We start from the raw sequence: 72,089 nt of genomic DNA on the forward strand, positions 1-72,089 counted from the left end.
GTTAGTGCGACATGATCAGACACAGGATCATAAATTTAAAGATGGAGTGCCACAATTTTTAAATTTTTCCAGTGTTTCATGTGTCTATGAGGTGACAGTACTTACTTAGACAGACTGGAGTTGTTTTTATGTGCAATTGTGTATTGACTTTGTATTTAGGGTTTCTTCCTGGAGGCTGAACCCTTGACAGTCAAACGGGCCAATGGAGTAAACAGTAATATAGTGACACCACACTATCAGCCCCCCCCCCTGAACCCCTCCCCCTTTATCATACAACTACAGCTGTGGGTGCGGCTTCAGTTCAGGTGGATCACCACCCATCACCACCCACCAGGCAAACGAGGCATACTTAATGAACTGGTGGGCGTGTCCACATTAAAGCATGATTTTAACAAATACTGTACACTTTTTGGAAAAAGTTCTTCCCCCTTATATTGTAATAATACCCGATGATCATGTTTTAGGGTGGAAAAAAATGGTGGCTCTCCATCTTTAAGTCACCCATGAACTATAGGCCTACTAAAAAAAGAGCGTTAATAATAATGAATAAAGAACATTTCAGAGCACACACACCAATAGGCTTTTTATGTTATCAGGCGTTCTGAAAATCATGGATTTGGTTGAATTATACAAACATTATTAGTGGTGTTCAGAGTGAAAAACAGATCATTACCAATACAGTTACAGAAGTCATTTGTGTTTAGCTCAGAGGATGAGGACCAGAAGAAGACATGATTTTAAACATCCGTTCGCTCGGACAACACTAAAACAAATGTGCACTTCTGTTACAGGTATAAAGTTATGGAACGATCACAAAACCAGGAGTTGAAGAGTTGTACAACAGTGTTTCAGTTTAAGAAAGTGTTTAAAAAGGAAAAAATTATGAATTAGGTATTTTTTTCTTTCGTTCCCTCAGCCTTGCTTTGTTTTGTTTGTTCTCTTGTTGAGCTCTATGTTTGTTTTCTCTTTTTTAGTTGATGTAATCATGGTGATGTAAAACTAATGTTTGGTAGCAGCATCAATTAGATGTTTTTTTAACCCATTCTGAACAGACACCCCTTTTGGTATTAGCATCATGTTATGCTTTAGCTATTGAAAAATAGCAGATCTACAAGCTCATATCGCGCCACCGAGTGGCGCGATACGAGCTTGTAGGTCTGCTATTTTTGAATAATCGAAGAACGACTGACATTTTTAGAATCTGATCTCAGGTCAGAATGGGTTAATCAGACCAGTGTGTGTCCAGTGGAAACCTCATATGAATCTGATCTCAGGTCAGAATGGGTTAAAGGATAGATAGGGGCAGGTATCAATAAGATTGATCTTCTTCCTGCTCCTTTTCTTTTCTATTATGGAATATGTAAGAAAAAGTACAAAGTAAAATGAATATAATCATGTAAAACCATAACTGAAATGAAATGTATCTGTAGACTGTATAGTTCACTCTAGGATCAGAATATCGCTGTGCCACCAATCATTGTTCATCTCAAGGTCGGCTCCACATATTGACTCTTCTCTATTCTGTCCTCTCATCCATGTTTTCATCACCTATAGGTTTCGTGAAGCATTCATGTCGTATGTCGTATAGCTAACATTATCACTAAGAGCACAGCCGCACAAACTATGTAGCCTATTATTATTTTTTCTTCCCATAAATGAATGCCCTATTGTAGGCTATATATTGTTGTAATATAGTGCCACACAAAAGTAGCACAATAGCCTCTACAAGATCTTTGAAAATATTCTGCTGTCCGAAAATCAGTATGCCAGATTAAAAGTGTATGTGGGTTTTATATTTAACCTTTGGAAAGTATTAACAAGAAAAATAACCACAGGTAAGTTCACTTTTCCCATTTCCTGAAAAGTAAGTTAGTTCTGGTCCACCTCAAAACAATAAACGTATTCTCAAACTCAATATAGTTAAAGTGTGTGAGACTGAAATTCATATTATCTTTGATATCTTCGTCTGTGCTGCCGTTTCTCAGGTGTGCTTTTCTTGGGTTTTCTTTAGGATTTCCAGCAAAGAGATTTGGTGTTGGAAGAGTGCTGATGACCAAAACCAACGACTTTGCAAATAAACTCTTTTTATTGGAGGGAATCTTAACAAAGGCAATTAGGGGCCGGGGCCGGGAGTGTCAACAAATTCTTCCCGGTCTGGGCTTTTTCAATAAAGAGGTTCAGAGTCCATGCAAAGCCCTATAATGCCTATGGAAGAAACAAAGTTACAATTAGTTCACTCTCGTAAATCACTCTCAAGTTCAAGTGCACGGTCATGTGCCCGAGATGGAGATTGATAATCTCCGTCAAATTAGCGTCTCTACAGCCTAGAGGCGCTTGCTGACGATGGGCACATTTTATTAATGGATTAAATAGGCCTGGGCCCTCAAGGTGTTAACACAATACGAAATGTTTTTGTATTGCAAGTTTCCATGCAATCCAATATGGCCGTCACAATATTATAATTATTATTATATAATATATTATTATTAGCACCCAGAAAATAGGTTTGGCTCTAACTTCTGAACCAGATGAGCTAGAAATGCAAACTTGGGGTCTATTTCATGGTTTCTGGACATGAGAGACTCAATGGAATACCTATTGTTATTAGTGGGTGTGTCTGGACTCTGGACCCTTATTGTGCATATTTAAAAGATGGTGGCTACCCAAAATTGTGCTTTACCATGATTGTAATACCTATTTTTATTATTGGGTGTGTCTGGACCCTTATTGTGCATATTTACAAGATGGTGGCTTTACCAAAATTGTGCTTTACCATGATTTCTACCATGATTGTTGACTGTTTTGGCAAACACAAGCAATATTAATCCTTTGGTTAAGATTCATGGCCCAGAAGGGACATATATTCTTGAGCTTGCATATTGTCAATATCAATATGGCTGCAAACGTGAAAAATAAGTTGTAGGAATGATTTCACATAAAATCAACTTGCCAACAACTTCAGTTTTAGGGCAATCAAAATTCACAAAGAATCAATGCGAATAACAGGACATAAAGTGCAGTCTGTGGATGGGAGTGAAGAGGTTGCCTATACGGTCTTCATATTCACCTTTGTTGTGCTGCCCTGCCTGGTTCTAAGGCCAGGTGGAAAGAATCTATGAGAATTGAGAAGTAGAGGAGTAATGATGGATGCAAACAGGCTGCATGTAAATCATTGCTATTCACAAATTGCTACTGCGCTATCTTGCTATCTTGAAGGAGAGTGTCTACACTGCTGCTGCTCATACTCTCGGTTTCGTCAAAAGGAAGCAGAGACTGGTTTGACGAGAATGATCCCAAGATCAGATTTAGCAAAAATTGCTCATTTCTATCTGCAGTCCCCAGACATCAAACAATACAAACAGGACAAATAATAGTACATTTCAAACGTAATAAGACTAGTAAGAATAATAAATAAGAAAAGAATAAACTATTATTAGGGTAGGTTTACTCTAATAATCTCTCTAACACAGCATACAAAATAAACACACCTAAAATAATCATGAATGGTTGCAGCTTTGGTTTTCAAGCAACCATTTTTGTATTTAAAAGAGGAAAATGTAGCACATTCCCTTATATGCAGAGGAAGTCCATTCCATTTTACACAGCCCTGTACTGAGAGGACATTTTGGCCGAATGTTGTTTGCCGGTGCGGCACTTCACAGTCTCCTCGAGTCGAGTTGTTGCTCTGGTACTGATTCCCCTATCGGGTATATGACCCCAACCTGTGTGAAATTTTTAAAGTTATCAAAGCTAAAGAAATTAGGCCCATTTGGTTACTCTCTATCATTTAGCTGGGGACCACCTGGAACCCCCTCAAGAACCCCCACTGGTGGTCCCCGGACCACTGGTTGAAAACTATCGCTATATAGTGTATCCTGAAGTACTAGAAAAGGCTGAGACCAAGTCTCACACAGGAAGAGGTTGAGTTGATTGTTTTTTAATGCATCATCAAAAAAGCATTTATTATCTCTTCTTTACACAACTAACAGTAATAAAACAGGGGAGTAAACCAATTCGGTCCCAGCCTACTGACAGGAAATATGCTGAGCTGTGTATCGGACGGTTATTCTCTCGAGACCACATGGTTTCATGGAAATCATCCACCCACATTTCTTATCTCCTCACACAACTAACTAACAGTAATAAAACAGGGGAGTAAATTATGCCTCTCAGTCACACGTCATGACGATATCAGATTATCTAATTGTGAAAGTACAACAGAGGTTAACGTTATGCGACAACCAGCATTGCTGTGTCTACCTGTTATTACTTCATAAAAGATAACAAACACTTTCAGTTTCATGATGTGGTGTCCATCATGTGTGTGTGTGTGTGTGTGTGTGTGTGTGTGTGTGTGTGTGTGTGTGTGTGTGTGTGTGTGTGTGTGTCACCTGCTTTCACCCACAGCCAAAAAGGAGGAAGCTCAAGGTCTAGACATTAAAGTGCATGACAGTGAATTACACCTTTAATGAGCCTAACAATATGCTGCTGGAGGACAAGCTGTTGGAGGACAAGCATAAAACGTTTTTTTTTTTTTTTTTACAGTACTGACTACAGTATGTGGACCATGGTGACATTGATCAATTATTGATAAAATTGCTTCTAATATATTATTTATGCCCCAAAATCTATACATCTCAGTCACACTATTAAGGCAACCGGCCGGTTCCACACGCTGCACAATGTGCCCTTTTTTTCACTTGAGCACCTGCCCCTCAAAATGTCTGTGCACGCCACTGCATCCAGTCCTAGTATTTCAGAAATAACAGACCTCACATCCACTCCTAGTATTTCAGAAATAACAGACCTCACATCCAGTCCTAGTATTTCAGAAATAACAGACCTCACATCCACTCCTAGTATTTCAGAAATAACAGACCTCACATCCACTCCTAGTATTTCAGAAATAACAGACCTCACATCCACTCCTAGTATTTCAGAAAGAACAGACCTCACATCCACTCCTAGTATTTCAGAAATAACAGACCTCACATCCACTCCTATAGTATTTCAGAAATAACAGACCTCACATCCACTCCTAGTATTTCAGAAATAACAGACCTCACATCCAGTCCTAGTATTTCAGAAATAACAGACCTCACATCCACTCCTAGTATTTCAGAAATAACAGACCTCACTCCAACCAGGCTTGGTTATCTGAACCGACTTGTATATCACACATGGAGAAAATGTGTTACGTTATGATGGATAATTCAAGCAAGTTCCATATATGCTATTTGGCAGCCATTCTTAGAACACATTGCTCAAATGTCTCACTGATCCCACTTAGCATTTAGTCTGCATGCAGCATCTGTGTGTCGTCCACTTTCCATATGATATATTCTATAGTCTCTAGCAGTGTAACTCATTGATTTGAAATCATGCCCTGTTCTCTCTTTTTTTCATTGTTTTTCTCTCTCTCTTTTTCTTTTCAATTCCTTTGTCTGTTCTTTTTCTTTGTTTCAAAACCTTAATACAAATATTAAATACAGTGGCGTGCACAGACATTTAGAGGGGCAGGTGCTCAAGTGAAAAAAAAGGGCACCTTGTGCAGCGCGTGGAACCGGCTGGTTGCCTTAACCCATTTTGGGGCGGGAACCCATTTTGGTGTTAGCATTATGGCATGCTTTAGCTATTGAAAAATAGCAGATCTACAAGCTCATAGCGTGCCACTCGATGGCACGCTATGAGCTTGTAGATCTGCTATTTTTTGTATTATAGAAGAACCACTGACATAATAGAAACATAGCTTTAGATTGTGGGTGCTCTAGCACCCCCTAGTGTATATCTGTGCACGCCACTGATTAAATACATACGGTAAATAACAGACCTGCAGTAATCCACCAGGTTTAGACATGACCATACATTATGAGTCCAATCTGTTGATGCTGTACTAATAGGGCAGTGGGTTTCAACCTTTTTCATGTCAAGGCCCATTCTTTTTTCGGCAATTGAGCCACCACAATTTGATGAGATTGAGCCTCTCAGAACCAAAATGTAAGCATCAAAAAATTATCTTATGCAAAGCAGGAGGGATGTCTGCCGATGTATAGAAAATAAATGTGGCCTTTTGGCAGTTGAGTAACTGGTAGAACATGGTTAATACCCGAAGGTCATGACTGTATCTTAAATCTTATACAATTAATTGAAGCTCATTGAAGCAAATGTAGCTATGAGTTCGGTAGTGTCATATCCCTAATATGTATGGCATGGTGTAGTACGTAGTTGAGTTTGGGTTTTGCACCCCTGCCTACTGACAGGAAATATGCTGAGCTGTGTATCGGACAGTTATTCTCTTGAAACCACATATGGTTTCATGGAAATCATCCACCCACATTTCGTATCTCTTTACACAACTAACAGTAATAAAACAGGGAGTAAATTATGCTCACACATGATGTGTGACTGACACATCATGAGATTATCAGAACTAATTGTGAAAGTACAACAGAGGTTAACGTTATGCGACAACCCCCCCCCCACCGTGGGAAGAGTATGGGATTTCTATTAGGTTTGGTTGATATGCAATTACAGGAGTGTGTGTGTGTGAGTGTGAGTGTGAGTGTGAGTGTGTGTGTGTGTGTGTGTGTGTGTGTGTGTGTGCGTGCGTGAATATAATGCACAATCTCTGTAAAGATTGTCCAGGTGTTCCCCTGGGAGACCCCAGTTAAATGACATTTGACTGCAAAACAAACTGTAGAACATATGAAACCCATTTATTCATACTGTACAGTATGTATATGTGTATATACAGTGACCCACGGCTTACAGATGGTGTTGTATTAGCCTCAAGTTACCAAAGTTGGCAGCCTTGGTTGCATTATAATTTATACCGGTATCTCTAAAGCCTGATTTACAGTATATTTATTTGTATTCCGGTTGTGTGTCACGGTTGATAGCAGATCTACAAGCACAGGCCAAAGAGTACACATGATGTCCCATGATTACATGACCCCAAGGTAGACCTCCAGTTCTAAGCTACCAACAGAAGGGGGGACCTTTTATTATTATTATTATTATCACCCAACAACTGACAGTTATATTAATGACATAGTTCAATGTTGAAAATGAATGGTATTCCCCTTTAAGTTGCTGAAGAACTAGTGCACAGCTCTCTTGGCCCGATTTAGTCGTTCCTCAAAAAAGCCCTTCTGGAGTTCGTGCTTCTGCATCAGCCTCTGCCACCAGATTTCTTTCAGCCTGGAAAGAGACCAGAGGACAGAACAAGAGAGAAGCAAGGGAAGAAGTTTAAATCACATTAAAATGTGAAAATGGAAATTAAGAGTTTACATAGGCAAGTACACAATCTACACATATAGGCCCTCATTTATCAATCGAGTGTAAAATCTGCCACAGATTCGAGTGCAGGTTTCGTAGTACACCCACGTCGCCATGGCATTTATAAAGTGATCGCAAACAGCTGATCCTTCCTTAATTTTGTTCTCACGTTAATAAATGTCACGGCTGAATTTGATCTGGCACGCCCTAAGAAATCAAGCCTCGCCCTCGTTTTTGCGACCTGAACCACTGCTATACGATCTGGAAACCATGGTTACCGTGCCTTTCTCCCCGCCTCACCCCCCTCTCTCATACACACACACACAGACGCACACACGCTGCACGCACACGCAACTTGCAAGCCCAACTAACTGGTGTGTTGTTAAATAAATAAACAACGAACACCTGCATGAATTAAATAAAGTTGTAGGCCTACCCTGTCTGTTTCCCTCTCACCTCGCTTGCCTTGCTGTCATGCACGCACGCACCTACATGACACATTAAATAAAGCTGTCTGTTTCTCCTCTCGCTTCACTTCCCTTGCTGCCCGCCTCACCCCCCGCACGCACGCACATATCGCTATTTGCAAGCAACTGTCTCTCTCTATCACAGTGGTCCGTCCGTGACCAACTGACCAAGTGACCATGCACGTTCGACAGTCTATTTAGATTGCCTCGCAGTCGTTAGTCACTGCAGTGGCCGGGCTGTCAACTGTCATTATATGAATGTCCAGCCAAAACCGTATATAGCCTCATGTGTGGCTGGTGGTGGGCTGGCTGGGTAATATACCTATATCTCCGATGCAGTTCCATCTTGCGCTGGCAGCCTGGTACATTTGGCATTTGAGCGACGTGTCAGGTTTATTATATTGCACATATACCGTAACTCCAGAAAGACATCGGCCTGCTGTAGATTAGGCTACAGTAGGCTATACCACGTTGGGACTCTCCGCAGCTGCATTGCACTATGGCTACTTTCCAACGTCATGGAAATATTCCAGCACAGAGAGCCCAAATCCTCGCATGTATGCGCTCATGCAAAACACTGTTTAAATGGCTTAAATCAAGCGTGATTTTAATTGTAAAGTTGGAAAGCTCCTACAAATTTCATATGACACAAAGACACATCTTGTAGGTCTATTCCTTTTTTCTTTTCCTTTTCTTTTTTTTTTTTTTTACATGTAGCCCATATACATACAGTTTTATATTAACATTTTAGGAGTGAATACATATGTTTCGATCAATTCGATGCCTTTGGCAGCCTCTCAGCTGGTCAGACAATGCTGCTCCGCTGTTCTAGGACAGAAAAACAGGTGAGGACAAAGCGTACGACAGCTGCCGAGTAGACGTGGGTTTTGAACGTTGTCACGTTCAATTTCAAGCTTTGCCGGAAATGTTAAATGCCGAAAATGTCGGTAATTTCGGCGTGCGCCCATATTTTGGCGTACGCACGGTTGATAAATGAGGGCCATAGTGCATGGATATTTATATGGATTCTGCAGTTAAGACACTAACATGGCAAGCCACCATGTCCATACTCCCTATGGTCAGGACTCAGAACTTGAGTGAAAGCACTTTTGGAAGTATGCTCTATTAGTCATAGGCCAAAACATTAAAGCCCCTTTTTCACCAAAATAACTTTGGTTCTAGATTTGGTTCCGTTACATTCTTGGAACAATTACATTTTTTACATTCTAGGTCACAACTTGTGACCTATAATTGTACATCTGTCATGTGCAGTTGTGACTTACTGTAAAGTAACATGCATTAACCACTTCAGCCATAGATTTTGGTCATTTGAAAATAGCCGATCTTGTGTCGCGATGCAACACATTTTGAGCTTGTAGCCTACATCTGATATTTTCAAAAGATTTCTAGACATTTGAGAACTTGAAATGGGACATTCTGTATAGTACTTTTTTTTAATTGAATTTTGAATTAATTTCTATATTGCAGTATTGATACTTTTACTTAAGTAAAACATGCAAGTACATTTTCCACCTGTAGTGTCCTACTTGTTCACAGACAGTTACCTAATTATGGGGGAACTGAAAATACTAATAATATAGCTATACAATATCTTCATATTTAATTTAACAATACACTATGAAGGCCCCCCTGGAATGATTTACTTCCTTTTCTGTGTGTATCTGTTCAATGCATTTCTATGGATTTATGCAGTCAAGACACAAACAGGGGTGTCCCAGTCCATTCTTTAACACTTATACTGCCACCTGCTGGACGCACAGCCAACCTCAGTCGCCAATGGTAGCGAGCTAAAATGAAGCCATCCTTGCTCTAGAAAGCGCCAATGTTTCCATCCTAGACCACCGGATAATCAGCAAAGACCTCCGAACATCGCACGTTTTATCCAAACCATGGAGAGCTCCGTAAACTTCGAGTTATTCAGCTTTTTAGTCAGCCTGGACAGCAGCGTGGTTGCGCAACCCGGTCTAGGATCGCTAAAGAAGGAAAGGCCAAGCCAAAATAATAATAGAAATAGAAATCAGCGATCCTGTTTAATATCAATAATAAAGCTTATCAGATGGAACATTACACCAGAAGCAGTTGCTAGTTGGATTCCTTCTGACGTAACGTTCCGCCCGGAGCAGCTAATTGGTTAATCTCTGTATGGCACTAATGCCTATAGGCCCTAATTCCACAGACATCTTGGTATAACTTTATTAGCCTACAGAGCACCACCGATGTTTACTCGTGTTTACAACAGCCCAACAGTGGCTTTGTTAAGGCCTCGTCAGTCATCACATAGTAGCCTGTGAATGTTGATTTGAACCCGGCGAGTTATGTGTTTAATGCCCAGAGATCAGCTAATATCTGCGGGAAACATAATGCCGGGGGTGACGAGGGGTGGGAGGAGAGCATGGAGAGGAGTGAGCGCAGGTTAACCACGTATCCCCGCTCCACTGATGATATCTTTACCAGTGGTTCTCAACCAGTGGTCCTTGAAGGTGTTCCAAGTGGTCCCGAGCTAAATGATGGAGAGTTGGTAACCAAATGGACCCTTAGATCTCTAACTGTTGAGAGTGTAAAATGAAACCCTCCGTAGATTATGTGCTATGAGGATTTTCAATAATCTCAACTGCACTTTCTGCACTTCGAACAGCATATAGGTACAGTACATTCTTCCATATGGTTTAGGAGTGACCAAGTGTTCTCACATTTTGGAATATGGTTGCTGGTAAACTTTCGATGCATGAGGTTGAAGAAGCGATACAGGGGATGATCAGTGTCACGTGATATTGAGAGTGCTAGCCGTGTGATGGCATTATTGTTCATATCAGAAAGTGTTGGTGTGGGAAGTCTGATAATCTTGGAAGCAATACGGGTAATACTGAAAAGTTTGTTTCTGTTAGGCATGGGTAGTAACATGCGGAACAGTATAACAGAATAGGTTGGATAATGCTTTTGTACAATAATAAAAGAAGATGAGGAGCAACAGATAATGATCTTAACTTGCGGATTACATGAAGTCTTTGCTGAAAACGTGACTGGATAGATGTAATATGTTGATCAAACCTAAGTCTATTGTCCAGTGTGAGTCCAAGATATGTGAAACTGGCAACCTGTTCTATTGTCTTACCATTAATGAAAAGTGGGTTAAGTCCAGTGTGGGTTGTTACAATGACCAGTTATTTTGTTTTGTCCACATTCAACACTAAATAGTTGTCAGTGCACCACTGTGTAAAATGAGAAATGGTGTTCTGATAGACCGTGATAGAGTTATTGTCATGGAGCAGTCCGAGAATAGCAGTATCATCAGAGTATTTGAAATATGTGATGTTGCTGGGTGAGGGGCTAGTACAGTCATTTGTGTATAGTGTATAGAGGAAAGGACTGAGGACACAGCCTTGGGGGGCCCCTGTGTTGGTGATAACAGTTGATGAGAACGATGTACCTACTTTAACTGCTTGTGGTCTGTTACTCAGGAAACTGAGTCCAGTGTATGAGGAGTGGTGGGATATTGAGGAGGTGCAGTTTCTTGATCATGTGATGGCGTTGAATAGTGTTGAAAGCAGAACTGAAATCAACGAAGAGAATAGTGGCAAAATTGTCCGAAGATGAGTCCAGATGTTGGAGAAGGGAATGAAGGAGGCATGCCACAGCATCCTCTGTCCCCCTCTTTGCCCTATAGGCAAACTGGAAAGGGTCCAGCTGTGACCTGACAGCTGGCAGAATGATGTTTAGGATCAATCTTTCCAGGCATTTCATCATTATTGATGTTAATGCTACGGGTCTATAGTGGTTAGGTTCTGAGGGGCGGGGTTTCTTGGGTACCGGTATGATGGTGGATGTTTTCCAGGGGGTGGGTACGGATGCTGTCCTGTAGGATTCCCAGAAGATGGAGTGAAGGATGGGGGAGAGCTCCATGGCACAGAGCTTGAGCACCTTAGCCGAGATGCCATCCGGCCCTGGTGCCTTGCCAGGCTTACACCTGGCCAGCAGCTGTCGGACGTCCTCCTCGGTGAAAGGGGGGATGCGGCGGCTCCTGAAAGGGGAGGGCTCCCAACAGTTCCTCACAGGCAGCAGAGTAGTCGTGATTGTCAAACCGTTTGTAAAAAGTGTTCAGAGTGTTTGCAAAGGTGGTAGGATCTGGAGTTGTGCAGTTATTTTGTCTTGTCTCACCACCAGTTAGGATTTTTACTTTTTACTTTATTGAAGGCTTGTTTTGTGTTCATGTTTTTAAACTCCTGCTCTATATTATTTTTGTAATTGAGTTTGGCCTTAAGAATGTCATTCCTAATTTGCCTGTCAATTATTTTGAGGGCGGCCCAGTCCTTGCGTTGAAAAGCCTTCTGCTTTTCACTGAGACTATATTTAATATGAGGAGTAATCCATGGTTTAGAATTAGGATATTTTGTTATTGTCTGTACAGCATGGAAATGTGGATGACATCTTATCCAATGACAACAAATGATTGTTCAGTTTTGGGTCTGAGAGGCTAAATCCATGGCTCAAAATGCAGAATAAATAATGGACCTTGACATGAAAAAGGTTGAAAACCACTGTTTTATACTATAGGCCTACAGCGAAAATAGACGATATACAAGCTCACAGCATGTTGCATGTTATGAGGTTTATAGATGATGACGATGATTGTATTATAATTATTATTATATGTTTTTGTATCTGCCAGTACCGTTTTTTCCCCGATCTTAATTTATATTGATATACTGCAGAACAAATGCCATATCACAACAGTACAATATCCAAAATATTATATTTTGGATATTGTACTGTAGGCATGTCCCAAAATCACGTTTCTTTGCTCCCGATCTGTTTTCCGATCATTTGAAAATGACGAGATCGGCGCGTTGAGTGAATTGACCTTGCCAGAGCACTGTTTCTCATTCTGCCGTCCTCTCTGCCCATCTCCTCCGTGTGCTGAACGATGATCTTCTCCCAGAAAGACTTCACCTTGGATCTGTCGTGGATCCGAGCGGAGCTCATCATCTGGAAACACAATGATTATTAGGGTTAACACATGAAGACCTGAAATGTGCCTGTATCGCTTTAACGTTTAACGTGTGCGCGCGCAATTTAACTCACCGATGCTTTGGAGGTTGTCGTCTTCCCTTCAAATTCCTCCTGGCTCCACTTCCTACTGCTGTCCTCTTGTCAGAACCTTCTTCTCGTACTGATTCCTTTCTCTCTCTCTCTCTGTCTGTCTTAGTCTCTATCTCTCTATAAGAATGAGAATAATACTATAACTGAAACTGTTATAACTGAGTAACTGTGACGTGTGGACTGTTATATTCACCTTCTCTGTCTTCTCTCTTTGTCCTCTTACTCTTGTTCCATTCTTTCACTCTTCTCACTCCAGCATAAGAGTCCAACAACCGCTCTTTATTCTCCCCCCTCTCTCTCCTCTGTGAGTCACAGAGGACTCACAGAGACCATTGCTGTGTACTAGTCCCTGTCCTTCTATGAACCCAGAGATGCTTGGGTCGTTGCCTTCAGGGATTGTCGCATACACACCCTTCACTTCCAGTCTCCCCTCCCTCTCCCTCTCCCACACACACACACACACACACACACACACACACACACACAACACCAGCAAAGAACGCAGACAAACTGACTCGATCTTCCCTGACTGTCAGATTATAATGGACTATATATGCACACAGAATAACTCTTCCTACTTCCGGGCCGCATCCCTACTTCCTACTTCTGAGAGTGTACAAATGGAACCAAATGGACCCTTATGGGTCCATTTGGTTCCAGAGCTACACACAGGGCCATTTAGAACCCACTCAAGGACACTTTGAAACCCACTGGTGTAGCAGTGTGTTTTGTGAGCCAACACGCACAGCAGCAGCTCTCTGACTCTGTTTGACCAGAATGGAACAGAGCCTTCATTACATTAGTATCATCAGTAAGGTAACACCTGTGAAGGAAGTAGGTAAGCGGCCCAATTAAGTTCTTTCAAAAATGGTGTGTGTGTGTGTATAGAGCCCATTGGCTAAAGGCAAACAATAATACATGTGATCTCTTCTACATCTCTCTCTCCCCTGCACAGCCTGATGATAAAACAAAAGCTTACTCTCCAGCTGGCAGCTGTGACCGAATGACCTAAACTGCATGCCGGCCTTATCTAAAGGCGGCGTTAGGCCCATGTCCTCAGGACTCAACTCAGCTATAGCAACACAGAGTAATCAATACTAAATCATGTCAGGGCAAGGGCACCAAGTGGCCTACATACACAGGGCATGGGCAGAGGCAGGCACGCGCAGGGGCAGAGTGTGACACAATCATTAGGCAGGGATTAAACAGGAACCACTAAATAAAACTCACGACAGGCAGTCGAGGCAGATGTTGGTATACCTGTCCTGCAGGGCATTTCTGCCTGACGCACATCCGACGGTGGCTAAGCGCCAGCCTGTAGGTATATGGTCTTCAGCTGGGAGGTCATCCTGGCCTTGCCCCTTGCTCACCACCAGGTAGTGACCCTATGGACTCTGCATGGCAGGGGCGTCCTCCTCCCTGAGCCAGGCGTACACCTGACCGCATACCTGAAGGGCCAGCAGTCCACTCCACACCTCTCATTGACTCGTTTTATAGATAGCTACAGCTACTATGGTGGTACGGCCCTGACCTTACAAACCGGCATTCCGAAACATTCCGGTTATTTAAATGCATGGAGTGAGGGGTTAAAAGTACTTCTGTTGCAAAGAGAGAAAAGTGTGTTGGAAGGAAGAAGAGTGGAAGCCAGCACACGTGTCTCAGAGTAGAGAAAGATACATATTTGGGGATCCTGATCCCCAACCACTTCCTGGGTGCTGAATTAATAGCACCCACTATTGTACCATCTTGCTGACTTGTGCTCTCATTGTGTGGTTTGGTTTCAGTGCGGTTCTGTAAATGTATTGCGTTTGCATTGACAGTGATATTAAAAACTGATATTAGAACATTCACATATTTGAGTGTCCACTATTGGGTGCACGTGTGAGAAAGAATTCCTGGGAGTGTGCGTGTGTCCCGCCAGGCTCATACATCAAAGTGCGTGTGTTTACAAGCATTAATCTCATCTCATCTCATCACCTGTGATTCAGGGGCAAGCGCTCCACAGCGACAGACTGGTAAAAATAACACGCACCTACAAAATCCTCGATTACGACTTTGTGCGACTCTGTCAAGGGGTTTTAGTGTTCAGTACTGCATGTGCCCGTCTATCCTTTCTCTCCATCATCTCTCTGTGACTTAAAGTCTTTACACGCTGAGGGACATGACAAATAAACAGGCCTCGGCTCCCTTTGGGATGGGGTTAGCAGGACGGGACCACTTCGACCATTTTCAATCTATTTTCGTATATAATTAGTCCTGTCACTTACACACTATTAACATTAACACAGAGCTGTCCAGAGACACACTATAGTAGTGAACTATACGATTGTGGAATAAAATGTGGCATTCATTAAAAAAAAAGATTTGGAGATAAAAATAAATAAAAAATAACTGTCTTCCCAACAGCAATGCTTAATAATAATCGCAAACACAACAGAAGATGATGTCTTAGGAAGAAGATGTTCCTGACTTCATTGGAAAGGCCATTTCGGAGACATTATAATGAAAGGAATAGAATTCAAAACTGTGTATTTGCTCAGTTTTTAAAAATATAATAATTATTAAAAAGAAAATACTCATGTACCGAGCAAATACACAGTGTGCGGGTGTATTCTATTCCTTTCATTGATGTCCATTGGCCGACACCTGTGCATACGCCTGATTTCTAGGTGTGCAAAACTTTTTTTTCCTACAGGAGACATTTTAATAAAACATTATGGGACCTCAATATTTAGGCGGCATGCTCTCACGTGATGTGCGTGTGTCTGTGTGAGCGCGTGCAGTGGCTTTATTTTTTGTACGCATGCTCATGAAATGAGCCTTTAAGACTGCGTGTGACTATGTCTGTGCATGAAAGATTATCAAGCCAGTTGACAGCCAAATAAAATGAAAGGCATGAGTAATCTTTGCTATGATAGTAACAGTAATGTGCACAGACACACACACGCACTCGGCACACGCACACGCACACACACACACGCACACGCGTGCACACACACACACAGATAAGACCTGTGCCTGGCCTAATCCAACTTCCAAGCAGACTAGTTTTGCCTGTATGATCAGCTGCCTGTGTGGATTTGGGTAAACACCACGTGGTGTGCACATGGGAGAGCGAGAGAGAGAGAGAGAGAGAGCAAATAGAGCGTCGCAGTCCCGCCCCCTTTCATGACGACACCAGGCCCAGGAAATAATTCCCAATGCATTTCCCCCATAGTCATTTCAAAAAGTATTTATTTAAAGACCTTTTAAGCGTCGTAAGAAGCCAACTCGAGTTGTGACAAATCATGACAAAAAACACACAATATTTTGAAGTAAAACAACAACAAAAAGTGTTGTAACCTGCTGTTTTTTTCTTCTTTCTAATTATTTGTTCGGCCCAAAACATTGTGTTTATTGTCATGGTTTGTCATGACAAGAGTTGGCTTTGTCCACGGCGTAAACGTCTTTAAATAAATACTTTCTGAAAAGTCTATGAGGAAAATGAACGGGGAATTCTTTTCCGGGTCTCTCGAGGGGGCGGGACTGTGACACTCTATTGTTCATGCTTTCTACAGCAGTGGTTCCCAAACACTGGGCCGGGACCCATTCGCAGGTCAGTAAATATCCCATTTTCTTTTCCTACATAAAACAATTATATTTCAAAAGATTTTCAGCTCCACAATCTTTATTTTTTTATTTTTTTCAGATCCGCGGAACGCAGAGAATCATGAGGCTGGAACCCAGGCTACTTTTAATTGGTGCTCCTGTGCTTTTAACTGTTGCCAAGTTCTATTCTTTTATGCCTATTATTTCCACATTACATTATTGGTATGCGGTGGAGAGCATTCTAACCATAGATATTTAAAAAATAGTAGCTGCAGTTGGTTGGAGCGATGTGTGTTGAAGGAAGAATTTACACTGGGGAAGGAAGTATGCCGGAAGTGTGGAAGGCACATTACGTCACTTAAGTGATTACTGGCCAATCACAGCGCATCATTTCCGCTCAGCACATACGCTCCAGAGCCTGAAAGGGCGTCTACGTTTATATGTCTATGGCTGTGTGTGATGGAAGCTGCTCTGAGGCAGACAGCGGGTGCTGAAGCCTGCCCTAAAGATCATTGGATGCAGCCTTCCTGCCCTCGGTGACATTTACCATCGACAGGTGTAGGAATAAGGCTGCCACTACCAGCATCATGAAGGATGCACACGGTCTGTTTGTGACCCTAGTATACAGGGAGACTACAGATCCAAGTGTTATTTATCCTCATTTGTTTTGTTTTTACTTTGTTTGTTCTATACTGTATATTTTGATGGAAATGCTTCTCAAGTAAAAATGTACTTGTAACCGAGTTTTTCCAACTTACTTACGTAAAAGAATCCGAGTACTGCTTCTACGACTGTCTGCTTCTTCAAATAGAGTGCAGTACTTTCATCCCGACGGAGCATTGGTCCGAACGACAACCTACCTCCTCCCTCACCCTAACCCTAACCTCCCCCGGGGCAGACACCTAAACCTAACCGCAACCCTCTCCCGACCCGCAGCGCACCTCGGAGCATTGCCCCGTCGGAGCAATGCTCTGTCGGATGATAGTATGCCTCCCCTTCAAATACACACATGAATGACTAAGCTCTAATCAGTAATAGGAGATAACAAGGTCAGAGGCACTACTTAGAAGGTGGCGGTGTTCTCAACCTTTTCAGGCTGTCACCCCCCAAAAATAATCCTATTTGAACTGGGAAGTGGGAACCCCCCCAAGATAATCATCTTTGAACTGGGAACCCCCCAAAATAATATTTGAACTCGGAACGCCCCACCCTGACAGGCACTTGGAATTGCAGGAGTTGAGGCATTACATTTAGTTTGACTGTGGAAATAGCAGATCTAGAATTAAGCTGACAATTGCTTGCGTTGCTAAGTTGCTATGAACTTGCAGATTAGCTATTGTCACAATGTCTGTGTCACGTTCCGAGTTGGCTTTGTTCGAGCCTTACAGATCTTTAACCCATTCTGACCGGGCACCCATTTTGGTGTCAGCATCATGTTATGCTTTAGCTATTTAAAAATAGCAGATCTACAAGCTCATATCGCGCCACCGAGTGGCGCGATACGAGCTTGTAGGTCTGCTATTTTTGAAAAATCGAAGGGCGATGCACGGGCAGGCCTGTGGTACAGTAGATGGACATTGAGTATAAGGACAGGCCTGTGGTACAGTCATTCTGCCACGAGCACAAGGACAAGCTGTACCATAAACAATAGCTATCAGGCCTAAGAGAGACATCTCGTCTCTTACTGTACGTCATATAATGTATCATAGCCAGGACACGAGGATGAATAACATGAGATGAACATCATAATGTATACTGGAAATAAGGTTACACAACCATTCATAATAACGTATTGGTAAAGTCACTTTTTGATGGTCTCTGCAGGTGTGTGTGTGTTTCTTACCGCTCATGTGCAGCTCTCTGATTCCAATATTCGTATAGATTCTGTTCATTATTCTTTATTTCTATTTAAATGTAGTTAAAACAAGTTGAATGATCTTTGTGTACAGATAATATGTACATAATGGTCTGCCTTGCCTCAACCCATTGAGTCCCCAATGGAACACAAATCAGATGTACGAGGAGGATGGCTGTACCAGTTAACCCATTTAGACCTGAGGACGATTCTACAAAAAGGCTTCTAAATCCTGACAGTTTTCTGAAAAACCTCATGTTTTTTATGTCAGCGGTGCTCAAACATTTTCATGTCAAGGACCCCCAGAATGATCTGTATTTGGCCAAGGACCCAAAAAAGCATCTGCTATTTTTCCATAGCTAAAGTGTAACATAATGTTCAAAACACCAAACGCCCAGAATGGTTTAAGATACATTTTGATACAAGTCAAAATGTACATGTTACCTAAGCTTAAGCTAATATTGAGTTGACCCACATGAAGTTTAATTCTACATTCAGGTGTAAAATAAATAATCATGTGTTTCATTGGCCATCTAAAGTGCAGGGAGTACTCCCTCTGGTGGAGTGTCTATGAATAGATACATGGAGTCATTTCTGCTCGTTGTGATTGTGAATAGAATCTCTGAGCAGAAATAATATGCTCAACAGTGATCCCCTCTTATAAGAGCTGTAAAATGGATTTAACTGAATCTATCATTGCATTGTGGTATTAAATCATTGTATATTGTATTGATTGTATATTGTACAGAAGCAAATACTGGTCTAATGTTATTCAATCTCGCAACAAGGTGTTGTGAGCTTGTCAGGGTCCCCAGCTCAAAAAAGATTATTTTGGGGCCCAGTTCTAATGTGATTATTTTGGGGGGTCCACAGTTCATCTGTGGTTATTTTGGGGGGCCCCCAGTTCATCTGTGGTTATTTTGGGGGCCCCTAGTTCATCTGTGGTTATTTTATAATACATCTTAATTGAATTGAATACATATGGGATTAACTCTTACAACAGATGTTTTTTTTTATCTGTACATTTCTCAGGCTGACATAACTTCTCTATCTAGCATAAGCAGCAAACTCTGATTGATCAAAGCTATCAATGACAATTTGTTTGAATGTTTAGGCGGCCAGCTGCATGCCATCGTTTTTGTTAGTTGTATCGTTCCGCCACTTCTCGCAGTTCTGGCTTAACTGTGCAGTCGCTTTTTCCCCCTTCATTTGTTTTTTATTAAACTTGGGAGGGCGGCTGTGGCCCAGAAACTAGAGTGGGTCGTCCAATGATCCGTGGGTCGGCGGTTCGAATCCCGGCTCCTGTCCACATGTCGAAGTGTCCTTGCTGGGCAAGACACTGAACCCCACATTGCCTCCATTGGTTGCCACCATTGGTGTGTGAATGTGGGAAGTGAGGACGCTGGCGTTGACTGTTCGCCGCTTCACCTCCCAACGTATGAATGAATGGACCATTGTAAGCACTTGAGTAGGCATGTAGTGCATAGAAAAGCGCTATAAAATGCAATCCATTATTATTATTATTATTATTATTATGATAGAGGGATATACATGCCAAACTGAAAAGACATGAAAATCACAAGCATTGGCCAAAGAGTGGCGCTATATAGCAATCAATTGCAAAATGCTAACTTTGAACAGTCATAGCTCATAAACCGCTTGACCTACAGCCATGAAACTTCAATAAACGTCTCGTTGACATACTGTATGCCCTCTGACCTTTAGATCTCCCTCCATTTTGAATTATATGAAAAACAGTTCAAATTGATCTCCTCCTGGGGTATTTTGAGCAATCTGCACGAAACTTTCAAAAACATTGGACCAATATCTAAAGAAAATGTTAGGATTTTGCTTTTCAAGTGAAAAATGTAAGCCTCTCTGAGCAAATGAATATTGCAGCTTTAAGAAGATTATTCTTCTGCCCCTAACAACGTAAATGCAGAGTTACATTTTTATGAAACATTGCAGTATGGTCATTCCAAATAGCATTGAAACCAGTCTTACTTTTTGCGAGAAGTTTATATGTTTGCAAACTTTGCACAATGATTCATGAGCAGGACAAAAAGTTAAAATAGACAAATCTACAGCTTGGCGATAGTGGTCTGTATCAAAACAGGACCACAGTGAGAATATAAATATCAATAATACATATTAACACTGCCATTGTCATGGATCATTTACAACTAATAACATTAATTACATGCTCCGTAGCTATTGACAAAATGGCAGATATACAAGTACATCTGCTAAAATCTTTAACCCATTTAGACCCGAGGCAGATTCTGAAAAGCAGAAAATGTATGTCGTAATATTCTGCGCATAGCAACGACCACCCCAAAAGGGGATTCCCGGATTGAAAAGGTATATAGTTATACGCATAGGGGTTCCCGATCTAGATGGGTATAAAGTGTGAGAAATACTGATTTGAGGGTTAGGGTTAGGCCTTTGTAGAATCTTAACCCATTTTGACCTGAGATCAGATTCTAAAAATGTCGTTCTTCGATTTTTCAAAAATAGCAGAACCTACGAGCTTGTAGATCTGCTATTTTTCAATAGCTAAAGCATAGCATAATGCTAACACCAAAAGGGGTTAATGGGTGAAATGTTCATCAGGATGTTCCCTCCTCTTCATAAGCGATAGCAGCAGTGGCTCAGGGGTAGAGTGGCCGGTAGAACAGCCAGGTGGGAACCATGAGGTTCCCGGTTCGATCCCGGGCTTCTCCCAGAATTAGTGTCCTTGTCTCCTTGAGCAAGACTCTGAACCCCCTAATTGCTTCCGATGTGCAGGTTGGTGCCTTGCATGGTTTCCTCCGCCATCGGTGTGTGAACGGGTGCATGTAATGCACAATCTATGCGAAGCGCCTTGGATAATGGCGCTATATAAATGCACCATTTACCTCTCCTCCCCTCCACTGCGTTCACCACAGATCAGGATGCTCCCTCCTCTTCATAAGCGATAGCTATGCCTCTCCTCCCCTCCACCGCCTTCACCACAGGCGTCTCTCCCAGCTTCCGTTCTAAACCCTGCCAGCTACGACCGGCCAAGAAGGACGCTGCAAGACATGAAAAAGAAAAGTGTTTTTAACCATGCTTTATTCATGCCTCACATATTTAACTGTAAGGTCTTTAAGGACTTCAGTGTTTTGTACTATACAATTGTAAAAGTACAGAACAAAGAATGTTTGTTTTTGCCATCTTTGTTGAACTTTAGGCAGGCCTAAGACTGAGCTTACGGTAAATCAGACTTTGCTACTAACACTAAGACTAAGTTGCTAAAATACTTTTAGTCTTACTAGAATTACTAAAATGACTAGGTTAGGTTTCTGGTTTAGGTTTATTCTAAGTGGGGAAACAAAGAACCTTTTTTGCATGGTGGGGAACATAGAACCTGGGTAACACACATATTGGCCTGTAAGGTCTTTAAAGATCACGGGGCATGAACAAACGATACGAAAGTGCACCTCATTCCTGAATAAGAAATTGTGTAGCTTTAGTAATATTCACTTTGTGTGTCGATATATACAGTACTCCTGACGACATTTATTATATCTCCGGGTGAATTGAAGCTGTATTAACCCATTCTGAACGGGAACCCATTTTGGTGTTATCATCATGTTATGCTTTAGCTATTGAAAAATAGCAGATCTACAAGCTCATAGCGTGCCACCGAGTGGCGCGATACGAGCTTGTAGGTCTGCTATTTTTGAAAAATTCCAGAACGACTGACATTTTTAGAATCTGATCTCAGGTCAGAATGGGTTAATCAGACCAGTGTGTGTCCAGTGGAAACCTCGTCTGAATCTGATCTCAGGTCAGAATGGATTAAAGTATACTGTACTACCCTGGATTTGAACCTGGGTCTCCTACGCATGTGCAGACAATAGCTTGTTAGAGCCTACCTGCTTTCTCAGGGGAGACATTTCATTTCTGTATCAAACCAGAAACAATATTATGTGTCAAACCAGACACAGGATCTGAATGGTATATAGAAGAGCAGGGAGACCAAATACAACCACCCCAAGTTATATTGTATGAAGATACTCTACCATACAAGATTGTATAAATTATATTGTATTAACCCATTTTGGGTGGGAACCCCTTATGTTGTACTTTAGCTATTGAAAAATAGCAGATCTACAAGCTCAAAGCGCACCACGAGCTTGTAGGTCTTCTATTTTTGAAAAATCGCGAAAATGTGGCACAAATCTTTGAATATATATTCTTTCAGAAGCCTTTTTTTTTTCATTTCGACGTCAGGTCTACCATACTCTACCATACAGATTGGACAAAATAACATTTAAGGTTAGATAATAGAGCTTCAATCGCACATTTTTTAAGGCCTTTAGTCTCTGCAAAAATTCCAGAATACAACGGAACAGACTTAGGTGGTCTTTACACGAGAACGGTGTTCATAGAAAACGGCAAAATAAAGTATCGTTTGCTGGGGTCCCTTTAGACGAGAACAGTGTTTTCAGGAGGTTGAAATTGTGTGTCACTCCATGCGTTAGTAGAAAGCAGGCAGCGAGCGACGGCCACAACCCCGTTGTGGTCTGGAAGCGCCATTCAAAACCCTGATAGGGTTGTGTGAAGGGGGAGCTACCAGGTTCTTCTTAACTACAACCTATCTCAAACCCTCACCCTAAACCTAACCTCCCACGGGGCAGCACACCTAAACCTAACCTTAACCCATGTCTAACCAATGACTAGTCTAAACTAAGTATGCACCCCCAGCCCGTTACCGCCACCTTCCTACCTACCGGCGACATTATAGCGCCTTCATAAGTGTGCGTTCTCGTGTAAAGAGTCAATAAAAAATGAGAACGCAACACGGGACTTTGCCGTTTTATCTGGAGACCGTCGCCGTCTGAAAGAGGCCTAATTCTGCATGCAACATGTATATGTGTGTGTGCGTGCATGTGTGCGTGTACCTGCAGCGTTGGTGTTGGCCACAGTGAGCGAGGGGTTCCTCAGGACCACCGAGGCGTCGGACGGTCGAGGCGGGGGTCCGTCGCGGATCATGTGCCGTGTTCGCAGCGCTCCGGTGATCAGCGACACGTCCGTGTCGTCGTCGTCACTCTCCTCCTCCTCGCCGGTCAAGGGCACGTGACTCAGCCCGCCTGGAACAGAGAGGGCAATGAATATCTCTTTCATCCTTCAGTCGCTTTAGGACCTTCCCTACGTTCACATCTCGACTCACCTTTCATGCTTCTATACTGTATGTGCCAGCAATGAACATATATGACACTGACATATTTGCAATGTATTTGTGCCCTTCTTTCCTCTGTTGCTAAACCCATTAAGACCCGAGAACATATTCTACAATGTCTTCCAAATCATTTTCAGAAAAATCTGTTTTCTGAAAGCCCTGTTTTTATATCAGTGGTTCTCAAACTATTTCATGTCAAGAATTATCTGTATTTGACTGAAAATATGTTGTTCCAGGGACTCTCCAGAAGCTAAGATTTGAGTTAAAGACGTTCACTGTGAAATAATAATATTCAAAGTTTCACGCCACATTTTCAAGGTTTTTTCAAAAATAGCAGATCACACCAGATATTTTTGGTGTGAAATATGCATACATTTGGCATCTTGCACTTATGATCTGCATATTGATGATTATTAATCATGTAATCTAATGTTAAATGATGTAGTATATTTGCACCATTTACGATTCATTGTTCTCTATTTTTATTCACACAAGACCACCTGTCACTTGCTTTTGTGTGATGCTCATGATCTATTCATTAACGAAGAAGAAACAACACACACAAAAAAGTTTAAATATGGAGATTCCGGGCCGACAGCAATGATTTATAGGGTTTAAGCGGTCAGTATGTACAGTACCTGGCAGCAGGTGGCGAAAGTCCGTCACGTACTCCTCCGACCACTCCCTGTGCTTGTTGCAGGCCAGCTCCATCTCGAACGGCGTGACCACGGGCCTGTAGAACTCGCTGGAGTCCAGCAGGGAGTTCTCGGGGCAGGCGATGAGCACGTACACGTCGATCTCCAGGAAGTTGGCCAGCTTGGCCACGTTGATCTTGCCCATGGCGAACACGTAGCTCTTCTTGCCCGCCCTGCGGATGGCGCCCTTCAGCTGCTGGATGATGGCGAGGTAGTCCGCCACGCCCAGCGTGCCCACCAGGATGCCCACCACGTTGGCGTCCTTGGCTCGCTCCACGGCGTAGTAGCGCTTCATCAGGGCCCGGTTGACGCCCGCCGACTCGGCGCGGCCCGTCGCCAACGTCGGGTCGAAGGAGCAGAAAGAGCAGCCGTTCCACGTCATCATGAAGTTCCTCAAGGCCGGGGCGCCCTTGACGCCCACGAAGAACATGCCGTAGTCCTTGATGCTCGTGCCGCTTTTCAGGGCGAAGCGCCTGCCGAACTGGCAGACGACCTCGCCGTCGCTTTGGGCCTCGTCGCGTTGACCGTGACACTGTTCCCCGTCCACGAGGAGCGCTGAGGCGACCACGTTCTGATACTCTGGCGTCAGGAGGGCGAGGAGATCGTCTGAGTGAGGGAAGATATTGAGTTCACAACTTAGAACTAACAACCCTAAACCGAGGTGAAACAAACTCCCTTTGTTTAAACATTGACATACTAGAGTACGCGTGACTGTCTTATTAGCTAGTAAAGATAAGCCATGCTTATACAATCTGATATTGTATGGTCTTGGAAAAAAGAACATACAATAAGCAACCTTTTAATTGTATTTTAACCACATGCCAGTGATTCTATGTCTTCCACTACTTATCATCTAATTAATATCACATTCTAGGGAGGTCTCATCCAAAGTGAAACACTATTCCACTGTTTCAACCTCTTGGACAGTGGTGTACAGTAAGTACATTTACTTAACCCATTCTGTCCTGAGATCAGATTCATACGAGGTTTCCGCCGGACACACACTGGTCTGATGAACCCATTCTGACCTGAGATCAGATTTTAAAAATGGCAGTCGTTGTTCGATTTTTTTCAAAAATAGCAGACCTACAAGCTTGTATCGCGCCACTCGGTGGCGCGATATGAGCTTGTAGATCTGCTATTTTTCAATAGCTAAAGCATAACATGATGCCGACACCAAAATGGGTGCCCGGTCAGAATGGGTTAAGTATAGTACTATAGTACTTTTGAGGTATTTGAACTTGACTTGAGCTTTTCCAATTTCCAATACTTAATTTAGGGCATTTGAAAATAGCCGTTCACAATGTGTCACATCAAAAGATGTTTACATACATTTGAAAACTTGATGAAATGGGGACATTCTGCTGTTTGATGCCAAAACCTTTAGAATTCCGGACTTCTACTTACAGTATTGATACTTTTACTAAAGAAAAACACGCAAGTGCTTCCCCCCCCCCCCCCCCCCCCCCCGCTGCTGTCGGAGCACCTTACCGATAACGTGGGCGTAGTTGACGTCGTACAGGACTACGACGTGACTCTGCGCGTCGGGATAGAGTTCTTTGAAGCACGCCACGCACTTCTCCAGGTCCACGGGCCGCCTCTCGAAGACGTACATGAGCGGCAGCCTCCGGGAGGGGCTGAGGCACGCCCTGCCGTAGTGCACCATGCAGTCCGCTAACGTGTGCTCCGCTGCCACTTCGTCCACGCAGCAACTGGCAACCGCAACGGGAAGAGGAGGAGAGGTGAGTGAATGGCCGCGTCACAGAAATTGACAGCAATAAAATGGCAGTTTTTGTCATCTAGGAAGAGAAAGAACATCCGCACACTAGTTTCTAGAGCTCCATGAGACTTACTTTATCCCATTTTGAATGAGAAATGTCTTCTACATCATGACAGTTTTCTGAAAAAGCTATGTTTTATGTCAGTCGTTTTCTAAAATAGCAGACCTACAAGCTCGTAGCGTGCCACTCGGTGGCGCGCTATGAGCTTGTAGATCCGCTATTTTTCAATAGCTAAAGCATAACATAATGCTAACACCAAAAGGGGTTCCCGCCCGAAATGGGTTATTTGGAGGCAACAGATTGCAACGTTTTGTCCTACTAGGTCTATACTACATAATACAAATATTGATAAAATTGAGACAAATATTGGCCTGATGAAGACCTAGTAGGTCGAAACGTTGCCTCTAAATAAAGTAAGTCTCATGGAGCTCTAGAAACTAGTGTGCGGATGTTCTTTCTCTTCCTTGATGTTTGCCTCGATGCCTGACATCCAGCACTTGGCCTAAATATAGGCATTGAGATGTGCACACAATCTTGAGTTTTTGTCATCTGAAATGTTTTAGTCGTAGTCTAGTTTTAGTCGACTAAATATAGTAAGATTTCAGTCGACAGAATACAGTTACAAAAATGTATTTTGGCAGGCTTTACACTTGGTTGCATGCTGGAAATAGCCAATCTACAAGCTCATGTAGATCTGCTATTTTCAGAGCACAACACCAGTTGTGCAACCAAGTCTTTCTGTTTTTAGTTAAACTGGATCTCTTCTCCATTAGTCCCTCCCTCACATTTTAGTGTAGTTTTGATTTGTTGATGAAATTGTCAGTATATTTAGCCTTTAGTCATCATAGCTTGGTTTTTCATTTCGTTTGTGTCAGGTAGTCGACAAACATTCTTTGCCAGTTCTAGTCAACAAAGTCAACACATGCTGCTTCATCTGTGTCTGCAAATGCAGATGGAAGTCTCCTGCAGTCGTGTTCCATGTACCCGCCGTTACCTGCCATAGGACGTGTCTCCGAGTATGTACGCTTTGGCTTGGGTTCCCTTCTCTATCTCGTCCGCTATGGCCACTGCATCGACCAGTAGCTCATCAGGAAACTGCAGGGCAACCTATACGGAGGATTTATGTGAAATCAAGTAAAAAATAAATAAAGTACCATACTGAAAGAAAGAAGTATACTGTATTTGAGGCAGAATTTAAGCATTTTAGTCTATAATAACCCATAGAACATTAGGATAATAAAACAGTGACCTTAATCCATTTTGGGTGTTTTAAACATTATGTTATAATTTAGCTATTGAAAAATAGCAGATCTACAAGCTCATAGCGCGCCACTCAATGGCACGCTACGCATAGGCGGCGGGTGCGTTTTACCTTTGGGTAGGCTATAGAATTGCGTTGGGGGGGGATTCTCGCGGCCGAGCGGAGCGAGGCCGCCGCCGCGGATTTATTTATTTATTTATTTCCCAGATGGTCTAAAAATGAGTTATTTAGCATACTTTTACCAATGAATTAGCCTATACACAGACAACGACTTTTGGACGTCTTTTTCTCAAGTCTCGAGTCAGTCAGTCAGTGACAGTGTAGATTACCCGGCGGTGTTGGCGTGTTGCTGCCCCTCCGGGAGTCGCGGCTCATGGCTCTCCACAGACGGCACAGAGACAGCAGTCACTCCACTGAACGTGCCAGTGTTGCTGCAGTGGTGTGAACTGTGAACCGTGCGGGCACTGGCGCTGCTGAGTTCTGACACCTTCTATAATGCTGCGCACATATATTATATATATAAAAAAAATACCCAGCATAATTTTTGGGAAGGCTAAGCCTTCCCTAGCCTTATGCACCCGCCGCCTATGACGCTACGAGCTTGTAGGTCTGCTATTTTTGAAAAATCGTAAAAATGTGGCACAAATCTTTGAATATATATTCTTTCAAAGTGAATGTTTTTAACTCGGGTCTAAATGGGTTAATGTCAAGCCTGAGAATAACAGAGTAACGCTATAACGCTCTTAACGTTACAGCGTCAAATCCTGCCTTTGCCTATTGAACACAGACAGTGAGTGCATTTCCCGGTATAACATGTGCCGCCAGCGCCTACCTTTTTGTACTGATTGTGACTGATGAAGTCACAGGTCTTCTTGATCTGATAAACCTCTTCCAGGCTCTCCAAAGGAACGCTGCTCTCCGCTGGTGCATCCAGTACGCGCTGAAGGACTGCCTCCGAGCTGCTGCTGAACGCATCCGTCATGACTCACACGAGAGGCTGTGAAATCAGTCAGTGGTACTTTGTTTAGTCGACAGAATGCTACAGAAATACACCGGGAATGACACGATCAAATGACAAACGTCATGAAGTAAATCCATGGTCAGTTTAGAATAAGAAAAGAAAATACGTTGAAATGCTAGCTGCAAGCTAGTAAGCTACTACTCGGAGGACTGAGGACGATTAAAAAAAATCAGTAAAACAGTTTTCTGGAGAAACCTGTGTTTGTCCTATGCCCAGCGTTGTGTGTTTTTTGTGAATTTGAGCGATGATCTGAAGATTGGCTGATCATCCCATAGCGTGGATTAATTGGCTGAACAAAGTACATATTGAGGATAAAATGTGAGGGCCGAAAATGTAAGACGGAAAAGTGAAGACGCAAATTGTGATTGGCCGGAATGAGATGACGTATGATTATAAGAGCGCCCCTCACTTGAGTCACTTCACACGGATATGAGTTTCGCTGTATCGGTGGTTCTCGTTTTCTCAAACCATTTCGTGTCATGGACCCCCAAAAAATGATATGTGTTATGGAGATTCTCTACTGCCTTTGAGAGAATCGTGTTTTAAGTAAAGGACTGTAAAAGTAAAAGTGTAAACCCCTTACGTAGAGGACAGTATATAAAGGTAGCAGGTTTAGAAGGGACAATTAAAGCATTCGCTTAAATCCATGGGATTTCTCGGATAGTCCCTCGCAAGCTAGCTTGCAGATGTTATGTTATTCTGTGTGAGTAGGTCTTGGCGGAGAAGAACCGGTATTATAACGTTAACCTAACTCAGATATATTAGATTCTTACTTCATAATGCACTAGTACGTCCTCCTTCCTTGTCTGCTTCCATTCACTCTGTTTCATTTCATTATACACATGCCGGTTTATATAAGGCGATGTGACGCCATGCTGTGACGTCACGCTTTCATGCTGGGCCTCGTTTCCCCGGCAACAATATGTATTTGGTCGTGGACCCCCGTCAGCCTCGTTTCCCCGGCAACAATATGTATTTGGTCGTGGACCCCCGTCAGCCTCGTTTCCCCGGCAACAATATGTATTTGGTCGTGGACCCCCGTCAGCCTCGTTTCCCCGGCAACAATATGTATTTGGTCGTGGACCCCCGTCAGCCTCGTTTCCCCGGCAACAATATGTATTTGGTCGTGGACCCCCGTCAGCCTCGTTTCCCCGGCAACAATATGTATTTGGTCGTGGACCCCTGTCACAAAATATTTTGTTCCAGGGCAGGGAAAGTTAAAAATGTTTGAATTAAAAACAAATTTTGTGCACCTCTATGGACAACTTGGATCGTCCTCTCTGTAAAACCTTTGGTTTCTTTCACAAAATGTCCAACTTTTGCCGGTGCAAAAAAACACAGCAAAAGAAGAACACTTGTCTTCCAACGCTTCACATAGTTTATTGACAGAAAGTTGCCAATGCTCAATAGTGGACTTTTGTGAAACCACATGTTTAAACATAAATACACAATAGAGTCACAATTCCGACATATCTTATCAGGGAAAAGGGAGTCTACTGCCTCGCCTCAGCCAAACAAGGCAAGCCCGCTATAGTCAACAAGGCCTGCAGTAGGCTATGCACTGGACAAAATAATGTGCATGACATTATTTAAATTACCTAGAAATACGAGGCAATGACAGAGAGAAAAATCTACTTTTAACGACCGTCCGACAGGAGTTTTCATGTTGCATCAGCTGTAACATTGCAAATTTGCCATCAGGGAAAATGGGCCCATTACAGAGATTTGGGGGGAGAACTGTCACTGTGTACTGAGCAGGGACTCATCCAATCCGACCTTATTCCACAGGCAGATTATTATCACTACTATTACTAGTACTATTGCATTTGTACACTCTCAGGGGTTAGATTAAAACGATCAGTGTATTGATTTGAACTATACTTTCCTGTGCTTTGTTCTGCAAACTAGAAAAAAGGTTCCCTTAATGAAAAAGTTTGAGAACCACTGTACAAATACCCGTAGTTATGGGGGTCCATGAAATAAATAAAGTTTAAACGTTTGATAGCCGCAATTATTATACAGCAGCGCTTCTCAAACAGTGGTCCGGGGACCACCAGTGGTCCTTGGAAGGGGAACCAATTAAATGACCCAGCATAACGCATCCATTTGATGTTATATGCTCTTAAGAATATTATTGTTAAATATCTGCATTACTGACACTATTTGAGCATACGAAGAATTGTTATTTTTGATCAATGCATCTTATTTGTCAGTTATCTCTCTAGCCCTACAAGTCAGAACCCAATGCTACTGAAGTTTCTGACATTTTTGAGACCCAGGCGGTTCCGAGAGGGGCTATTCTCTCTCCTAAATGCATGCGCGGTACCACATCATGGAATGTGGACAAAATCTTATCCAACAATGACACACAAAATATACGCTTGAGGCTCAAATGCCGAATAAATAAATGGACCTTGATATGAATTGTGAAAATGCCGGATGAAAACCACTGAAATTAACGTTTGATACCCGCTATGAATGATGATGTTTGTGCCGATCACTCACTGAATGTGTGTTGAAGTAGAGTAGAATCGGCCAGGCTCCGCAACTCCTCCTCATCATCATGACATCATCCCTCCGAGCCCTCACAGGAACATTAGTTGTGCTGTCGGCAACATGTCGTGTTCATTAATGCAGCGATCAGAGGGTTATTTAACATATATCTCCGTTGTTATTATCGTTTATATAGTTTAGTAAGTCCACACGTGCTGATCAGTCATCATGTCAAAATCATTGCCGTGACGTCACGCACACCAACAACAACCTGGATGTAAATATCCGGTTTGAAGTTTGTAGTTCTAATGACTCACTACGGCCATCTAGCGGACAGGAGAGCTATAGCGCTTTGGGGGAAAGGGACATTTTATATTGTTTGTTTGTTTGTTTGTTTGTTTGTTTGTTTGATTGATTGATTGATTGATTGATTGATTGATTGATTGATTGATTGATTGATTGATTGATTGATTGATTGATTGATTGATTGATTGATTGATTGATTGATAGATAGATAGATAGATAGATTGATTGATTGATTGATTGAAATCTTTATTTATTTCACAGAATGTAGAATGGGTACATTTCAAACGAAAGCACAAGTCGATACAAAAACTGCTACTTTGTGGGCGAAACCATGATAAGCAAATACACATTTCTATGAAAGAACAGGAAATCTATAAACAAATATGTGTTTATTTCTATTATAAATCACCATTCCTTCCTTCCTTCCTTCCTTCCTTTCTTTCTTCCTTTCTTCTATTAAAAAGCTCCTTAAACTGCATGTCATCTTGGGACCCCCATTGTACTAAAACACTAGTTTGCATTACGTGGAATGGAATGGAACTTTGCCAACTGACTGCAGGTAACAGTATCAGGAATAGAATGTTGTTTAGATTGAAAGACTACAAGAAATTGCCCCTGTTTTCCCCGTTAGAGCTGGGGTGGTGCTGGATGTACACATAACTTCTATACTTAAATAAAGTACAGTGCAATGCTACCACCTTGTGGGAAAAAGGCTGAATTACAGGAATAGTGTGTTTAACATTGCATCTGGTTTGCAGTAGGCTATAGTCTAGAATAGATAACTATCACTAACTCAGTGCCTTCAAAGAGGGAAACACTAATAGCCAGAATATCAAACAAACATCAAGACCACATGCACGTGATTGTGACAATGTAGCCCAGTTGACATTAGCCTCGGTCCCAGGCTTACTTATCTGCGAAAATAAAGAGTTGAGATAGTGTTGTTGATACAATACAGCAGTGGTTTTCAACCCTGCTAATGTCAAGGTCCATTATTTAATCGGCATTTGAGCCACGGACCAACATTTGATGAGATTTAGACTCGCAGACCCAAAACTTTATATTTTGTTGTTTCGTTGGATAAGATTGTGTTTGTGTCCACAATTATGCTGAATCGATGTGGTATCAGGCAAAGTTGATCAAAATAACAATTATTCTACATCCTCTAATTGTGTAGACTTTGCGAAAATGAAGTGATACAGGTGTTAAACAATAATATAACTCTTAAGCGTAAAATTAAATCAAATGGACCTGTACATTCTCTGTCTGTGGCTGTGCCACAAAAATTTGGAACACCCTTCCCAAAAGCATCCGACAAGAAGATACTATTGCAACCTTTAAATCTATTGTACAAAACATATCTGTTCAGAAAAGCATTCCTCCTCCTGCCTCCTGAATTTTTGCATTAATTTCGCCTGTTGAACTTTGTATGAATTTTGTCTTCTGTAGATCTTGTTGTTTTTATAATGCATTCTTTTAACTACAATTCTTTTTAGCATTGGACAATTGTTGATTTTCTATGTTGCATATTATTTTATTGTGTTGTCTCCCCTGCTTTTAGTGTAGATTTGTTGGACAGCACTTTAATTGTGACCTTGTCTACAAAGGTGCTATATAAATAAAGTTATTATTATTATTATTATTGTTATTGTTATTGTTATTGTTATTGTTATTGTTATTGTTATTGTTATTGTTGTTGTTGTTGTTGTTGTTGTTGTTGTTGTTATTATTATTAATAAATAAAGATCTATAAGGGTCCAGTCCATTTGGTTAACAACTCTCCTACATTAAGCTGGGGACCACCTGGAACCCCCTCAAGGACAACTGGTGGTCCGAGGATCAATGGTTGAAAACATTATTTTGATATGAAAGCATTGCTAATGTATACAGTATGTTAAGCCCTAACCCTGAGTCTGTCTCTGCCCAGATGGGTGATGTGTAGATTATGTAGTGGCATAGGCCTACGTTAGCACGGGGTGTGTCTCTGTGGCAAAGGCACTAGTGTAACATTTAACAACTGAATAAACGATTTATAAAAGGGAGGTTAGACAGAGGAAGACTGTCATAATACCAGTGTTTCTCGAACATTATTATGTGGAGGAATTGAGGAATCCTCAAAACAACAAAAATTAAAGATTTAAAAAACCCTTATGTGTGAGTCCAACTTTAATGAAGCAACTAAGTACATACATCATACCTACAAGTGTGATAGTATTTGGATTCCCACTACGACAATAAACATTGTTTACTGTATTGTTACATTAAAAAGTTTAAAAAGTGCTTTACAAAACCAGATAAAATTACAGCAAAACAAGTCAAGGAATATAGCAGAGAGAAAAAAGAATACAAATAGACAATAACACAATTAATAACATATAAGGATTACATATAAAAATCGAACACCTACTAGCCATGACCTCTCACTGTAATTAATATAACTACAGATATAATTTCTGAGCATTCACTATATGATAAGTATACTATCTACGTTTAACAATTAACACAGGGCAGTTTGCCAGTCTTTTGGCAGAGGTACAGCAGTGGATGAACAAACCCAGCGGCCACACTAATGAACATAGATATATTGTAAAACATTGCGACATCTAACAAGAATCCTTGCATGGTACGAATGATAAAAATGCACCAAAGTAAGCCACTTCCCACAAATGACACCATGATCATGCAGATGATAATGAAGGCTCTCCTCTTCATGCTGTTGTCCCTCTCCCTCTCCCTCCCCGTCTCCCCTGGCATGGGCCGTTTCAGAGCCCTGAGAACGGCCAGGCTGCACAACAGCATCACTGACATGAAAAATACACATTGCCCCAAATACACAACATAAAATATCTTGAGAATACCCAACAATGACAACATCATGTATAACAGTGTGATCCCAATAATGACCAGCGAGGCCACCGCAGAGCAAGCCACCCTGTACCTGAGGGGTTTGTACTTGAGGAAGAGCACTGGGAGAACCACTGCCATGAACCTCTCTATGCAGATACAGCACTGGAAGACGGAACGTCCATTGAACATGAAACAATGAGCAAAAACTTGTAGGGGGGAAATACACTTGACAACAGCTGGAAGATATAACACGCTGGCGATGATCTCACATACGCTCAGGTTGAGTGTGAAGAACTCTGAGGCCATTGTTCCAGCTGGTCCGGTTAATACCAGCCACAGAACCCAGCTGTTGACGGGGACTCCCAGGACCAGGTTGATTGTTGTGCTGGTGATGAGTACAATGTCCTTGTTGCTGCAGATGGAGGACTCATTTGATGTGTTCATCTTCCTGGCAGCTTGGAATGGAGAGCACCTTTGTTCGTTTGACCTAAAATCTTTTGGACAAACGAACAAAGGACAGGAAAAGACAGAGAGAAAGAGACAAAAAAAGGACATAAGACACACTTTGATTAGCAAATCACCTCTGTAACATAATACATATCAAAACACCTAACATAATACTAATCAAAACGCCATCAAAATAACAAATAAAAAAGAATACTGATAAAAATGGTAGGTATAATACTTGCATACCTTGACCTGTTGTGTCCTTTTCTCTGTGAGCTCTGCTGTCCACACACGCGACGTTACGTACCACCTGTTGAAGTGGCTGAAATGCAAAGTAGTTCTCATATTCTGACATGTCAGTCGAGTCGATCAGTGTTCATCCATCATCAACGCAAATGTGGAAACTATCAAATTTCAGTCAAGGCCATTACCATTAAAGCAAACTCATGATGAGGAGCTGAAATATCAGACTATGTAGACTTATTGTTCTTATTGGAGAACAAATTAGATTAATTGAAACAGTGAATAATGTAGATAGATGTAATTGATGATGTAATTAGAAATGGAAAGTAGTACCCTATGGTTAGTGGTACTTTATACTTTAGGTATAAATATACAGTATATTCTATTATGACATCTTAAAAGGATTTGTGTGCTTATATTTTGTGAGAGACCATGTGGTTTCTGCCATCATTGTGTAGCGAGATTTGTCTGCATGTGACAATGGGACATTTAATTTTAATTAGGCTATAATTTTTTTTTTTAAGAAAGATTGCCCATATACAATTGATTGGTTGGTTGGTTGATTGATTGATTGATTGCCAACAGTGGATATGATGTCAGGCATGCTACACCGTGGGAATACAGATAAATAATGTATAATTATTAATAGTGAATATAAGGAGAATATATTCTATCACCTGTGAAATTGCACAGCATTTAGCCTAAGCAGGTCTCTGATTTCTTCAGGAGGGGCGCTATACCAAGATATTGTTTTATGTTTATTTGGGTAAATGTCTATTTTTCATGTCAGTCATGCTGTTGTGCAGCCTGGCCGTTCTCAGGGCTCTGAAACAGCCCATGCCAGGGGAGACGGGGAGGGAGAGGGAGAGGGACAACAGCATGAAGAGGAGAGCCTTCATTATCATCTGTCTGATCCAGGCCCGGATTGGACAATCTGGCAATTCCGTCAGATGCCAGAAGGGTTGGGCAGTCATGTGGCCGTGGCTGAGCCAAAACAAAAACAAAAACAAATAAAAACAGACAGTAGTGTCTTTAAGGCCGGTGAAGACCAGAAATTCAAGGGCTGATTTTCGGTGCCGCAGTGTTATTTGTGTGAACTTTCTTAATTTATTTGGTGCATAATGTAAATTACAGTTGAGCATGGCCTTGTATTATAATAATTTAGTTGGAGCTGTGTGTATTCTCATGACTGTAGTCACGTGGGTTTGTTCAGCCTCTGCTGTACCTCTGCCTAAAGACTGGCAAACTGCCCTGTGTTAAACCTGTACTCCCACAGTGAACTCCCAAGAATGATATAGTATCTGTAGTTATTCATTCAAGTATAGGGAGATGTCACGTCTTGCAGAAGGTGACCCGATTTAATGTTATGTATCGTCGTGAACGTTACGTATACTATTTTATTGTCAATTTTTTCTTAGAATGTATCGCTTCATGCTTGTTCTGCCGTAATCCTTTTTTTTAAAGCAATTTGTTTAAAAAATGAATAATGTTGAGTTGCCAATGTAGCCCAGGTGAGATGAATACTGGAATACTCACCCCGGTGCGTGCCCGTTTTTCCTCCCGGAATTTTCCCCAGTGAGGGGGATAACTTTGTAATATGCTATTGGCTGTTTTTGGAAAAATATAAAAAGATACTCCTGTGGAAAGGCTATATTATATTACTTATATTGACCCTATAAACAATTTAGTATTATTTAGTATATATGTAAGGTTTTGCCCCCTCAAATGGTACCTCGTCAGATAATCCCCACATATCCTACAACAACTTCTGTGAACAGACTTCACTGTAGTAGCTTTTCATAAATGATATTTGTACTTATGCTGTCTGCTGTCATGAAAGTTTATAGTTAGAGAAATTCAAAATCCAGCCGTCTGCTGTCCAGCCTCTCCCACCCCTCACTGGGGAAAGTTCTGGGAGGAAAAAATGGGGTGAGTCTTCTTGTTACCGGTGAGATAGTGTCATTGACACATTAAGGACACATTATGTTCAGAACTCCTCCAGCATTGTTTGCCAAATGGGGACCAATGTCCGGGGTCACTGACTAATTTCCATGGGTCCCAAGTACTCGTTTCCTATATTTACATCAAAATAAGTTAACACGGTTAAAACATTTGGGGAGTAAAAGCAGCTTTATAAGGCGCTATATAGCAAGCAATTGGAAATGGCAAACTTTGATGTTGACCTACAGCCATTAAACTTCAATACACATCTGACCTCTGACCTTTAGATCTCCCAAGATGTTGATTGATATAAAAAAAAACTATATCTATCTCCTCCTGGGGGGGTTTTGAGCAATCTGCACGAGACTTCTATACACAATAACACAAACTTGAAACTTTCTAAAGAAGATGATAGTTTTTTCTTTTTTTTTAAGTGAAGAAATTAAGCCTGCAATTAATATTGCAGCTTTATGAAAATTCTTCTTCTGCCGCTAACTACATAAATTGAAGTTATGCCTCGCTGTAAAGGTGACTAATGTTTATGTAATTTATGAGCAGGACAAAAAGCTAAAATAGACAAATCTACAGATATGATGGTGGTCTGTATCAAAACAGGACCACGTCACCACAGTGAGAATATTAACAATACATTGCAGCTTATAAGAACACACTTGTTGAATATAAAAAAAACACACACTGGCTGGATAGCCCAAAACTTCTGTGAGATGTGAGTCATGAATGGAATATTAAAAACAAGTGAATGGATTTATGAGTGGCTCTTCATTTCACGTTCAACCAGTGGTGGAAAAAGTACTCAATTGTTTTACTTAAGTAAAAGTACCAATACTGCAATTTAGAAGTACTTCATTACAAGTAAAAGTACGGAATTGAAAATGTACTTTAGTAAAAGTGCAAAAGTATCAGCATCAAAATGTACTTAAAGTACTAAAAGTAAAAGTTCAAAATGTGTACAAAGTCTATTGAAAATAGCAGATCTACATGCTCACAATGCGTCGCGTTACGACACATTGTGAGCTTGTAGATCGGCTATTTTCAAATGGCCAAAATGTATAGGGTTGAAGTGGTTAATGTGTGTTGTCTAATCAAAATGAACTAGTAACTAAAGTTTTAAAATAATTGTAGTGAAGTAAAAGTACAGATTTTGGCTCTGAGATGTAGTGGAGTAGAGGTAAAAGTACTGGAAATTGGAAATACTCAAGTAGTACAAATACCTCAAAAATGTACTTAAGTACTGTACTTAAGTAAATGTACTTAGTTACTTTCCACCACTGCGTTCAACAATGTATTAGGTTCATGCACCAGGTGGTCAGAACGTGGTGGTAATATAAGACCAAACTACTTTAAATGACCAATACAAGACTTAAATACGTACACTTATTGATACACCTGAATGTGGATTTAAACTTAATTTGGGTCAAAGTGCACCGTGGGAGGCCTTTAACCCGGATAGAGCTGCTGGGCCAATAGATCACTTTACAGGACAATAACAATTACTATTATTAGAAATACGTACGCATTATATTAATAATAGGATGTTTGACTCAATGGTGACTCTTCAAGACTGCATTGAGTCCGCCCGTCACCAAAGTATTGGATTAGGAATGTGAATCTCTGTGAATTGGCTCCATGGGGTGAGTAATCAATTTAAAAAAAAGTCATTTTGGGGGTGAACTATCCCTTTAAGAGGGGAGGGGGGGGGGGTATTGACACACTATAGGCCTACCTATGATGGGAAAAAAAACATCTTCTGTGAACTGAAGCTTATTTTAATGTATTAAGCTGTCTTTACTTGACAGAACATTTTAATGATAACATTCAGATAAATTCAGTTATCACTATAATCCATCCTCCGTCTGGCTTCTCCTCTTCCCTCATGGTCGTCTGATTTGTGTCCATTGCGTCCATTGGGTCAGTGCTGGACCACTTCATCTATTTGTACACAAAGACAATTCAAAGTGTTTTAGATACCTTTGAAGTGCAATAAAGAATAATGAATACATCTAGACACACTAGACTAACGCATTCGAATAAGAGAGCTGCACCTCAGCTGGAAGAAACAGTGGTGGAAAAAGTACTCACATTCAAAAGTTTACAAATGTATGCAACATATCAAAACATTTTGGAAATAGCAGATCTACAAACGCATTGTCACCTTGTAGATCTGCTATTTTCAAATGGCCGAAATGTATGTAGAGCTGAAGTGGTATGTTTTGAAATAATAATCGAAATATGTAAGGAAAGTAAATCGTAGCGTAACTAAAGTTTTCAAATAATTGTAGTTGAGTAAAATATAGTATAATATATGCCTTTGGGATTTCATACATCATCACACATCACATTCCGTGCTCAGCCAATCGAATCATCGCTATGGGGTACACACAAACACACAAAGCTGGGCATGCCCCTCAAAACTTCCTCAAGGGTGCACTGAAGTACAGTTGATTAAATGTACTTACACCACTGACTGCAGCTCAGGAGGAGCACTGATTATACTTTGTCGTACAATGCTGCCGTCTGTCGTACACTGAACATAGCTGATCTATAAGCTCACAGCCCTTTGCAGGTGCAACGTCATATTTGGAAGGGAACTATAGACTAGCTCTGTGTGATATTGAAGTACTACTTGTTAGGGCTGATTCATACTCCTATTTTACCGCTGTTTCGGCGCTGTAGTGCCGAAATGATTTCGGCTCGTCAGAAATTTTCAGTAGCATCGAAGAGCTGACTTTAGGACGGTACCCCCCCCCCCCCCCCCCCCCCCGAACCTCAAATGACGTCACATTGTAGGCTCTACAGCGCCGAACCGACTTTTATTCGGTTCTAAAATAGGAGTATGAATCGGCCCTTAGTCATTGGTTGTTACTGAACAGCAGAACATATTGACTCACCACAATGAGGAGCTCCACCATGGTCCTCCTGCAGAGAACAGGATGAAGAGTTGGAGTTACAAAGGCTCAACAGAGACCATTCATGTGTCTAGCCTATGTCATGTTATGTTATGTTGTAGTTCTGTGTATATTTGAAGTACTAGTTGTTGTCAGTATTAGTTCATTCATGTGTGTACATACCAGCTTGGCAGCTTCTAACTGCACTCCTCCGGAAACAACCAAGGGACCCATTCGCACATCAAAGATATATAAGCTTTGAATGTAAAGTAAAACAATTATGTTTAATGATTTGTCGAACTGCCAAAAGTCCAGAGCAAAGAGAAACATTGGGTGATTGGTTGGATAGACTGTGCAGAAGCAAAAGTAGAGTTGAGTATAAAAATCCAAACACCAATTTAATTATGACTTCCAAATAAAAAAGAATGTGGCTAATTAAATGACCAAATAAAGCCTGCCGCATGCCTCTGTACATACCTGCGTGAGAATCTGCGTCAAGTGGGGAGGGTAACAGGTCAGGTTGGTCGCTCGGGTCGACCGGCTCGTCGGACAGAACAGCCAGAGCCAGCATGGAGATCATGGCAATCAGAAAACACAGCTTCATCTGGTAACAGACATGAAGAACATTGAATTTCGCAGAAAGTAGTAGTAGTAGACAGTGGTAGTAGTAGTAGTAGTAGTGGTGGTGTTCTGTATGCCAAGCTACAATCAACTATGGTTTGCTAAAGTATAACAACATTATATTAAATCACATTAAACAGAAAATGGACTCACCGTTTTTCAAAGTTGTTGTCCTGTTGGTCCTCGTTGCTTCTGAGATTAATCTAAATCAGAACCTACAGTATATGGCAATAGAATGAGGAGTTGGACTTATATGCAGTCAAACACACAACTCAAATGTGACCGTACGATGATGATATGGTCACTGATAATGTGAGTCATAATAAGTCATAAAGCTTTGATATAGTAGAAAACGTGATGTTCTCCAACGTAGATTAGATGTCTGCTTCAGCAGTTGCACAAAAGGCAGGCGCACACGCACGCACGCACGCATTTGTGCATAATAGTCCCACAGGCAGGTGAGCATGGGGGGAGAGGGGGGGGGGGGGTCATCAATTTGACTGTACACAGACAAAACGTGTCTGTGGCAAAGACTTTGGTCTTGTCTGTAGCAAATGTATTTTATTTTTGATCATAAGACCCAGTTATACTGAATGTCAAGTCAGTCTCCAGGTTTCCTTCAGAAACCTGACACTGATTTAACTAGTACTAGTGGTTCTCAACACCCTATACGGGTCCTTTTGGCTCCACATGTCCATGGAAAAAAAGCTATTTTGACAAAAGATGTCCACCACAAGACAGCATGGCGATGTCCCCTGCAGGTATGACATAATTTAGCAGCATAATTAATCAGACAGTATAGGCATAGGTGTCACTTCTGTAACTTCAGCAGCAAAGCACCTGCACTTACACACACGTAAAAGTAATGCTGTGTGTGGAGGCCTATGTTTATGAGACAGCCTGCACGAGTTACAGTACGATTGAAAAAAAAAACCCACTGCCAGTCAGATTGAAAAAGGTGGACTCGGTTTTCACCGTCGGAGCCGCGCCGCCTGAAGGTGACTTGAGCCACGCAAGGAAGAGTTTGTCTCAAAACTACATGGACGTCCCTAATAAAGCGTTCTTTTGGTTTAGACCATTTTTTACCTGAAGAGCTTCATATCCCCAAGAGCACATCGTCTTCATGACACCTGAATTATGTGGCCCCACTAGTGTAAAATACCTAAAAAAAAAACACTGGCAGTGTCAGTGAAATCATCCAAATCATATATTGATATAATGGCAATTTATACTGATGAGGCATGAGTTTGTACAAAAGTGTGCTCCTCGCAGTGCAGATATCCACCAGGCCAGGATGCCGACCCAGGCCTACCCTGTGTCAGGACCCTGTGTCACCCAGGCCTACCCTGTGTCAGGACCCTGTGTCACCCAGGCCTACCCTGTGTCAGGACCCTGTGTCAGGACCCTGTGTCACCCAGGCCTACCCTGTGTCAGGACCCTGTGTCAGGACCCTGTGTCACCCAGGCCTACCCTGTGTCAGGACCCTGTGTCACCCAGGCCTACCCTGTGTCAGGACCCTGTGTCAGGACCCTGTGTCAGCCAGGCCTACCCTGTGTCAGGACCCTGTGTCAGGACCCTGTGTCAGCCAGGCCTACCCTGTGTCAGGACCCTGTGTCACCCAGGCCTACCCTGTGTCAGGACCCTGTGTCAGGACCCTGTGTCAGGACCCTGTGTCAGGACCCTGGCCTACCCTGTGTCAGGACCCTGTGTCAGGACCCTGTGTCAGGACCCTGTGTCAGGACCCAGGCCTACCCTGTGTCAGGGCCCTGTGTCAGGACCCTGTGTCACTCAAGGCCACGAAGACACTGCAGGGAAATTAATGTGCATTTGGACAGACACTGGGGTTGTGGAGTGAACATGAGGGAGAATGTGCTGTTTAGGTGAAACTTTCTAACAAACCATTTCAGAGAGCATATACCGTGTGCACACTGCACAACTAATGGTTTTTAGTAAGTGCTAAGAGTGAATCATTTGGAATTGTAGGAGTTGAGGCATTACATTTTGTTTGACTCGTTTCCACAGATAATAGGCCATGTTGGGACCCCAGAAAAAGTGCCTAGAAATTTTAATTCGTTCCCGTGTCATGGGCACTACTCATTCAATGCATTTTTGCATAGATAATACCCTTCTGGACTTTGTTTTAAAATTTCTACTCATAATATCCTGCAGTATTTTGTCACAAGCCAGAAATGTAAATAGAAGTATATATTATAACCAAAAAACGAAAATCTTGTGCTGCTGTTTTTGCTTGTAAAATCTGTCATATTGATTTTCGCAACACTAAATCTTTCTCAGATGTAGAAAATACATATACCTAACATCTGAAACAAGTATTGGTGCCTATTACTATTATGTGAATGAGTGAATCTAGATTGAAATGTATCAAATTTGTCACTAAAGTGATTGGCACCTAGCACAATGAAACATACACATAGTACATTTAGCCAAAAGCTTGCGTTTCATACAAAGTGTCACAGCATCTGACATTTGTCCCAGATGTAGCCCAGGGCATGCTCTAATGATCAAGCTAGTGCACCAGAGCCTGTGACCTTGACCTTCGGGGTCACCATGGCAGCCAAATCAAATATACAAATGCAAACTTGGTGTCTATTGTTAGTCTAGTGTTATTTGACCATTACAAACACGTTGGAATACTTATCATCACAATTGGGTGTGTCTGGAACCCTTATTTTCATTTCCAAGATGTGAAAACAAGTTATAACTTTTGACAAGTTTGGCAAACTTGGAGTTGATTTTATGTTTTTTTAATCATTGGAATTGGAACATTGGAATGTTCCAATTCATGATTAAATCTATCTGCCCATGACGCGGGAACGAAACTGAACGTAAAGGGACCTCACAATATGGCCTATAAATATTGTGAAAATAGCAGATCTACAAGCTCACAACTGCTTGCGTTGGGAGCTGTTATGAGCTTGCAGATTGGCTACAATTTCTTTTTTTTGCCTCTTTCTTATATTATTTGACAATTTGGCCTATTTTTGACCAGTTTTTATAGTGTAGTTTGTTGATTACTTTTGATGAAGTAATGGTCATTTTCATTTATATATTGAGTATACGGACAGGCCTGTGGTACAGTAGATGGACATTGAGTATAAGGACAGGCCTGTGGTACAGTCATTCTGCCACGAGCACAAGGACAAGCTGTACCATAAACAATAGCTATCAGGCCTAAGAGAGACATCTCGTCTCTTACTGTACGTCATGTATCATAGCCAGGGCACGAGGATGAATAACATGGGATGAACATCATGATTTATACTGTAAATAAACTTGTCATGTGTTACATATTATATTACTGCCTGCAGTGTCATCTCGTTCTCGGGGTTCGTCACTCAACTGAACCACCCTAACCCATTCTGACCGGGCACCCATTTTGGTGTCAGCATCATGTTATGCTTTAGCTATTGAAAAATAGCAGATCTACAAGCTCATATCGCGCCACCGAGTGGCGCGATACGAGCTTGTAGGTCTGCTATTTTTGAAAAATCGAAGAGCGACTGACATTTTTAGAATCTGATCTCAGGTCAGAATGGGTTCATCAGACCAGTGTGTGTCCGGCGGAAACCTCGTATGAATCTGATCTCAGGTCAGAATGGCCTAAAGCAGGGGTTCCCAACCTTTTTTGGACCAGGTACCCCTTTTGCGGTAGATATTTTTCCAGGTACCCCCTCATCCTCGCAACACAGATAACAATATATTTACAACCACAAGCAGTGTTTCCTGCAGGAAAAAGCTTTGGCATGGTGCTGGGCGCAGGCCGCAGGGGGGCCTTCTTGCGTCGAACATTTTGATTAATTAATTAATTTGATTCAACAATTAATGAATAAGATTAATAAATTAAGATTGATTTGTATTATTGCTCTTGTATTGCTATTGGAGACACTGGGGGGACACTGGGCAGGCACTGGGGAGGCACTGGGGAGACACTGGGGAGACACTCGGGAGGCACTCAGGGAGGCACTGGGGAGGCACTCGGGGGGACACTGGGGAGGCACTCAGGGGGACACTGGGGAGGCACTGAGTGGACACTGGGGAGGCACTGGGAAGGCACTGAGGGGACACTGGGGAGGCACTGGGAAGGCACTGAGGGGACACTGGGGAGGCACTGGGAAGGCACTGGGGAGGCACTGGGGAGACACTGGGGAGACACTGGGGAGCATGGGGAGGCACTCAGGGGGACACTGGGTAGGCACTGGGGAGGCACTCGGCTGGTCACTGGGGAGGCACTCAGGGGGACACTGGGGAGGCACTGGGAAGGCACTGGGGAGACACTGGGGAGGCACTGGGGAGGCACTGGGGAGACACTGGGGAGACACTGGGGAGCATGGGGAGGCACTCAGGGGGACACTGGGGAGCATGGGGAGGCACTCAGGGGGACACTGGGGAGGCACTGAGGGGACACTGGGGAGACACTGGGGAGGCACTGGGGAGACACTGGGGAGGCACTGGGGAGGCACTGGGGAGACACTGGGGAGACACTCAGGGGGACACTGGGGAGGCACTGGGGGGACACTGGGGAGGCACTCAGGGGGACACTGGGGAGGCACTGGGGAGGCACTGGGGAAGCACTGAGGGGACACTGCAGGAGGCACTGGGAAGGCACTGGGGAGGCACTGGGGAGAAACTGCAGCCACTGGGGAGACATTGGGGAGCCACTGGGCAGACACTGGGGAGGCACTGGGCAGACACTGCAGGGAAGACACTGGGGTGGCACTTGGGGAGGCACTGGGGAGGTACTGGACATTTCATATCACACACACACACCATGATTCACAAGCCCCCTCAAAAAAAAAAAAAAAAAAAAAAAAAATTGGCTATGCGTCGCGTACCCCTAGGGGTCCGTGGACCCCACGTTGGGAACCGCTGGCCTAAAGGCCTATTCATCGTCCAGTTTTCGGTGATGAGGTGACTACCGAAACGGTGGTTAGTAAAAACAGAGAAATGTGTTGTGTGAGCGGTGTCCACCGCGGTGTGACGCCATGTTGTAGTTTTAGTAAAAACAGAGACATGTGTTGTGTGAGCGGTGACCACCGCGGTGTGACGCCATGTTGTAGTTTTAGTAAAAACAGAGAGATGTGTTGTGTGAGCGGTGACCACCGCGGTGTGACGCCATGTTGTAGTTTTAGTAAAAACAGAGAGATGTGTTGTGTGAGCGGTGTCCACCGCGGTGTGACGCCATGTTGTAGTTTTAGTAAAAACAGAGAGATGTGTTGTGTGAGCGGTGACCACCGCGGTGTGACGCCATGTTGTAGTTTTCGGTGGCCACCTCGATCTTTCGATTATAGCCTATAAGTGTCATGTACCTATACCACACAACACAGCGAAACACCCGATTTAAAATAGCCTGTCTCGTCTATAATGCAATGCGTTGTGATGCAATGGATTTGAAAACAACTTTCACATCTTTGCTGAAGAATGGCACAGGCCTGTCCACTTGTAGAGCTGTGTAGATGACCGTGGACGGCGTGGAGTGAGCCTAGCCTAAGATTTAGACTCTCGTAGATGTATTTTTATTGAGTCTTACATTTTCAATCTACGAGAGTCGACTCTCGTAGTTGTATTTTTTTTTTAACTATATTTTTATCCCACAATTTTGTAACCCATTTTCACCCCTGTGTCAATTATCTAATGTGATCCTGGGCTCTACAACCCTCCGCCAACCTAGTCCCCATATATGGGGGACAAGGGGAGAGCAACGGATTTGAACTCATGCTTCCTTCATGCCTGAGTGTCCAAGTTGCTCCTTTACACCTGACAGGGGGGAGTTTCCCTGGTTGGACGTAGCGTGTGGAAGGAACACGTTATTCCAACCAGTTCCTTTCCCCTCCATCGGGCTGGCCAGGGGGAGGCAGTTTAGAGACCAGGATTACTGCATGTTTTTTGTGAGGGTACCTACCTGCCCTAGGGGACACGGGGAGAACATGCAAACTCCACACAGAAAGGCCCTTTCGCCAACCCCGCCTCGGGTATGGGCACTGATGACACGGAGGAGGAAACACGCCGCCAGCACCCACAGCGTCCCGAGCGGGAATCGAACCCAGGACCTTCTAGCTGTGAGGCGACAGCACTACCAACTGTGCCAACGTGCCCCCCTCGTAGTACATTGCAAACGCACTGTGTAGGCCTCTCTAACATTTGGGGCATCAGTGTAAGCACCTAATATTTTTGCATTCGTACATGTTCAGAGCCCTGCGGTACCAGCTGATGTCCGTCCAGTATGTTCAGCGGAATGAAGCCTCGTAGGTCGCTAACCCTAACCTCAGTCTTAACCGACCTTGTAGGTCGCTAACCCTAACCTCAGTCTTAACCGACCTTGTAGGTCGCTAACCCTAACCTCAGTCTTAACCGACCTTGTAGGTCGCTAACCCTAACCTCAGTCTTAACCGACCTTGTAGGTCGCTAACCCTAACCTCAGTCTTAACCGACCTTGTAGGTCGCTAACCCTAACCTCAGTCTTAACCGACCTCGTAGGTCACTAACCCTAACCTCAGTCTTAACCGACCTCGTAGGTCGCTAACCCTAACCTCAGTATTAACCGACCTCGTAGGTCGCTAACCCTAACCTCAGTATTAACCGACCTCGTAGGTCGCTAACCCTAACCTCAGTCTTAACCGACCTTGTAGGTCGCTAACCCTAACCTCAGTCTTAACCGACCTCGTAGGTCACTAACCCTAACCTCAGTCTTAACCGACCTTGTAGGTCGCTAACCCTAACCTCAGTCTTAACCGACCTCGTAGGTCACTAACCCTAACCTCAGTCTTAACCGACCTTGTAGGTCGCTAACCCTAACCTCAGTCTTTTTTTTTTTTTTTTTTAAGATATTTTTTTGCGGCTTACGCCTTTTATTGATTTTTTAAGGGACAGATAGTAGGCTGACAGGAAACGGGAGAGAGATGGGGGGATGACATGCGGTAAAGGCCGTGTCGGGTCCGGGAGTCGAACCCGCGGCACACCGCGACTGGATCACCAGTCCGGTGCCCAGACCGTTACGCTACGGCCTGGGCCCCTAACCTCAGTCTTAACCGACCTTGTAGGTCGCTAACCCTAACCTCAGTCTTAACCGACCTCGTAGGTCACTAACCCTAACCTCAGTCTTAACCGACCTCGTAGGTCGCTAACCCTAACCTCAGTCTTAACCGACCTCGTAGGTCGCTAACCCTAACCTCAGTCTTAACCGGCCTTGTAGGTTGTTGTATTGAAGGACTACAAGGTGTCCCTGTCAACTAATGTCCAATATATTTAATTGAACGAAGATTGACAACCTGGGAGAGGTGTAACATCTGAAGGACTCTCAACACCAGCATTATTTATTATTCCATGTGTATATCTATCTTTAAATCTATTTACTCAACGTTTTGAACAAGTCAGTGATACTGTATAGTGCTATACATTCAAACATTATACCTCCACTACATCACAACACACACACATGCAAGTCTCTGACAATGTATAAAGTCACCATACCAACGTTATGGGTGAGGCACTGCAGTGTGGGGTCCAATAGCCTGCGATACAACAATACACTATAGTGGACAAAAGAGTGAATTCCAGGAATAAAGTATGTTTGCGTGCAGACAAATATTGTAGCGTTCTGTTCTGTCACTGTGCCCTCAAAGAGGAAATACACTATTAGCCAGAATATTAAACAAACATCAAGGTCACAGACTCACAGGTGATTGTCATTATTATTATTTTATATGAATCATTTTCTAGGGGGAGGGAGGGAGAGAGAGAGATTCAAGCAATTCCCTGTAGTTGTAGCAGCAAACGTACTGTAGGCTACAGCATAGCCTATGCATAATTTAAACGAGAGTAAAAAATGACAATGATGAAGACAATAACAACTAGAAAAAGTGCCCTTCCGGGCACAGGTCTCCACCAGGTTATCCACAGATCCGTGCAGTTAGAGGTAAAAACACTTTTCGGCCAGTTATAGCGCCACCTTGAGGCTGAGTTGAAATTGTTCATGTGGCATTTCGTCCTCGGCCTAGTGGGAATGTGGGTGCACAATTTCACGGAAATCACGCGATGTGTTCATGATTTGCAGCATTTTGTTTGAAACTGAGCACTCCTGTGAACTTTGGAAGCCAATCTTAACCAATCAGGATGGAGTCTGATAAATCTGAAAGACCCGTTTCGTTGAATGGCTCTAGAGAGACTGTGTACCAATTTGCGTGATGTTTGGACAAAATCTGTAGGTGTACTGTGCAAAAACTTGTTTTGCACAAAGCGGCCTCCTGGTGGCGCTATAACAGGCCGTTCTGGAAAGTTTGGGGCAGAGGTTCATCGTTGGCATCCAGGGAGTGTGTGTGCAAAATATGGCATCGACCGGGTTAACGGTGGCCGAGATTAGCTGTTCACGGACACACGGACGGACGGACGGACGGACACGCGGACGGACGGAGTGCAAAACATACTCTCCCCACATGCCTTCGGCCTGGTGGAGACAATAAGAGACTATATAGGCTATATAGCCAGTAGCCACTTTACTTGAGAAGGTTAGAAATACACTGGAATAAAAACGACAACGAAACGGTGCAGCCAAAACACATTACATTACACACATGTCACACACAAGAGTTCACAATGACAATATGTGGATTATATACATCCTACATCCTAGAAATGCTGTCCCCACCTAAATCTAAACGCATCCTCAGATCTTCAGATACGGCCCTACTTGAGATCCCTAGGACGAACCTTGTCACCAGAGATCATCGGGCCTTTGCCGCCCGGGCACCCAGACTATGGAATGCTCTACCGGTGCATGTAAGATTAGCACCATCTGTGCCTGTGTTTAAGTCACTTTGAAAAACTCACCTCTACACAGAATGTTTTTTACCCTTTATATAGGAGATTGTTCATTTTTAACTGCTGCTATTTTGTCTTCTTTTCTTTATGTGTCTCGTTTTTTAAACTGCCCGTGATTGTGATTAGCTATATGTTGTTTGTGTTTTTTAACCTTGTACTGTACAGCACTTTGGAACCTTGTTCTGAAAGGTGCTATATAAATAAAGTTCATTATCATATATTGTACTACCCACTAGAACAATATTGAAATGTATTTATAGACTAAAGCCCATTTTGAGACAAAGTTACAAAGTGCTTTACCAAAAAACAAAAAGAATATCAAATGGCACCAGAATAAGACAAGAAACAGCATGATGAGCTGAAAAGAAATAGGGACATTTTCTACTAGGCCTATAGTCACTCTGTAGCCTAATTGATGAATTAATATAACTATACACATGTTGGGAGCTCACTGTGTGATTCTCTACTATGTATCTTCTATAGGTTTAACACAGGGCAGTTTGCCAGTCTTTTGGCAGAGGTACAGCAGAGGCTGAACCAACCCACTGACCAGATTGGTGAAAATAGATAAAGATGTAAATACAACAACGTCACGTGACCAGAGTTTAAGTGCGGACAAACTTAGTAAAATGCAGCAAATCAAGAAAGTTCCCAAAAATGACCCCATGATCAGGCAGATGATAATGAAGGCTCTCCTCTTCATGCTGTTGTCCCTCTCCCTCTCCCTCCCCGTCTCCCCTGGCATGGGCTGTTTCAGAGCCCTGAGAACGGCCAGGCTGCACAACAGCATCACTGACATGAAAAATAGGCATTGACCCAAATAAACATAATGCAAAATCCTGGTATAGTGCCCCTCCAAGTCTAATAGCACATATAACAGCATGGTCCCAATAATGAGCAGCCAGGCCACCGCAGAGCAAGCCACCCTGTACCTGAGGGGTTTGTACTTGAGGAAGAGCACTGGGAGAACCACTGCCATGAACCTCTCTACGCAGATACAGCACAGGAAGAGCGGACGCACGGTGAACAGGAAACTCTTAGCGAATACGTCCAACAGGCCAATGTGCATGACAATTTGCGTGACAACAGCTGGAAGACAAGACAAGCTGAAGATGATCTCACATACGCTCAGACTGTCAGGAATGCATTACGGGTGGACCCAAAAGCAGGCAACAGGATGCAAAGCAGACTATCTTCAAAGTGTTTATTTCAATAAACCAAGATAGGGCAAAACAACGGCACAGCAAAACATGTACACTCACTTGACAGAGGTCTATGGACCAACAAGGACACACTGCAAACAAAGGGCTTAAATAGACAGGGGCAACAGGACACAGGTGAACTCAAAATACAATCAACCACAGGATAGGCTAGGGGACTAAAAGGACACAGGTGGAAACACTGACAAGTAACACGGTAGGATAGACATGGTAACTAACAGTAACTAGGAAGACAGGAAACACTAGGAACAATACTACAAAATAAGATACACAAAACTATGGCAACAACAGAGTAACAGAAAACTAAAACCAAAGAGAAACAGTCAGGAATACATGAGCCAATACATATAAATGACAGAAATACATATTATAGTCCAAACTCTAAATAAGGACAGTCAAAGTTCACGGTCCGAGGAGCGGATCGTGACAGATTGAGTGTGAAGATCTCTGAGGCAATTGTTCCAGCTGGTCCGGTTAATACCAGCCACAGAACCCAGCTGTTGACGGGGACTCCCAGGACCAGGTTGATTGTTGTGCTGGTGATGAGTACAATGTCCTTGTTGCTGTAGATGGAGGACTCATTTGATGTGTTCATCTTCTTGGCAGCTTTGAATGCACTCTCTCTTTTCACAATTCACAACAGAGAGAGAGAGAGAGAGAGAGAGAGAGAGAGAGAGAGAGAGAGAGAGAGAGAGAGAGAGAGAGAGAGAGAGAGAGAGAGAGAGAGAGAGAGAGAGAGAGAGAGAGAGAGAGGGAGAGGGAGAACATAGTGATAAGATACACTTTGAATCTCCAAGTTTCTAACACAATACTAATCAAAACACCTCTAAAACATAATACAAATGAATATATGTACCACTACAACATAATACTAATCAAAAGACATCTACAACATAATAATCAACAACATTATAATATTACATCAAAACACATAATGTTATACTAATTCCAATCAGACCTTTGTGCCCTGTGGAGTATGGTCTTGCCTGTGTGTTATGCTGTCCACACATGGGACACACGTACAGTACATACAAGTACAGTATGTTCTTTGGTGGCTGGAAATGCAAATAGTTCTCATATTCTGACAGTCGTCATGTTCATCCATCATCAACAACACAACGTGGAAACTCTGTGGCACAAATCAAATCTTTCTGTCAGACTGTCACAGTCATGAACACAGTCACCCCATGATGATGAGGTGAAATATCAGAGATAAAACTGACTTGTAATTGGAGAACAACTTTGATTATTGAAACAGTGAATATGTAGATGCCCATTTAGGCCTGACCTCAAAATAAAAATAAAATATCTTTGCTGTCAGGCAGAAACCAACTACCGGTATGTCCAAATTACAAACATGTTAACTTTTCTTTTCTTGTCTTTTTAAAGTGTAAAAGTTTGTAACATTACTGCCTCATTAACGTTGGTATGGTGACTTTATACATTGTCAGAGACTTGCATGTGTGTTTACTGTGTGCGTGTTGTGATGTAGTGGAGGTATAGCAGAGGATGAACAAACACACAAACACAAGTTAATTATTAAGGCAATTTCAATCAACTGACATGAGTGACACAAGCTGCACACACAGTTTCAAGTTAAAACATTTCCAGTCCACTTTGCTCTCGGTCCTGCACTACGGGGACATTATTTATAGGTCTGCTGCTCTTTCACTTTTAAAGCGGCTAGACACTGTCTACCACTCTGCCTTGCAAACTATGACATTTCATGTCGAGGCCATTAAGCAAACAGTCACTCAAACAAGTATTGGAGAATGTTATTGGAGAACAAATGAGATTAACATGATCATGCAGATGATAATGAAGGCTCTCCTCTTCATGCTGTTGTCCCTCTCCCTCCCCGTCTCCCCTGGCATGGGCCGTTTCAGAGCCCTGAGAACGGCAAGGCTGCACGACAGCATCACTGACATGAAAAATAGACATTTACCCAAATGAACATGAAACAATATCATGGTAGGACCCACCAGCATGTAAAATAGTGATGTCCCGATAATGACCAACCAGGCCACCACAGAGCAAGCCACCCTGTACCTGAGGGGTTTGTACTGGGAGAACCACTGCCATGAACCTCTCTACGCAGATACAGCACTGGAAGAGCGGACGCACGGTGAACAGGAAACCATCAGTGAAACTTTCAAGGAGGGGAATTTGCGTGACAACAACGGAAAGATATAACAAGCTGAATATGATCTCACATATGCTCAGGTTGAGTGTGAAGAACTCTGAGGCCATTGTTCCAGCTGGTCCGGTTAATACCAGCCACAGAACCTAGCTGTTGACGGGGACTCCCAGGACCAGGTTGATTGTTGTGCTGGTGATGAGTACAATGTCCTTGTTGCTGTAGATGGAGGACTCATTTGATGTGTTCATCTTCCTGGCAGCTTTGATTGGAGAGCGCTCCGTCTTTTACGATTCAGTAAAGTCTTTAAGACAAACAAACAAAGTATAGTATTAGTAATAGACAGATACAGAGACAAAGAGAGATGAAAATAATAAGAGACACTTTGAATAGCAAAACACCTCTGTAACATACTACTAATCAACACACCTCTATAACATAATGCTGTTAAAAAACACATGTAATGGTACAGTAGGTATAATACTTGCAATCAGACCTTGACCTGTTGTGTCCTTTTCTCTGTGAGCTCTGCTGTCCACACATGCGACGTTACGTACCACCTGTTGAAGTGGCTGAAATGCAAAGTAGTTCTCATATTCTGACATGTCAGTCGATCAGTGTTCATCCATCATCAACGCAAATGTGGAATCTATCAAATTTCAGTCAAGGCCAGTAAGCAAACATTCACTCAAACAAGTATTGGAGACTTTTATTGGAGAACAAATTGATTGATTGATTTAAATATTTATTAACAGTTTGTAGAATTTACAGTACATTTTAAGCACAAACTCAATACAAAGACTGTTAACTGTGAGTGGACGACCCAATTAAGCATTACACTTGTTTACAACAGGGTCCACATTGTTCAATTCATCAAAACATTTAGAGACATACAAATAGACACTTCTATGTAGCTAAAGAACAGAACAGGAATTCATCATATAGGAAGCAAAAAGGGAAAAGATACATATACAGTGAGGGGAAATGGGGCGGGGGGGGGGGGGGATTCAGATTTTACAGAGGCCAGTTTCGAATTGCAGCCATCCGTAGGTGCCCTTTGAGAGCGGTTTTGAAGGAGTCAAGGGATTCACATGTCTTAATGAGGGCGTTCCACATTTTGGTGGCATAGGAGTGAAAATAATTTAGTCCCTTGTTTGTGCCGAATCTGGGTTGTACATGGTTTGTTGCACTCCCTCTGGTGTTGTGGGTGTGGACTTCGTTTACATTAAGGAAGTATTTAGACAGGTACATGGGTATCTTGGTGGTGTATCGAATCTTGTGGACCAGACCCATTGCAAGATGCTGTACTCTGTCGTCGACCCTAAGCCATCCCAGCCTGTCAAAGTGGGCAGGGGTGAGGTGGGTTCGGGGGGTGAGGCCAAGTAGGAGCCTGACCAGTTTGTTTTGGGAGGTCTGGAGCCTTGTTTTAAGGGCCTTTGAGGTGCTGTGGTACCAAGAGGTGGATGCATAGTCAAAGAAACCTTGTACGAGGGCTCCTGTTAAGGTCTTCAAGGTGTTTTTGCTGACCAGTGAGGAGATCCTGTAAACAGGAATATTGTTCTTTGATTGACTTTTTTGATTACGTTGGTGGCCATTTTATCACCGGAAAGATTGGCCTCCAGTGAATAATGTAGATGCAATGCAAAATAATTAGAAATGGAAAGTTGTACCTCATCATAACCTTTATTTATACTCGTAAATACAGTTGAGGCCAATTGTACCTCTTGACCTATACTAAATATACAATAGGCCTATATTCTATTTCAACTGTCAAAAACCCTCTCTCTCCATCCACTACCATTGAAATAAGGTGTTTTTCAGTTGCTTCGTATTGATATTCTGTGAATTAAATTCTTATTTTAAACTTGGTGTCAGTGAAAAGGAACATCACGGGTGCAGCAGGTGACTTATCATGTTTTTTCTTTTTATCATGTTTTGTTTTTTCCCAAAAATATGTTTTAGCAAATTCAACATAAACAGGGCAGAACATGGCAGAAAGAGCCTGTTGGTTAGTCAGTCAGGGACCAATCAGAAGGCTGACAAAGTGGTCCGGGGACCACCAGTGGTCCTTGAGGGGGTTCCAGGTGGTCCCGAGCTAAATGATGGATGAGTTGGTAACCAAATAAAAATGGACCCTTATAGATCATTAACTCTTGAGAGCGTAAAATGAAACGCATTTTACACCTTCAAGAGTTAAATTATTGTTAAACATCTGAATTACTTAATTTACAAGAAGTCTACACAATTCAACGTTTGCGTGTTGTCTGTCCAATGCACCAACATCAATACAGCCTGGAATTGTGGACAAAATCTTGTCCAACATCCAATGACTGGTGCATGGTCCGTGACTCAAATACCCAATAAATAATGGGCCTTGATATGAAAAGGGTTGAAAACCACTGGCACAGGACCCCAACTACTCTTTCTGCTTCCCATGACACTGCAGAGTGCGCATGACCCTGCCCTCCATACATACAAGATGAAACGGACCTGAGTTGGCTCTGTACTTTGTCTGCTCTTGTATTCCTTCCAAATCTATTCACCGGATATTAGCCGATCTACAAGCTCAGTTGTGAGCTCGCTATTTCCGGCAAACGTTCCTGTGGTTGACACCTGGTATAAGTGAAGGCCGCAAACAAGTTTGCAGATGTTACTGAAGGCATGGGAGATGTATAGGCTGACGGTTTGCATATTGAATTACCTTCACTGCCGTAACTGAAGTTAGCTAGCTATGTGTGTGAAATTTAATTTGTTTGTAAGTGCCTTTTCTTTTTTTTTTAAAGATATTTTTTTTGCGGCTTACGCCTTTTATTGATTTTTTGAAGGGACAGACAGTAGGCTGACAGGAAACGGGAGAGAGATGGGGGGATGACATGCAGTAAAGGCCGTGTCGGGTCCGGGAGTCGAACCCGCGGCACACTGCGACTGGATCACCAGTCCGGTGCCCAGACCGTTACGCTACGGCCTGGGCCTGTAAGTGCCTTTTCAGCCTTCGTTTTTGAAGGAGTTGGGTCTTTGAAGCTTACTCATCTGCTTTCCCCTGTGATTACTCTGATAGGCCTATGTAGCCTAAGTTTGATAAGGGTTTGGGAGATAAGTGAACATACTGTTTTAAAGTGCACTTCTGCTTCATGTGAACACATGCACAGTTTGCTGTTTGTGTCACAAGTCACAACCCTGATATTTTACTGGACGATTAATTGTCATACAAATAATTGTGATTAATGATTATTGTCATTTCTGGTATTGAACATTGGAACATGTGAATGGAAATTACATTCCTGTTTGCCTTTTAGGCTTTGTAAACAAATTGCACAGGACAGATATGACAAATAACTGAGATATACAAAGAAACAAGAAACTTTATACTTTCAAAATCCTGCTGGAGTGATCGTAGATGAGGCTCCCAATACTATTAGTGTTTATCCTGAGCCTCACTTGTCCCCACATGACAGGCCTGCCAGTTACTGTACAGTGTACTGTACACATAACTTCAGTAAATGTAAAGGTACAGTACAATACTACCACCTAGTGGACAAAAGAGATAATTGCATCTATGGTTTGCATTCAGAAAGTTGAAACAGATGATATAGTGGCAGTCAGTCTATACCAATTAACAACTCAGTGCCCTAAAAGATGCAAACACTAATAGCCATAATATCAAACAAACATCAAGTCCACACATGATGATTGTTATTATTATTATTTTATATGAATTATTTTCTCAAATCCATAATGTATTTCATGTCCTACAGTGGTGAATGTAGCCCAGCTGAGATAGTGTTGTTGCCACATTACAGGATACATAATTTTGATATGAAAGCATTGCTAATGTACTGTATGTTAAGCCCTGCTCCTACGTCTGCATCTGTCCAGGTGGGTGATGTGTAGATTATGTAGTAGCAATATGTTTCATCTGTCCAGGTGGGTGATGTGTAGATTATGTAGTAGCAATATGTTTCATCTGTCCAGGTGGGTGATGTGTAGATTATGTAGTAGCAATATGTTTCATCTGTCCAGGTGGGTGATGTGTAGATTATGTAGTAGCAATATGTTTCCAGGTGGGTGATGTGTAGATTATGTAGTAGCAATATGTTTCATCTGTCCAGGTGGGTGATGTGTCGATTATGTAGTAGCAATATGTTTCATCTGTCCAGGTGGGTGATGTGTAGATTATGTAGTAGCAATATGTTTCATCTGTCCAGGTGGGTGATGTGTAGATTATGTAGTAGCAATATGTTTCCATATGTTTCAATATGTGTCCAGGTGGGTGATGTGTAGATTATGTAGTAGCAATATGTTTCCATATGTTTCAATATGTGTCCAGGTGGGTGATGTGTAGATTATGTAGTAGCAATATGTTTCATCTGTCCAGGTGGGTGATGTGTAGATTATGTAGTAGCAATATGTTTCATCTGTCCAGGTGGGTGATGTGTAGATTATGTAGTAGCAATATGTTTCATCTGTCCAGGTGGGTGATGTGTAGATTATGTAGTAGCAATATGTTTCATCTGTCCAGGTGGGTGATGTGTAGATTATGTAGTAGCAATATGTTTCCAGGTGGGTGATGTGTAGATTATGTAGTAGCAATATGTTTCAATATGTAGCAATATGTTTCCATGAATTGAGTACAAAAGGAACCCGATGGAAACAAGCCATAAGGTTTCTTGGATGAAAACATTGTAGCAGACCTTGTATTGGACTGTACTTCTCTGTGATTGTCCATGCAAACTGTTAATAAAGTATTCAACAATCAAATATGTTGCTGCAGGGTGTGTCTGTGGCATAAGCAGTGTATACCATTTAGCAACTGAACAAACATTTTATAAAAAGGGAGGAAGACATGAGTCATAATACCAGTCGAGTGTAACATTTTAATGTGAAGGACCCTCAAACTGAACAACCAACAACTAGCAAACGCAACAATCTGAATAGAATCCTTTAGTGTGATGCCTCATTGTTTTAAATTTGTGTAGTGTGTTTAAAATAATCTGATGAGAGAATATTTTCAGATTATCTTGTAGTGTGACACACTGTGTGAATCAGTTTTCAAAATCTAAAGTCCAACTTTAGTGAAACAAACTGGTGCAGCCAAAACACATCAAACCTACAGGCTACAAGTATAGTGTTACACTGTTGCACACAAAGAAGTGCTTTGGAAACAATACAATTACAGCAAAACAAGCCAAGAAACATGGCATAGAAATACAATAATAAAAACAGACAAAATAACACAATATAGGATTACATATCATTGAACACCTAGCCTGCATGATCCCTCACTATACTTGATTGATTAATGTAACTACAGAAATAATTATTGGGATGTGAGTACAGTATCTATGTACCTTACAGGTTTAACAATGAACACACATTCATATAGTTATTAATATTGTGGTGTATAGTGAGTATAACTTTAAATGTTCTACTAGTAGGCCTAGTCACTCTGTAGTTAAACTACACATGTTGAGAGTTCACAGTGTGATTCTCTATGTATCTTCTATAGGTTTAACACAAGGCAGTTTGCCAGTGTTTTTGCAGAGGTACAGCAGTGGCTGAACAAGCCCACTGACCATAGCAATCAAGAAACCTATAGCCCCAAGTAAACCTGAGTGATCTAGTCCTTGAATGTAAAAAATGGCTACAACGCACCAAAGTAAGCAACTTCCCACAAATGACCCCATGATCATGCAGATGATAATGAAGGCTCTCCTCTTCATGCTGTTGTCCCTCTCCCTCTCCCTCCCCGTCTCCCCTGGCATGGGCCGTTTCAGAGCCCAGAGAACGGCCAGGCTGCACGACAGCATGACTGACATGAAAAATAGACTTTGGCCCAAAGAAAAATAAGAAAATATAGTGTAAAAACCAAACATGTATAATAGCCCATATAACGGTGTGGTCCCAATAATGAGCAGCCAGGCCACCACAGAGCAAGCCACCCTGTACCTGAGGGGTTTGTACTTGAGGAAGAGCACTGGGAGAACCACTGCCATGAACCTCTCTACGCAGATACAGCACTGGAAGAGCGGGCGGCCACTGAACAGGAAACAATTAACGCATACTCCAAACAGGTCAATTTTCTTGATAACAGCTGGAAGATTTAACAAGCTGAAGATGATCTCACATACGCTCAGGTTGAGTGTGAAGAACTCTGAGGCCATTGTTCCAGCTGGTCCGGTTAATACCAGCCACAGAACCCAGCTGTTGACGGGGACTCCCAGGACCAGGTTGATTGTTGTGCTGGTGATGAGTACAATGTCCTTGTCGCTGTAGATGGAGGACTCATTTGATGTGTTCATCTTCCTGGCAGCTTTGATTGGAGAGCGCTCCGTCTTTTACGATTCAGTAAAGTCTTTAAGACAAACGAACAAATTATAGTATTAGTAATAGACAGATACAGAGACAAAGAGAGATGAAAATAATAAGAGACACTTTGAATAGCAAAACACCTCTGTAACATACTACTAATCAACACACCTCTATAACATAATGCTGTTAAAAAACACATGTAATGGTACAGTAGGTATAATACTTGCAATCAGACCTTGACCTGTTGTGTCCTTTTCTCTGTGAGCTCTGCTGTCCACACACGCGACGTTACGTACCACCTGTTGAAGTGGCTGAAATGCAAAGTAGTTCTCATATTCTGACATGTCAGTCGATCAGTGTTCATCCATCATCAACGCAAATGTGGAATCTATCAAATTTCAGTCAAGGCCAGTAAGCAAACATTCACTCAAACAAGTATTGGAGACTTTTATTGGAGAACAAATCAGATTAATTGAAACAGTGAATAATGTAGATGCAATGCAAAATAATTAGAAATGGAAAGTTGTACCTCATCATAACCTTTATTTATACTCGTAAATACAGTTGAGGCCAATTGTAACTCTTGACCTATACTAAATATACAATAGGCCTATATTCTATTTAAACTGTCAAAAATCCTCTCTCTCCATCCACTACCATTGAAATAAGGTGTTTTTCAGTTGCTTCGTATTGATATTCTGTGAATTAAATTCTTATTTTAAACTTGGTGTCAGTGAAAAGGAACATCACGGGTGCAGCAGGTGACTTATCATGTTTTTTCTTTTTATCATGTTTTGTTTTTTCCCAAAAATATGTTTTAGCAAATTCAACATAAACAGGGCAGAACATGGCAGAAAGAGCCTGTTGGTTAGTCAGTCAGGGACCAATCAGAAGGCTGACAAAGTGGTCCGGGGACCACCAGTGGTCCTTGAGGGGGTTCCAGGTGGTCCCGAGCTAAATGATGGATGAGTTGGTAACCAAATAAAAATGGACCCTTATAGATCATTAACTCTTGAGAGCGTAAAATGAAACGCATTTTACACCTTCAAGAGTTAAATTATTGTTAAACATCTGAATTACTTAATTTACAAGAAGTCTACACAATTCAACGTTTGCGTGTTGTCTGTCCAATGCACCAACATCAATACAGCCTGGAATTGTGGACAAAATCTTGTCCAACATCCAATGACTGGTGCATGGTCCGTGACTCAAATACCCAATAAATAATGGGCCTTGATATGAAAAGGGTTGAAAACCACTGGCACAGGACCCCAACTACTCTTTCTGCTTCCCATGACACTGCAGAGTGCGCATGACCCTGCCCTCCATACATACAAGATGAAACGGACCTGAGTTGGCTCTGTACTTTGTCTGCTCTTGTATTCCTTCCAAATCTATTCACCGGATATTAGCCGATCTACAAGCTCAGTTGTGGGCTCGCTATTTCCGGCAAACGTTCCTGTGGTTGACACCTGGTATAAGTGAAGGCCGCAAACAAGTTTGCAGATGTTACTGAAGGCATGGGAGATGTATAGGCTGACGGTTTGCATATTGAATCACCTTCACTGCCGTAACTGAAGTTAGCTAGCTATGTGTGTGAAGTTTAATTTGTTTGTAAGTGCCTTTTCAGCCTTCGTTTTTGAAGGAGTTCGGTCTTTGAAGCTTACTCATCTGCTTTCCCCTGTGATTACTCTGATAGGCCTATGTAGCCTAAGTTTGATAAGGGTTTGGGAGATAAGTGAACATACTGTTTTAAAGTGCACTTCTGCTTCATGTGAACACATGCACAGTTTGCTGTTTGTGTCACAAGTCACAACCCTGATATTTTACTGGACGATTAATTGTCATACAAATAATTGTGATTATAATGATTATTGTCATTTTTGGTATTGAACATTGGAACATGTGAATGGAAATTACATTCCTGTTTGCCTTTTAGGCTTTGTAAACAAATTGCACAGGACAGATATGACAAATAACTGAGATATACAAAGAAACAAGAAACTTTATACTTTCAAAATCCTGCTGGAGTGATTGTAGATGAGGCTCCGAATACTATTAGTGTTTATCCTGAGCCTCACTTGTCCCCACATGACAGGCCTGCCAGTTACTGTACAGTGTACTGTACACATAACTTCAGTAAATGTAAAGGTACAGTACAATACTACCACCTAGTGGACAAAAGAGATAATTGCATCTATGGTTTGCATTCATAAAGTTGAAACAGATGATATAGTGGCAGTCAGTCTATACCAATTAACAACTCAGTGCCCTAAAAGATGCAAACACTAATAGCCATAATATCAAACAAACATCAAGTCCACATATGATTGTTATTATTATTATTATTTTATATAAATTATTTTCTCAAATCCATAATGTATTTCATGTCCTACAGTGGTGAATGTAGCCCAGCTGAGATAGTGTTGTTGCCACATTACAGGATACATAATTTTGATATGAAAGCATTGCTAATGTACTGTATGTTAAGCCCTGCTCCTACGTCTGCATCTGTCCAGGTGGGTGATGTGTAGATTATGTAGTAGCAATATGTTTCATCTGTCCAGGTGGGTGATGTGTAGATTATGTAGTAGCAATATGTTTCCAGGTGGGTGATGTGTAGATTATGTAGTAGCAATATGTTTCCAGGTGGGTGATGTGTAGATTATGTAGTAGCAATATGTTTCCAGGTGGGTGATGTGTAGATTATGTAGTAGCAATATGTTTCAATATGTAGCAATATGTTTCCATGAATTGAGTACAAAAGGAACCCGATGGAAACAAGCCATAAGGCTTCTTGGATGAAAACATTTTAGCAGACCTTGTATTGGACTGTACTTCTCTGTGATTGTCCATGCAAACTGTTAATAAAGTATTCAACAATCAAATATGTTGCTGCAGGGTGTGTCTGTGGCATAAGCAGTGTATACCATTTAGCAGCTGAACAAACATTTTATAAAAAGGGAGGTTAGACAGAGGAAGACATGAGTCCTAATACCAGTCGAGTGTAACATTTTAATGTGAAGGACCCTCAAACTGAACAACCAACAACTAGCAAACGCAACAATCGGAATAGAATCCTTTAGTGTGATGCCTCATTGTTTTAAAGTTGTGTAGTGTGTTTAAAATAATCTGATGAGAGAATATTTTCAGATTATCTTGTAGTGTGACACACTGTGTGAATCAGTTTTCAAAATCTAAAGTCCAACTTTAGTGAAACAAACTGGTGCAGCCAAAACACATCAAACCTACAGGCTACAAGTATAGTGTTACACTGTTGCACACAAAGAAGTGCTTTGGAAACAATACAATTACAGCAAAACAAGCCAAGAAACATGGCATAGAGATACAATAATAAAAACAGACAAAATAACGCAATATAGGATTACATATCATTGAACACCTAGCCATGATCCCTCACTATACTTGATTGATTAATGTAACTACAGAAATAATTATTGGGATGTGAGTACAGTATCTATGTACCTTACAGGTTTAACAATGAACACACATTCATATAGTTATTAATATTGTGGTGTATAGTGAGTATAACTTTAAATGTTCTACTAGTAGGCCTAGTCACTCTGTAGTTAAACTACACATGTTGAGACTTCACAGTGTGATTCTCTATGTATCTTCTATAGGTTTAACACAAGGAAGTTTGCCAGTCTTTTTGCAGAGGTACAGCAGTGGCTGAACAAGCCCACTGACCATAGCAATCAAGAAACCTATAGCCCCAAGTAAACCTGAGTGACCTAGTCCTTGAATGTAAAGAATGCCTATAATGCACCAAAGTAAGCAACTTCCCACAAATGACCCCATGATCATGCAGATGATAATGAAGGCTCTCCTCTTCATGCTGTTGTCCCTCTCCCTCTCCCTCCCCGTCTCCCCTGGCATGGGCCGTTTCAGAGCCCAGAGAACGGCCAGGCTGCACGACAGCATGACTGACATGAAAAATAGACATTGGCCCAAATAAACATAAGAAGATATATTGTAAAAACCAAACGTGTATAATAGCCCATATAACGGTGTGGTCCCAATAATGAGCAGCCAGGCCACCACAGAGCAAGCCACCCTGTACCTGAGGGGTTTGTACTTGAGGAAGAGCACTGGGAGAACCACTGCCATGAACCTCTCTACGCAGATACAGCACTGGAAGAGCGGACGCCCGGTGAACAGGAAACAATTAACGCATACTCCAAACAGGTCAATTTTCTTGATAACAGCTGGAAGATATAACAAGCTGAAGATGATCTCACATACGCTCAGGTTGAGTGTGAAGAACTCTGAGGCCATTGTTCCAGCTGGTCCGGTTAATACCAGCCACAGAACCCAGCTGTTGACGGGGACTCCCAGGACCAGGTTGATTGTTGAGCTGGTGATGAATACAATGTCCATGTCGCTGTAGATGGAGGACTCATTTGATGTGTTCATCTTCCTGGCAGCTTTGATTGGAGAGCGCTCTGTCTTTTACGATTCAGTAAAGTCTTTAAGACAAACGAACAAAGTATAGTATTAGTAATAGACAGATACAGAGACAAAGAGAGATGAAAATAATAAGAGACACTTTGAATAGCAAAACACCTCTGTAACATACTACTAATCAACACACCTCTATAACATAATGCTGTTAAAAAACACATGTAATGGTACAGTAGGTATAATACTTGCAATCAGACCTTGACCTGTTGTGTCCTTTTCTCTGTGAGCTCTGCTGTCCACACACGCGACGTTACGTACCACCTGTTGAAGTGGCTGAAATGCAAAGTAGTTCTCATATTCTGACATGTCAGTCGATCAGTGTTCATCCATCATCAACGCAAATGTGGAATCTATCAAATTTCAGTCAAGGCCAGTAAGCAAACATTCACTCAAACAAGTATTGGAGACTTTTATTGGAGAACAAATCAGATTAATTGAAACAGTGAATAATGTAGATGCAATGCAAAATAATTAGAAATGGAAAGTTGTACCTCATCATAACCTTTATTTATACTCGTAAATACAGTTGAGGCCAATTGTACCTCTTGACCTATACTAAATATACAATAGGCCTATATTCTATTATGAAGTCTTAAAAGGATTTTTGTGCTAATATTTTGTGAGAGACAATGTGGTTTCTGCTATTATTCTATGCCGACATGGGACATTTAAATTTAATTATAATTTAAACTTTGCAGAAAGATTGCACATATACAGTAGATTGATTGATTGATTGATTGATTATTTCTTTGTTGGCTGCTGCAGTGCCACAACTATGTCTAGTAAATGCCTTTAACTTCTTATCTGTTACATGTTATGGTACATGATGTAATCATCTCTTTATTTAGCCTAAATCTCCTTGGCATGTCAGCACAGACAATGCACTACTATAATGTATAAAGTTGGTGGTTTGTTGTGGGTCTGGTCCGGTTTGGGTTGTATTAATGCATATGCATAGCCTGTTTATTGTGGTGCAGATTGGCTCTCATGACAGGACTGTAGACACTTTTAAGCAATGTCCCACGCTTCACTGATGAGTGTGTGCTGGGTTAGCGGTTTCGGATGTTATCAGACGATACAATCTCTGTCATCAGTCCTTATCAAGATGCAATTGAGCCAGCCAGCCCAGTATGGACATTTCCTATATGTTGACGTTTGTTGTAAGCCATTGTCCGAAGTGGCGTTGGTCGCGTTGTATGACTCCTACTAACTCTAACCCTACTTAACTCTAACCCTAACTCTAACCTCTAACCTTAAATCCAGACTTAAGTCATGCAGGGAATTAAACAGAACAGCAGCTTATCCAGCCAACCCTGTGAGCATTAAGACGTATTGTAATGATACTAGTTTCAATGATGAGGTAATGCAAACCAGAGAGAGTGCAGGGAGGGAAAGAGAGAGAGAGAGATGCAAGCATTTTTCTGTAGTTTGTAGCAGCGAACGTATATGCATCATTAAACAAAAAAAAATCAATGTAATAATAAGAGACTATAGCCAGTAGCCACTTTACTTGTGAAGGTTAGAGACAGGTTAGAGACACAACCAAATGGTGCAGCCAAAACACATAATTAATAATAATTAATAATAATTAAAAATAATGTTCACAATGACAATATGTGGATTATATATTTTTACTACCCACTACAACAATATAATACAACAAAGGGCTGTAGGCCTATTTATAGACTACAGCCCTTTGTGAAACGTTACAAAGTGCTTTACAAAAAAGAAGAATTAAAAAATGGCAGCAGAATAAGACAATAAACAGCATGATGAGATGATAATTTAGTTATATATTAATATCAATATTATATAATATTATCACACGAAAAGATGAAATTACGTAACCTAGGTTCCATCCTGGAGGCAAATCTTTCCGGTGATAAAATGGCCACCAACGTAATAAAAAAAATCAACCGAAGAAACTTGACAAACTGGAGCCCTCGTACAAGGTTTCTTCGACTATGCATGCACTTCCTGGTACCACAGCACCTCTAAGGCCCTTAAAACAAGGCACCAGACTTCCCAAAACAAACTGGTCAGGCTAGTTTGGCCTCACTCCCCGAACCCACCTCACCCCTGCCCACTTTGACAGGCTGGAATGGCTTAGGGTTGACGCCAGAGTACAGCATCTTGTAATGGGTCTGGTCCACGAGATTCGCTACAGCACCAAGATACCCATGTACTTGTCTAAATACTTCCTTAATGTCAACGAAGTCCACACCCACAACACCAGAGGGAGTTCACCAAACCATGTGCAACCCAGATTCAACACAAACAAGGGACTAAATTAATTTAGCTCCTATGCCACCAAAATGTGGAATGCCCTACCAACAGTCATGCGAATCCCTTGACTCCTTGAAAACTGCTCTCAAAGGGCACCTACGGACGTTTTGAGTCTTTTGACTATATACAGGTCCATCTCAACTAATTAGAATATTTTGTAAAAGTTCATTTTCTTCCGTAATACAATTAAATAATCACACCCGTGTGAAGTGAGTGGTGCAACTCTTTCATATATTCTCATTACTTGCGCAAGCAGAGCGCACAAGTACTAGTTTCGTCCAGGACGATGTTCGATGCGTATGCGCCGTCCCAGCATATGACGTAATGACTACTTGTGCCTGATACGGCAGTGGTGCCAGATTACATACATCCTCCCAACACTAAAACATATCGCCATTACGTCACCATCGAAAATCAAAAGGGGCGCAAAGTAACCACAGTATACCGCTAATCAACTACTTACAAATTACATATACATAGAGGCATTTCCTTTAATCCACCCGACACTGATCGACATATACGTCACCATCGAAAGCCGTCGCTTTTACCATACTGAACAATACTACATTTTGACCTCCAAAAACTAGGTACGTAACAAATAGCTAAACCTAATAATTCAATATTTCAAACGTTCTTTCACAGAGAAGCTGAGATTTGACAGTTTGTAGCGGTCGACAGTACTTGCGTGCTCTGCTTGCGCACTAGTAGACCATTTATGGCCTACTTGTGTGCAACAAGCAAGTAGGCACTCGACAGAGTGCAGTTCTAGTTCATTCATTGTGCATAAAGTGAAGTATTTTTTTTCTTCTTTTTTAAATCATGATGATTATGGCGTACAGCTCATGACAATCTAAAAATCCTATCTCAATGAATTAGAATATTTTACGAGACCACTAAAAAAATGATTTTTTAACAAGAAATGTCGACCATCTGAAAAGTATATTAATGTATGCAGTTAATACTTGGTCTGGCGAAAATTAGAATCTCCATGAAGCTTGTCAACATACTGAAGCACAACGTACTCTAAAAAGATGGCTGTGTTGAAACCATTGTTAAGTTTTCACTGTCAGTGGAGCAACACCATAGCAGATAACATAGCCTAAATCATCACTGTGTTTTGTCATGTTAAATCTGGCTGCCACGTTTTGTACAAGTTGTAATCTGTCAGTAGTTTTCTTTGGCAGTCCAGAAAAAAGTGCATTGCAGTAATCAAGTCGAGAACAAATAAAAATGGAATAAAAATGGAATAGGGCCTAATAATGCTGGTGTTGTGAGCCTTCAGATGTTACAACTCTCCCAGGTTGTCAATCATCGTTAATTTAAATAAAGTTCAGTTGACGGGACATTAATCATGAATCACAAACGAGTTTTGCATCGCAGTATCCACAGCCCTGCTGAAGCCGAAAAAGTGTTTGTAGGATGCAAGCTAAAAACATTTAAACGCTGCACACATTTTCAAGTACCGTACCTACTTCGGTATTTGAATGCATAGCACTATCGCTTACCTATTCAAAAAGCACATTGGTTTAAACTATTAAGATATGTGGTCACATGAGTGACAAGTGGTTGTAGCCAGGCCTATATGTTCTCATGGCTTATGTTTATTATGCATAATTAGCTTTTCATTGCTTTATGGCATGCTTTACATAAAGTTGACAGCTAGTTTTGCATTTCAGTATGCATTACACACATCTCCATTTAGTTATTTAGTGTGTTTGTTTTTGTTCGTGTCAGCTGGCAAAATTACTCACAAAGGTGTGGGGCTGAAATGTGGGTGGTCAGAGAGTATCCCATCATAAATATAGTGAACCATTAAAGCAGGCAAAAGAAGCTTAGCTCATGAACAGATTCAAATACATGACGTGCTGCTTTACCTGTTGTACTAACTTTTTGTGGGTGTGCTGCTCTAAATAACAATAACATTTGAAGGGAAAAAATGTGTTCAACCTGAATTGTGCAGACAATGACTTCCAACCCATTTTGATAGCCCAAACCACACCAGTTGAAACGCATTGCAACTATAGTCGCTGCTGGTGTATTGTGTATGTTATCGTTATATCAATTGTTGCTTTCAGGCAGAAACCGATTATAGTCAGGATATAATTTAGGACCCAAATGCCAGAAGAATAGGTCAGTTCAAAGTATTTCTATTTAACTCCAAAACTACTAACAAAGCCATAAGGAATAGCTAATGAACAGATGTCAAGCCATCAGGCCCACAACAACATATCACAAAGTACAAGAAAAGCAAGGAATGAGGGAGGAAACACTGGGAACGGGGTCTAAATACACAAGGACACAGGTGAACTCAACTGATAATCATATAGGGATTGGCTATAGGAGACTAACAGGACACAGGTGGAGAAAACTAATAATCACAGGTGAGACAAGACAGGCAACAGTAACTACAGAGGAAACAAGGACTAAATACTACAAAATAAACAAGGAACACAACAGAAAAGTAAAACACACAGAAATACAGTAAGGACACGGATCGTGACATTATATGTCCATATTTATTTATATTTTTTTATTTTTGCACAAAAGCATTACACGTAGCAGACCGATATGCTCGGAATGTGGTGCGAAAGCTTGGCGACACGTTCTGAACTTTTTTTAAAATTTGAATGCAGAAAACAATGATGTCCATTGTGTCCAACAGTTTTGCATATGAGGTTTCCACCCGAAAGAGACGATATGATATATAGGCTATTTTGTTTTTATTGATGTGAACCCTTTTATTATGGTGTATAGCAGTGCTTCCCAAACTTTTTCATGTCAAGGACCCCTAAATTGACACTAATTAAGCCATGGACCGCCATTTGAAAAGATATGCTAGGGACCCCTATAAGAATATGTTTACGGCTCTAGCAGTTATTCTCAACCCATTCAGTTTCAAGGACCCCCAGGTTGACATGCATATTAGTCTACAGACCCCCATTTAATGGCATTTTTATCTCTGGAACCACAATTTATATTGTAAAATCAATGTTAATTTAACATTGTTACAGACCCATAATGGTTCATTTGTTTCCAAACTATCATTTAGCTGGAGACCCCCTGAAATTCTCCCTCAATGACCCCTGGGGGTCCCTGGACCCCACTTTGGGAACCACTGGTGTACAGTGCTACTACACTTGCTATCGGTCTGTTTTATTGTGTGTGTGTGTGTGTGTGTGTGTGTGTGTGTGTGTGTGTGTGTGTGTGTGTGTGTGTGAGAGACAACAGGAATCAAACTCGCAACTCGCTGTCAAGTGCCTATTATGAGGTACAGTATACATTCGCCTTAACCACCAGGCCAGGGTTTCCCAAAGGGGGTGTGGCACCGTGGCTTAGCCTAGGGGCCCGTGCCTGGTTTAGGGTGCCTTAGTCTAGGGGCCCGTGCCTGGCTTAGGGTGCCTTAGTCCAGGGGCCCGTGCCTGGTTTAGGGTGCCTTAGTCCAGGGGCCCGTGCCTGGTTTAGGGTGCCTTAGTCCAGGGGCCCGTGCCTGGTTTAGGGTGCCTTAGCCTAGGGGCCCGTGCCTGGTTTAGGGTGCCTTAGTCTAGGGGCCCGTGCCTGGTTTAGGGTGCCTTAGTCCAGGGGCCCGTGCCTGGTTTAGGGTGCCTTAGTCCAGGGGCCCGTGCCTGGTTTAGGGTGCCTTAGTCCAGGGGCCCGTGCCTGGTTTAGGGTGCCTTAGTCTAGGGGCCCGTGCCTGGTTTAGGGTGCCTTAGTCCAGGGCCCGTGCCTGGTTTAGGGTGCCTTAGTCCAGGGGCCCGTTCCTGGCTTAGGGTGCCTTAGTCCAGGGGCCCGTTCCTGGTTTAGGGTGCCTTAGTCCAGGGGCCCGTTCCTGGTTTAGGGTGCCTTAGTCTAGGGGCCCGTTCCTGGCTTAGGGTGCCTTAGCCTAGGGGCCCGTTCCTGGCTTAGGGTGCCTTAGTCCAGGGCCCGTGCCTGCGTGCCTCAGAATACTTTGATAATATTTGATGTACTTGTAACTCACTGTGACTGACAGAAAGATTTGATTTGTGCCGCAGAGTTTTCACATTGTGTTGTCGATGATGGATGAACATTGGTGCCCTGTCAAAATATGAGAACTATTTGCATATCCATAAGAACTAGGGATGCACCGATCTGGCTTTTTGGCATTCGATACCGATTTCGATTCATGGGGGTCCAGTATCTGCCGATACAGAGTACCGATCCGATACCCCCCACAAAGAAACGTAATAACCTATTAAGCTGTATGCCTCACTGTGTGGAGTCTGGAATCATTATTTTGTGTAAGGCAACATCAAGGCTTGACTTAAACATTACTTTCCCAACTTTGTAAAACAAAATGTAACAAACACAGATATAAATGCACTGAATTATTTATTAAATAACTGTGCAACAATTAGACCAGGTTAATGTGTGCGCAGGCTAGCCTGGCTGCATTCCACATGTTATACTGTCAATACTACACTCCTGTGTCACAGAGGAGGTAGAGTTGTTTTCATACTGTAATTACACATAATTATCGGATCGGATCGGATCGGATAATGGATCGGCCACCGATCCGATACCCGATCTAGAATTTTAGCCTGGATCGGCGCCGATCTCCGATATGAGTATCGGATCGGTGCATCCCTAATAAGAACAGGTGGTATGTTGCAAGTGTGGACAGCAGCAGACTGAGCAGAGCACACAGACAAGAAGACATGACACAGGTCGGGGTCTGATTGCAATTATTATATCTAACATTTTTCTTTTAATTTGTATTACATTGTAGATTTTGATTAGTATGGTTTGGTATTCAAAGTGTGTCACTATGTTCCTCGATCTCTCTGTCTGTTTCTTATTTGTATGTTCATCTTTCCATCTCTCCAAAAGACTTTACTGGATTGTGAAAACACTGAGCACGTTCACATTGCACACCGAAGCTGCCAGGAAGATGAACACATCAAATGAGTCCTCCATCTACAGCAACAAGGACATTGTACTCATCACCAGCACAACAATCAACCTGGTCCTGGGAGTCCCCGTCAACAGCTGGGTTATGTGGCTGGTATTAACCGGACCAGCTGGAACAAATGGCCTCAGAGTTCTTCACACTCAACCTGAGCATATGTGAGATCATATTCAGCTTGTTATATCTTTCCGTTGTTGTCACGCAAATTCCCCTCCTTGAAAGTTTCACTGATGGTTTCTTGTTCACCGTGCGTCCGCTCTTCCAGTGCTGTATCTGCGTAGAGAGGTTCATGGCAGTGGTTCTCCCAGTGCTCTTCCTCAAGTACAAACCCCTCAGGTACAGGGTGGCTTGCTCTGCGGTGGCCTGGCTGCTCATTATTGGGACCACACTGTTATATGGGCTATTATACATGTTTGGTTTTTACAATATATTTTTTCATTTTTCTTTGGGCCAATGTCTATTTTTCATGTCAGTCATGCTGTTGTGCAGCCTGGCCGTTCTCTGGGCTCTGAAACGGCCCATGCCAGGGGAGACGGGGAGGGAGAGGGAGAGGGACAACAGCATGAAGAGGAGAGCCTTCATTATCATCTGCATGATCATGGGGTCATTTGTGGGAAGTTACTTTTACTTGGGGCTATAGGTTTGTTGATTACTATGGTCAGTGGGCTTGTTCAGCCACTGCTGTACCTCTGCAAAAAGACTGGCAAACTGCCCTGTGTTAAACCTATAGAAGATACATAGATAATCACACCGTGAACTCTCAACATGTGTAGTTTAATAGGCTACAGAGTGACTAGGCCTACTAGTAGAACATTTAAAGTTATACTCACTATACACCACAATATTATAATAACTATGTGTATTAATAATGTATACACAGGTGTGCAGCATCACTTTGAATGAGGCTGTATGTGTGTATGATGACTGCTGCCCACATCTTTGAATGAGGCTGTATGTGTGTGTGATGACTGCTGCCCACATCTTTGAATGAGGCTGTATGTGTGTATGATGACTGCTGCCCACATCTTTTGGTTTTGCTGCTCGTGACGTCCATCTCCTCCAGCTGTTTATCCTGCAGGGCACATGACAGACCTGCCATCTCATGTTTCACGCTCTGGCAGAGATGGGTTTGTGTATGTTTTGGTCTGATGAAGTTAACCATCTCATGTTTCACGCTCTGGCAGAGATGGGTTTGTGTATTGGTCTGATGAAGTTAACCATCTCATGTTTCACGCTCTGGCAGAGATGGATTTGTGTATTGGTCTGATGAAGTTATAATGAAGTTACCCTTCCCTCAGCAATGTGTGTGGCAAAACTTGCGATGTAACACATTGTGAGCTTGTAGATCTGCTATGTTCAAAAGATTTGTATACATAATGAAAACTTGACATGGGTACATTCTACATAATGAGTACTTTCTACTTTTGGTATCTTTTGGCTCAAGGACATTTTTAATTCTGAACTTTTACTTGTAACGGAGTACATCATTGCCGTATTGATACTTTTAATTAAGTAAAACATTTGAGTACTTTTTCCACCACTGGAGTATATGGAGATACAAAGTTTCTGCCTGATTGCAACAGGTGGCTTGTTGAAATGTGCCTTGCCTGTCATATCTGCTGTATCTCTGCACAGTAGGCCAGAGTCCTGCAATGGGTCGGATACCCGTGGTACCCCGTGGGTACCCGAGTTTGACGGGTGGGAACGGGCGGGACAATATACCTTTATAACTTAACGGGTACGGGCGGAACGCAACGCAACGCGGGTGGGTGACGTTTTTTAATCTGTGGACGCGCACTGCGTGATGTTATAAACAGCA

The 72,089-nt window shown here is 42.1% G+C and overlaps 1 protein-coding gene across 2 annotated transcripts; it reads right to left on the reverse strand.

Annotated features, from left to right (window-relative positions):
* Nucleotides 1–6,894: 6,894 nt before the first annotated feature.
* LOC310868233 (2-(3-amino-3-carboxypropyl)histidine synthase subunit 2-like) lies at nucleotides 6,895–30,995 on the reverse strand. Of its 2 annotated transcripts, XR_014570066.1 has the most exons (9): nucleotides 30,776–30,995; nucleotides 28,082–28,246; nucleotides 26,983–27,095; nucleotides 25,699–25,919; nucleotides 24,151–24,813; nucleotides 23,235–23,423; nucleotides 21,204–21,359; nucleotides 12,625–12,749; nucleotides 6,895–7,200 (listed from the first exon to the last, which is right to left on the reverse strand). XR_014570066.1 is itself a non-coding variant. In XM_083778565.1 (7 exons), exons 2-7 carry the CDS (start codon nucleotides 28,229–28,231, stop codon nucleotides 21,235–21,237), a joined length of 1,461 nt encoding a protein of 486 aa, XP_083634691.1. In that variant the 5' UTR covers nucleotides 28,232–28,246; nucleotides 30,776–30,995; the 3' UTR covers nucleotides 20,266–21,234. The 2 variants fall into 2 exon arrangements, 1 of the variants encoding a protein (XP_083634691.1); XM_083778565.1 differs by lacking the exons at nucleotides 6,895–7,200; nucleotides 12,625–12,749 and having other exon boundaries at nucleotides 20,266–21,359.
* Nucleotides 30,996–72,089: the final 41,094 nt, after the last annotated feature.

This window comes from Protomyctophum parallelum (genome assembly GCF_964188405.1).
Source record: "Protomyctophum parallelum genome assembly, chromosome: 12".
In the NCBI taxonomy this organism is placed as follows: domain Eukaryota; kingdom Metazoa; phylum Chordata; class Actinopteri; order Myctophiformes; family Myctophidae; genus Protomyctophum; species Protomyctophum parallelum.

Bases quoted from the DNA above. Each gene is read 5' to 3' on its own strand.
- LOC310868233 (XM_083778565.1), bottom strand. From the start codon at position 28,231: ATGACGGATGCGTTCAGCAGCAGCTCGGAGGCAGTCCTTCAGCGCGTA. The intron at 27,096-28,081 runs GTAGGCGCTGGC...TCCTCCGTATAG, and splicing joins GTCACAATCAGTACAAAAAG to GTTGCCCTGCAGTTTCCTGA. The intron at 23,424-24,150 runs GTACTGTACATA...TCTCTGTTCCAG, and splicing joins CTTTCGCCACCTGCTGCCAG to GCGGGCTGAGTCACGTGCCC.